The sequence below is a fragment of the Dryobates pubescens genome, chromosome 8, assembly GCF_014839835.1.
Source record: "Dryobates pubescens isolate bDryPub1 chromosome 8, bDryPub1.pri, whole genome shotgun sequence".
Classification (NCBI taxonomy): domain Eukaryota; kingdom Metazoa; phylum Chordata; class Aves; order Piciformes; family Picidae; genus Dryobates; species Dryobates pubescens.
In genome coordinates, this window is record NC_071619.1 from 304,010 (window position 1) to 374,520 (window position 70,511).

At 49.1% G+C, this 70,511-nt stretch overlaps 1 protein-coding gene across 1 annotated transcript; it reads left to right on the top strand.

Moving 5' to 3' along the window:
- Window positions 1–2,982: 2,982 nt before the first annotated feature.
- Window positions 2,983–51,046, top strand: CHST15 (carbohydrate sulfotransferase 15). The gene is made up of 8 exons (XM_054163471.1): window positions 2,983–3,060; window positions 31,349–32,385; window positions 33,125–33,464; window positions 37,296–37,442; window positions 42,439–42,595; window positions 46,633–46,789; window positions 49,305–49,452; window positions 50,718–51,046. The coding sequence occupies exons 2-8, from the start codon at window positions 31,798–31,800 to the stop codon at window positions 50,906–50,908; spliced, it is 1,728 nt and encodes a 575-aa protein (XP_054019446.1). The 5' UTR covers window positions 2,983–3,060; window positions 31,349–31,797; the 3' UTR covers window positions 50,909–51,046.
- The last annotated feature ends 19,465 nt before the right edge of the window (window positions 51,047–70,511 follow it).

A 70,511-nucleotide genomic window follows, 5' to 3' on the forward strand; every position in this document is an offset into this window, starting at 1 on the left:
GGTAGCACAATTCAGTCCCCAACAGTGATTTGTCATGGCAGAAAATGTTGTGTTTTCCTCCCCACTTCCCCAGGTAATGCTGGAGGCAGTTTGTTAGTGTCCATGAGAGAGGTAGACACAATCTTTACGGGGTGCCTGGGCTTTGGAGCTACTCTGCTTTGGTATTGCCATCAAGGTATTTCCTCCAGCGGATGGTTGGCAAGGAACCATGTGAACATAGACTTGCTCAGGGAATAACGATCTTGGCTTTTATGACAGCTCCTTCAAATTAAAGAAAGGGAGTATAATTATGCAGAAATCTGGCTAGGCATAATTGCTACTGAGAGCATCCCGGGAGGCCTAGCAAGGCCTTGGAGGGCAGCAAATTTAACCCAGAGCAGAGACACCGAGTGTGTGGGAACGTTTCACACTGCAGCTTCACCTAGTCAGGGGTTTATCCTGGGCGGGGTTCAGGTGAAAACTAGGTGAGGTTCAGATGTGCCCTGAACAGAGACAGATGCCCTGTGCTGCAGGAAACTTGTGCATGTGTGGTTTTCAAAGCCAGTCTCTCAGCTATTCAAACATGGCCTTACAGGTGCACAGGCAGCCCTTTGAAAGCCTCCCAGTCGCAGCTGTGCGGTTGGGAAGCTCCTGGCTTGCATTTTGCGTTTTGGTGTTACATATGGTTCTACTTCCAAACATTCCCACAGATTTGTCTGAGTTTTAGATGCTTCTGAAAATTCTAACCAAAGATGGTCTTGATCACAAAAGGAAATGCTAAAACACAGTGTTCACTGCTCCTTCCTATTTGGCTCTTGCTTCATCACCTCAGCTTCTTAGAAATGATTTGCTGAATATTAAACATAACATGAGGATTTAAGCCCAAATGTGGGTTCACTTAAGTGGTAGGAGGAAAACATCAAGAACTTTCCTCCTCTAGTGTGCTCACACAAACCTTGGCCAGCCCTGGACAGTCTCAGCCACACTTCTGATACCATCAGCTTTGCAAGCATTAGCCTTCACCTCGCTATCTAAAGCATCAGGAGAATGGAGCCAGACTCTTCTCAGCGGTGTCCAGTGACACAGCAAGGGGTAATGGACACAAACTGCAACACAAAGGGTTCCATGCAAATGTCAGGAAGAAGTTCTTCACTTTGAGGGTGGAAGAGCACTGGAGCAGGTGGTGGAGCCTCTGTTTCTGGAGGCATTCAAAACCCACCTGGCTGTGTTGCTGTGTGAGTTATACTGTGTGATCCTGCTCTGGGAGGACAGCTGGACCAGATGATCTTCAGAGGTCCCTTCAAGCAGCACCATTCTGTGATCCTGTCAGACTTCACACAGATCACAGCAGGTACACATCTGTCACCTGGACAACTTACCAAGCAGACAATGATTTCCAAATAGGTAAGTGTCTCTGTATTAGTATGTGTATGTGGTTGAGAATGAGCCCTGCACTTAACAGCTAGCAGATTTGGGCTTCATAGCCAATGTTGGTGCTGCTGGCATTTCAGAAGTGGACCAGACCAGTCCATGCTGTGTGTGCTCTGCAAGGCATACAGCTAAGAGTCTGCCTTGCTCAAGCAATGGAGAGCTGGAAGTCTAGAAGCAGTGTGCCTCCTTGGGCTGACCCTCGACTATCCCCACTGCAATCAGGAGTGCTGGGTCCACCAAAACACTGCTTCATAGAACCCTTTTGGTCGGAAAAGAGCTTTAAGATGACCAAGTCCAATTGTTCTCTAACTCTACCAATGCTGTTGCTAAACCTTGTCCCTCAGCACCTCCAGGGACGGGGATTCAGCCACCCCCTGGGGAGCCCGCTCCAGTGTTTGAGAACCCTTTTGGCAATATCCAACCTAAACCAGTTCTGGTATAACTTGAGGCCATTTCCTCTCATCCTGTCACTTGTTACTAGGGAAAAGAGACCAACCCCCACCTGGCTCCAGCCTCCTTTGAGGGAGTTGTAAAGAGCAATGAGGTCTCCCCTCAGCCTCCTTCCAGGCTAAACCATCCTTCAGCTGCTCCTCCCCAGCCCTGTTGTCCAGACACTTCCCCAGCTTTGTTGCCCTTCTCTGGACATGCTCCAGCAACTCAGTGTCCTTGACACTTGACACTTGAACGTGTCCAGAGAAGGGCAACAAGGCTGGGGAGAGGCCTTGAGCACAGCCCTGTGAGGAGAGGCTGAGGGAGCTGGGATTGTTTAGCCTGGAGAAGAGAAGGATCAGGGGTGACCTCATTGCCCTCTACAACTACCTGAAAGGTGGTTGTAGACAGGAAGGGGTTGGTCTCTTCTCCCAGGCAACCAGCACCAGAACAAGGGGACACAGTCTCAAGCTGTGCCAGGGGAGGTTTAGACTCGAGGTGAGGAAAAAGTTCTTCGCCGAGCGAGCCATTCGTCATTGGAATGGGCTGCCCAGGGAGGTGGTGGAGTCACCGTCCCTGGAGGTGTTCAAGGGGAGATTGGACGTGGCACTTGGTGCCATGATCTAGTCGTGAGGTCTGTTGGGACAGGTTGGACTTGATGATCCTTGGGGTCTCTTCCAACCTTGGTTATACTGTGATACTGTAGTGAGGAGCCCCAAACTGATCCCAGTCCACAGGGTGTGGCCTCACCAGTGCTCAGTACAGGGGGACAATGATGCCCCTGGTCTTGCTGGTCACACCGTTCCCTTGGGACAGGTCGAATCTCTGTGTGAGATCCTCAGGGGAGCCCCATCGGCCTTCCAAAAGCTCCTAAGCAAGCCCAGCTGGTGCCCGGCGGGACGCCCCACAGCCCGTGGGGGCTCCGCGCCCTTTCGCCAGTGGAGCTCTGCCGCCCCCCCTCCCCCACCACCACCACCACCACTTTGTCCCCTGCGGGGGTCCCGCTAGGGACCCCCGCCCCGCGGAGCCGAAGGGGCCGAGCCGAGCGGCAGCATCACGCCGCCTCCCGGGCTGCGCAGCACGGGGCTGCTCCCTCCCCACCTCTTTCTCTCCCTCCCCCTTCCTCCTCCTTCTCCGCCCCCCCGCAGGGCAGAGCCGGCGGAGGCGGCGGGCGCGGATGGCAGGAGGCGGCAGCGCGGATCGGGGCACCGCCGGCTGGAGGTCAGTGCTCAGGGGTGGGGAGAGATCCCCCTGGCCTCTGGCTCCCCAAGTTCGGAGGCGGCAGGACTTTGAGGGAAGTTCGGCGGCCAAGTCCGCGCTACCGGGGAGTGCGGTTCGGCACGGCTCGGTGTATTAGGACGGCTCGGCACGGAGCAACGGATACTCGGAGGGGTGGCCCGGGGGCCCCGGCAGGCCAGCTCTGGAAGTGGGGAGACATCTCCGGCTGTTCCCCGCCTTACTCCAGGGTGAAGGCTGAAGATGCCTCCCCAGGAAACAAGGGGGTAGTGAGTATCCCTTTCATCCTTCTCTTCTGCTGGGGCACCCCGAGACATCGCCCCGGTGGAGCATCCCCCAGGAGCGGCATCCCCCGGGGTGCAGCATCTCCCGGGCCGAGCATCCCCCGGGGTGCAGCATCTCTCGGGCCGAGCATCGCCCGGGTGGAACATCCCCCCAGGAGCAGCATCCCCCCAGGAGCAGCATCCCCTCGTGCTTCGCAGCAGGGTGAGGGGAGGGGTGTGTGGGGGACACACTTCTTTTAAACCGTGCCCCTGGGCAGGTTAGTGCTCCGGAGAGGACGGAATGATGACAAAAGATAATGCAATTTGCTGTCACCTCGCCGGGCTGCCTGCGTTGGGCAGATCCCTGCTGCTTGCCTGGGGAACTGTTCATTGGCTAATTGTGCTGCTGGTTTTACTGGGGTTTGGGAGAGCAGACACCTGGAAGTGGCTGTCTCTGAAAGGTTCATTCAGTTTCAGCAGCGCATCCTACCTAGAATGAAGCCGTGGATAGATGTTGCCGTTCCCTGGTGAATATTTTCAGGGGAAGAGGGGTGCTTCTTCAATGCAAGCTGCTGGCTGTTAAAAATAGCTTCATGGCAGGCTTTTGCTGGGAATGCAGGCAAGGTTCGGTGGGGGGTCATTATGGTTAGAGGCTGTTCAACAACAATTCACCATCTGAACCTCGGTAGTGTCATGTATGGGTTTGTGTGTGTGTGTGGTTTGTGTCTCTGCTGCTTCACCGTAATACTCCAGCCCTGCTCTGCAGTGGCTTGACTGAGGCACAGCTTGATTTGTAGGCTGATGGAACAGGCGATAGTGTTTCTAGGATGGTGCATCTAAACACCTTCCAAACTTTCAGATGTGGGAATGTTGGTCTGAGGTTTTTTTGTTATATGGTTCTATGGCCTAAAGTTCTTCTCATATTGATCTGCTGGCATATGACATCAGGCTGGTTTCACTTCTTGAACTGTTAGGCAGACCAAAAATCATTATCCTCTGCTGTAGAACGAACACGTGCCTTTTGTGTTTTGTGGCTGAAATAAAACAGCAGAGCAGTGAGCTGAGCAGATTTGCAGCTTAAACTCAAAGTTTGCTGGCAGTGCTCAGGAAGAGTCAATATTTTGCAGGTTTGACTGAAAATCCTATGTGCTTGTTTGCAGAAACAAAAGCCTAATTGAGCAGCACTGCACTTGATACTGGCTGGGGACTGCTTGATCTCTGGCAAAAAGGGAAATTTCCATCGGTAGGAGAGCACAGAGACAGGAACTGTAGGTCTGTGTTTCTCTGCACGTTGATGTATGTGTTCTACCGACACGCCCACCTGTAATGCATGTGCTCGCCTGTGGACAGCAAATGCTGACGGAGGCCTTGTGCCGGAGCCGTTCTCTGGCGGCACGTCTGTTGCCCCGAGAGCTCCCCTGCTGCAGCCGGTGCCGTTTCGCTCTTGGGCACCGAGTCAAAGGCTTCATCTGGCTCCTCACGTGCCAAAAGAAAGAAAATCAATTTGAATGCAGAAAAGAGGAAACTACTTGTGTGAAGGGTTTGTAGTGAAACGACCTTCTTTTTTTCTTATTTATTTTCCTTTTTCCCCTGAAATGGATGATGGAGTAGTTTTATGGCTCAGATTGTGTAATAGGAAATCTAATCTCAAATCCAGCAACGTGATGAAGCAGTAGAGGTTTGCATGACACGACACTTAATTCCACTGATGCAACAGAAGCCAGCAATGGAGTTTATCTTCCCTGCTCAACTGGAAGTAGGTGTTTATATGAAAGAGAAGGCTGAGGCAAACTCTAGTGTTTGAGTTACTTCATGTGGTTCAGGTGAAAGGATGAAGTTACCTAAGCCACAAGTGGTGTAAGCAAGGCTAGGATCGTGTGGGCATCACCACAAGGCTGCAAGTAAGTTACTGCTGGTATTGTAACACCGTTTGAAGCAGCCTGCGCAGGAGTGCTGAGAATCAGGAGTGTCAGTGGGCAGAGGGTAGGTTGGTAGCCCAGGTGACTGCAGTATTATCTCACATGGTTTAAAGATGGGTTGTGTCCCAGTACTAAAGTGTCTGTGTGCTGGGTTGTATTTAAGATCCAGTTCTTTCTGAGTTCATCATGGAATGATTTGGGTTTGAAGGGACCTTAAAGATCATCTAAGCTCATGAGCTATTGCTGACATGATACTATTGTTCCTCTAACCCCCTCCTTCCTAGGAAGGGAATCTTTCTTCTTGACTACTCTGCCTGTTCCCTGTGCTTGCTGATGTGCTCCAGAAGCTGTAGCTCAGTTGCGTTAGCGCTGCGCTCTGATACGCTCCAGAGCTATCCGGCAGCACTGGTCTGGTCCTATACAAATGGCATATTGATTTGGGAAGCCAGGACACTGAGCAGGGCTTCTGCTCCAGTACAGACACATCATCACTCAGCTGAAGGAAGCCATGCCTTAGGCAGGGACCAGTGTGCTCTCTCACCCTTCTAGCTCTTAATTACTCTTTCTGTATCCTTAAAGGTTATAGATCCCACAATCAGAACCCCAAGGGTATGTGCTGTTAAATCATCCAGTGCCACTTTGGACACTTGTTTCCAGTGTCTCATGGCATTTGCAGGAGCTCCACCCTGGGCTGTTGCTGTCCTTAGGCTTCAATTCCTCCCTTAACCCACCTATTTTCCTCTGTGTTTCCCACCGTGTTGCTCGGCTGGAAGAATCCGAAGCGCAGTGGAAAACCAAGACAGATCCTGACAAGAGAGCACTACTTTTTTAACAGCTTTCCCCCACATTAGTGTTTCTTATTTATTTATGCTTTTTAGTGAAGTGCAGTTTTCCTTACTGACAAAGCCTGGTGCCAGGTTTAGTCTGAATACAGCTATTCACATCAGGGCAGGGATCTGTAGGCTTCCACAAGCCCTTATCTCCCAGCAGCCTGCGTGGCACCCACCTCCCCACTGCTACTGCGCTTTCACCCAAAGGAGCTCATTACCTGTGGCACTGCTGACCCCTTCCCCATCCCTGGGAAGTACATGAGGCTGTCCCCGGGGCTAACACCAAGTGTGCTGCCCAGCTGCACTGGCCATGGGTGCCTGCCACCTCTTGGCTGGTGTTTCCTGGGCTGAAGGCATGATTACAGCTCTGTCCTGGTGGCTGAGTTTGGTTTTTCCAGGCAAGGGAGACAGGAAAGCTCTAGAGGAGCTGGCGTGCGGCAGGCAGGGCGCAATGGGAGCTCTGTAATCCTTTCATTACACAGCTGTGCCTGACATGCCACTGAGCAGCACTTTAGGGCCAAGCAGTTAATGGAGCTTTGCTGTGGAATATTTATTAATTTATGTTACACCTGGTTTCCAGCAGCTGCTGGATGTGGCTTGTAAGCACTTGCTTTAAGGAGTGTGGTATCCTCTGGAAGGAGCTGATCAGGCGATCTGCCTGATGCCTTGCAAGAAACAACAGAAACAAAAACTATGTCCAGTCAGGTACTGCTGGGTGATAGCAACAGGGCAGCTGTGGTGGTGGTAGGAGACCAGATGTGATGATGAATGTGAGTAGGAGTAAGTGGTCTGTGGCTGGCTCTGTCCCAGTGCCCGCCCTCTGTCCCCCTGTGTCAGCATGCAAACCCCAACCCATTGCCCTGTCTCTTCCCATTCCCAGCTCCAGCTTCTTAAAATTCCCAGGACAGCTTGAACTGGCCAAAGTTTATGTTTTCCAAATACTAAAGTGGTGAGCCTGCAGATTTCCCTCTGGACTTGCCAGAGATATTTTCTTCTCTGGAGATACTCAAAACAAGCCTGGACACAATCCTGTGCAGCCTGCGCTAGCTGAATCTGCTTTAGCAGGGCATTGAACTAGATGATCTCAAGAGGTCACATCCAAGCCCCACCCCATGGGGTTCCATGACATGAGCCCAGCTCCAGAACCATTTCTGGAGCTCCTGGTGCAGCAAGCCTTCCTCCCTTGGTCTGGAGAAAGGAGTTAAAGCCCCTGCAGCATTCGGGATAGTGAAAGGCACCTTGGTGCCAAGGTGCCTGCATTCTGTGTCCTGCTCTGCCCTTGAACTGGGCTCGGTTTTATAAGCAAATGGGGTGATGGAGAGGTAGGAAGTGACACAGGCCCTGATTCTTTTATATACCATATACTACTAAATGTACACTTCCTCTTCTAGAGCTTAAAGCATCATAGAAGCATGGAATAGGTTGGGTTGGAAGGGACCTTAAAAAGTCAACCCTCCTGCAGTCAGCAGGGACATTTTGCTCAGAACTCCAGACAGCCTGACCTGGAATGGGCATCTCCCACCTGTGCCAGTGTTTCACCACCCTCAGTGTAAAACCTTTCTTCTATGTAGTCTAAATTTTCCCTCTTTCAGTTTCAGACCATCACCCCTTGTCCTGTCACAAAGACCTTGCTTGTCTCCATGTTACCTGTAGACCTCCTCAGTACATAGTACTGAAAAAACACCAGAAGGTCTCCAGGCTGACCCAGCCCAACTCTTTCAGCCTGGCCTCACAGCAGAGGGCTTCCAGCCCTGCCAGCATTGCTGTGGCCTCCTCTGGCCCTGCTCCAGCAGGTCCCTGTCTGCTGTGCTGAGGGCTCCAGAGCTGCCCCAGCACAGCAGGGGGCTCTCAGCAGAGTGGATCAGAGGGGCAAAATCCCGTCCCTGCCCCTGCTGCCCAAGCTGCCTAGCGATCAGGCTGGGGTTGGACTGTGAGTGCTCATTGACAGTTCATGGGCAGCTTCTCAGCTACCAGCACCCCCAAGTGCTTCTCCACAAGGTTGTTCCCCGTGGTGTGTGCTCATTAAAGTGCCATCATTTGGACTCATCAGACCACACATCAGTCCATAAATAAGTGTAGTTTTTCATACCAGCTCTGTCTCCAAGGCAGGTCATTCCTCGTTGTACAAGGTGTGCACCTAAAGAGCAAAATACTCAAACTGACCTTTCCCCCTTGCTTGAAGCCTTCCAAGAGGGAAGAAAATGCTTCATAAGGAGATCTTTTTCCTGTACAAAGCCCTCAATGTTCAGTGTGGGTGAATGGGCCCTGCTGTCCTGCCATAAATGCAGAGAAACTGCTGAGACTGGAGAAGAGTTTTGTATTGTTGTTTTGCACTGTGGGTGCACTGCTTGAATCTGCCAGGGTTGAGTTAGTCCTGGTGACTTCTCAGGTTTGCATGGCATGGAGGGAAGGACATTTCCTTCAAGTAACCACAGTCATTATGCTACAGGTGAGTTTTCCCTGGGGACATCTGTGAGATCAGACAAGAAGAGTGAAGATAAAACGTAAGGTTCAAAGATGAACGGAGGAAACTAGATGAGATTGCTCTAGAAAAGTGCAAACTTTTGTAAGATACCTAGGAAAAAATAATACAGATTTACCTGCAACCTGTGTACTTAGGGTCTGGGTGAAGCCTGGTGGTGTTGACAGCTTGCTATGGACATGGGCAACACAATAGCTGCAAGCTTGCAGCACTCCCATTGAAGATGGCAATGCCCTTGTGTGCTCCCTATCCCCGGTTCAGGTTCAGATGGGGGAGGAAGGCACTTCATTACTGTTCTCTGGATGTGGCACCACATTAGTAGTGGGATACCAAAAAAAAGATGAGAAAAAGACAACATAAATCTGGATTCTGGGTGGTTTTGCACATGGTGTGAAGAAAAGTGAGTGCCTAGTGTAAACCTTACCCTGCCTGGCCAGGACGGAATGGCCCCTGGGTGCCAGAAGTTCTTAATCCAGGGAAGGAGAAGGACTTCGAGTGCTGCAGTCAGGGGGCCAGGGTGTGTACAGCTGAAGATGGGGGGAAGTGGAGGAGGATGGTTTAACAGATTGTGAGGCATGGGTGTCATAATGAGATGGGTGTGCCTGCAGGACCAGCTCTTCACAGGGCATCTCCATCTCCTGAAATGTCTTCAACAAGCCTTAAAAACAACCTTTTTTTGGCAAGTCCATCAAATGCCTTATTATCCCTTTCCAACATCTTTGATTTTGGCTGCTTGCTACTTGATGAAGTTGCCTTCTGGCTGAGCTGTGTATCTATTAAACAGATAATGTTACCTAGATTGTGTTGAGTGAAATGGATAATTAACCGGAAATTGCTGGGATTTTCAAGGAGCTCTCTGAAGGCTCAGCTGTTCATAGATGGTTTTCACCATGTTAAGTGAGAAGTTCTCTTTCAGTCCCAGGTTACTGCATTGGCAGGACTGCTGCTGTGCAGTTCATCCCTCTGGCTTGGTTGCCAAAGCCTGAGGAAATTTCCTGGGGCCATTTCCAGGAGGGATTTTGGCTGCTGCTGTGTTGAAGTGGAAGAGGAGTAGTTTGCATGTGGGCATCAGGTTTGGAGCCCGTGCAGAGCTGATGCCAGTTCAGCTCCCTGAAGGAAGAAGGTTCACACAGTGAGGTTGTGTCTCAGTATCAGGGTCTCCTGGCTTGTTTTGTGAAGCTCTGGCCTGGGATGAGACTGACACAGCTGGGTTTGAACTGCAGCTATTGCAAGTGCAGAGGGCAGATGAAAAGACTCAGTTGGAACACTGCTGTGCATTATTAAAGGTTGCTGGCAGGAACTACAACAGGAGATACAGTGGTGGTCTCCCTCTGAAAAGACAAAACCATGTTCCTGAGCCCTTCAGCACCGAGGACTACAGCTTCATGCCCTGAGCAACGCCTGGGAACCATGCATAAAATAAATAATTTAGCTGCAAAAGGTCATAAATTATAGAGCTATGAAAACAGTAGCTCAGGTTGAGGATTGGCTTGCCTGAGGAGCAGCTAAGGATAAATCAGAAGGAAACCACGATGGCTCTTGACATTTAGTATTGGAATTACTTTGCCAAGCTATTTATACCAGCTTTTAAACAGTTTCAGCATGAAATGAGAGGTGAGAGGTGAGCAGAAGGGAATGGTGGAACCCAAGTTCATCTCTTTGATTACAGGCAAGAGAGAAAATCAATTTCTCTAACATCAGGCTATTTGAAATACGGGAGGGTTTAGCACTTTAGAGAAGACTTTTGAACATTGCTAAGGAGACCAACAGAGTTAAAAATGCAGCCCCTCATAAAATGGAATAGAGGTTGGTAGCCATGGAAATCCCATGAGCATTTCTCTTGCATTAGGGTACATCACGAGTAACTCAGCTCTTGTTTTTCACCGCTTAAAGGGAGACCAGAATCCGAATTCTCCAAACTGTGGGCACTGAAACTGTTTTCTGGCTGTTTTGCTTCTCCTCCTCCTCTGCTCTTCCCTGGTGAGGCCATACCTGGAGCATTGGGTCCAGTTCTGGGCTCTCCAAGTCAAGAGAAACAGTCAATAAAAGAAAAGAGAAAAGTCAAGGAAAGTCCTGGAGAGAGTCCAGTGGAGGGTTATGAAGATGGTGAGGGGACTGGAGCATCTCTGATGAGGACAGGATGAGGGACCTTGGGCTGTTTAGGCTGGAGAAGACTGAAAGGGGATCAGAGAAGTTCAGAGTCCTCTTCTGCATGCAGTGTGGCTGCAGATGTAGGACTGGTCAACCCAAGCTGGTTGTAACACTCCAGTATTTGGCAGTGAGTAGCTTTTAGCTCAAGTCCCCAGCCATTGTTTTAACAAAACTGTATCCTGGGCTGCATCAAGAGAAGTGTGGCCAGCAGGTCACAGACAGGGGTGATTCTGTCCCTCTACACCACCTTGGTGAGACCCCACCTGCAGCACTGTGTCCCGTTCTGGAGCCCCTATTACAGGAAGGATCTGGGGGTGCTGGAAGGTGTCCAGAGAAGGGCCACGAGGATGAGCAGAGGGCTGGAGCTGCTCTGCTGTGAGGACAGACTGAGAAAGTTGGGGTTGTGCAGTCTGGAGAGGAGAAGGCCCTGAGGTGACCTGATTGTGGCCTTCCACAGGGGGCTCCAAGAAAGCTGGGGAGGGACTTTTGAGGGTGTCAGGGAGGGATAGGATGGGGGGGATGGAGCAAAACTAGAAATGGGGAGATTGAGATTGGATGTTAGGAAGAAATTGTTCCCCGTGAGGGTGGTGAGAGCCTGGCACAGGCTGCTCAGGGAGGTGGTGGAAGCCTCCTGCCTGGAGGTGTTTGCAGCCAGGCTGGAGGTGGCTGTGAGCAACCTGCTGTAGTGTGAGGTGTCCCTGCCCGTGGCAGGGGGGGTTGGAAGTGACTGATCCTTGAGGTCCCTTCCAGCCCTGACAATTCTGTGATTCTGTAAAAACCCCCAGATTTCAATAACTCTGTGTAGCATTTCCTTCTGACATGGTTTCAAGCCCGCTGCTGCTTAGCTGTGCGTGCAGCTTTGGAAGCTGAGTGCTCGTTTGGTGTCAGAGTCAGAATGTTGCAATAACTCCTTTTGGTGTGCTCCTGGAGAATGCATAAAAAGCTGCTGCTGGGTTTTGATAGCTTTTTCTTTTAATGGTAGCCATTAAGTGGGTGTAGTAATCTATCTAGCTTTCCAGTTTTTTATCATGCTCTGCTAGTGTATTGGCTAATACATAAATAAATAAATAAGCACTGTCCAAGCAGAGTCAAGCATGTAAACAGCAGCAGTGAGCTTTGCTGGGCTGTTACCATTTCTAAGGCTTTTCAGTGTTAGGAAATGGACTGAAGCTTTATGCCAATGTGTGTTTCTGTGTGGAAAATACCTGCCTGTTACTGAACCAAGAATACCCCAGCCATGCTCACTGGCAATCTGGCACGGTGGTATTTTAATGACCTTCTTTGTGTCTGTTTGAAGATAACAAATAATTCTGGAATAGCAGCTATCATTATGTTGCCTTTAACAAGAACACCTGAGGGTCTCAATTGAGCTCATATAAATGCTGTGTGCATTCCCAGCAGCAGCTCTTGGGGTGAACCTCTGGCTTCTTTCAAGTCAATGCAATGGGATCTTACAAAGTTTGCTTCTTGCTGGGTGACTGGAGCTGAAGCTGCTCAGTCGTGTGTTTCTGTGCATAAGTTCAGCCAGGAAGACTTAAGGTGCAGATAACATCTGGTGGCCATAAGGAAATGTGAAAAGGAAATGATCTGTCTCTGCAGTACCCATCGATAGTTGTGTCGTCCCAGAGGTCCCCTTTTACTGAGACACTGCAGCTGTCTGCCCCTTGCAGAGTGTGCAGGTGGGCATTCCTGTTGAGGATATTGCATAGAAGCAGTGAATTGGTTTGGTTGGAAGAGACCTTTAAGACCACTGAGTTCAACCCTTAATGCAGCACTGCCAGGTCACCACTAAGCTGTGCCCCTCAGCACCACAGCTACCTGGCTTTGAAATCACTCCAGGCATGGGGACTCAGCCACTGCCCTGGGCAGCCTGGGCCAGGCCTTGACAGCCCTTTGGGGGAAGTCATTTTGCCTGATACTGAACTGAAGCCTCCTCTGGTACGGCTTGAGGCCATTTTCTCTTGTCCTGTTGCTTGTTCCTACTTAGGACTGAAAGGCGATGGGAAGCCCCAAAGCCAAACCCTAAAGCAGTACTGCACTGCTGCACTGTCTGGGGCAGAGGCTGGGCAGACTTTGGCATCAAGTGCAGCCTTCAGACATGGCTTTAGGGACGTTTTTAGCTTTGTCCTTTTGGCACCAAGGGTTTTTTTTTAATGTGGCAATTGAATGGGAGGAAGGAATTAGTTTGATTTAGCGATGTCAGCCTGAAGATGAAGTTCCTCCTAGCACGTCCTTTGAAGAGCCCTGCGTGGCTCTGGATTTCGCCTGCCATCCGCTTTATTTGTGCAGAGATATTTCTGAACTTCCTCTGCTGATAAATATTTAGGCTCTGCTTATATTTCCTCTCCATAAATACTTATTACTGAGGAAAATGATGTTACCAGCCCTGAAATGGCAATGCTGTAATTGTAGGCATAGCTGACTGACAGAGCATTTATTAATGATCCAAGAGAGGCTTACAGCTTTCTGCAAGAGAACTTTATTTCTGGGCTGCAGGAGTTACAAGGGGAGCAGAAATTGCTTTCTGCCTGGAGTGCAGGCTGAGGCTCTGGAGGCTTGGCTGGGTTAGATGTGACCATCTCTGAGGATCAATAAGCTGTGGTGGAGTGGAAAGGCTGTTTCAAATTTGTGAAAGTTTTAGCCACCAGGATGCTACTAAGCGCAGAATGGAAATTGCAGCCATTTCCTTTTTGGTTTAATTAAAATCTAATCAAAAACAAGTCAGAGGAGCCTGGCTGGTATTAATTACTTCGAGCACTTGAAGGGTTTCTTTTGCTAATTCTGCACAGCCTTTCTTTCAGCCTGGCTCTGTCTGCTCCTCAGTGGTGTTGCCCAGCTAGCTGTTAGTACTGCCTTGCCACGCCTTGCTAATTCCCTCTTGGAGCCATGCTTTTCCTGACGTGAGGATAACAATCCTGCTCTCATTAGGTAACAGCAGTTGTCACCATGCATGTCCAGGGGTCCCACAGAATCAGTAAGGTTGGAAAAGACCTCTAGGATCATTGAGTCCAACTGTCAAACCGAGCCACCATGCCCACTAAACCCGACTGCCATGTCTCCAGGGATGGTGACTGCATCACCTCCCTGGGCAGCCTGTTCCAATCCTTCACAACTCTTGCAGCAAAGCAGCTACTCCTAATACCCAACCTAAGCCTCCCATGGCTCAACTTGAGGCCATCTCAGCTCATCCTATGGCTGGTTACCTGGGAGAAGAAGCTGACTCCAACCTTCTTTCAGGGGGCTGTAGAGATCCATAAGGTCTCCCCTCAGCCTCCTCTTCACACTAAACACCCCCCAGGTCCCTCAGCTGCTTCTCACCACCCCTGTTCTTCAGAGCTTCCACCAGCTTTGTTGCCCTCCTATGGACCTGCTCCAGCAACTCAGTGTCATTCTTGGAGTGAGGGCTCAGAAGTGTGTCTGTCAAAATAAGTAAAGAAAACATCTAAAAAGCTTTAGTAAGGAGCAGGACCCTTCCAAGCGGCATTGTCTCACAGCACTGCCATGAGCTGTCTTACACTGCAGCGTGTAGCCACCAGATGTCACTTGTTTTGTGCCATTGGTATGTAAAAGATTAAAAGAATAGCAGCTTGCTGTAGTGGCTTTGCTGCTGTTTGTGCTCAGGATTGATAACTGTCTCCCCTGATAAACATTTTCATGGTGGTCTGGATGCCTTTCTCACACAGAAGGCAGGCTTGCATTTTTTATGAGCCTTAAATGTCAGCAGTGACATTTTGAAACTCACTTGAAGAAAATAATTAATAAGCTTCCTGAAAGTTCAAAGGGATGAAAGGACATTTTACAGCAAGGAGAGATTTATCATTATGAACTGTGCTGTCACTGAGGGCACTCCAGCCAGAGGCTTCAGTATCTCTTCATCTTCAGTCAAGTTAAAAGCAGTGAGGTGAGCCTTGGAGTCTCGCAGGGCTGGAAGCAAGGTGGACACATGTGCAGACAGGGAAAGGACCATGTCTAAAATCACAGCACAGCAGCCACTTACAGGGTGATCCACTTCACCCTCCAGATTTGAAGACTTCAAATAAAAGTATAAAGGTGGAAAGAGAGGAATGTACCTCTGAAGTGGAAAGGAGCACTTGGTACCCAGCACAGCGAGCACAAAGTGTCAGTGAGGAGGGTGAGACAACTACTGGCTCAGCAGGGAGGGTGAGCAGAGGGCAGGTGACCTGAGCTTGAGCAGCAGTGGGTTGCTCCTCCCATCCCCAGAGATGCTGAGCTGCGAGGGGCAGACCTTGCTCTGTGGCCTTGTGCTCAGTTATTTTTCACTCTGTGCTCAAAGGCAGTCTCAGAAAGGGGAAATTTAATGTTCTGGACTTGAAGCAGAAAGCCTGACAATGGAGTGAATTCTTTGAAGCTGATGGTCGGGGCGTATTTGTTCCCCACTGGAGTCTGGTTTTATGCTTTAGATGTGTCTCCTACCTCAGATTTCAGTCTGGGATGGAGTCATACTCACTCTGTGCAGCTCATATAGGTTGGAGGGAGTAAAATCTGCTGGTTCCAGTGAATGATCTGGGGGCTGCTTTCCAAATTATTTTGCTTTTGAGTCCTCAGGAGCAGCTGTTTTGAAAGACTACCAACCTTCATTTTTCATCTGTGGTGACAAATGAGCTCGAGCATGCCATTCACTACCTGCAGGCAGAGTATATGACAGAGACATTCCTCCCCTGCTTTCTTCTGTGCTTCAGGGAAGATAGAGCTGAGGAAAGCACTCCCAAACTACAAGAAACGATGTTGTAAATGCAGTGAAATACTGGGTTAGAAGCTACTCTGGAAGCAGTTATGTTAATGAGTGCTCCACTGCCCTGACAGAGCTGTTTATGAAGCTGAGGGTTTCACTTCCTAGCTGCAGAGCTTGCACCATTGCTCCTGAAAGTGCCACCTGCCCCCAGAGCACTGAGCACTGCTAATTGCCACTGCTGTGCAGAGGGCACTGGGTCTGGGAGTGTGATGGCAGCTTGGAAGGGTTGGAAAAATTACCTCCTCTGTCTTCCAGGCTTATGGAAGTGTTTAGTGTGACTGCTGGGGAGATTCAGATGCAGCACTGTCTGCCTTAGATGATATATTTAGGAGTTGGACTGCTGGGGACTTTCAAAGCCCCCGGTCCCCATGTAATGGACTGTGCGTGGTGAGGCAGGAGATGGAGAGTTTCCCTGGATTCCTACCACTTTGTGCTGTATGGCAGCAGCAGTAAGAGGCATGGCAGTGCTCTGGCACTCTCTCACCCCCAAATTGAGAGGCACTTTTGAAAAGCACTGTGACACCTGCTGCTGGCAGTGCCCCCAGGAAGGCTGATACTGCCTGTGTCCCAGGGGCCTGGCACAGGTGGGCCTTAGCCACGCTCTGAGGCATGTCTGAGCGCACTTCAGTGTGCCCCCGAGCCTGCTGTGTGTGGCAGGAATGCTTGCAGTGAGGCTGCTGCCTTTAGTTAGCTCTCCAGGGCGGGTGGCAGCTTCGCTGTGAAAGGAGGAGTGAAATACATTTTGTCTGCTCCAGCTCAGTTCTGCTGGCCTGGCTTAGCCCTGCACGAGTAACCTGTAGGAGGAGAAGTCAGAATAAGTTCAGAGTCAAGTTTTGACAGGTACCAGAAGCAGCAGTGTGGAATTGTCAGGTTGTGTTCTGATCTGTTGTTGTTATTAAAATCTAATTCACAACACTGAGCTGTGCTATGTGGAAGTATATTCTCAGCACAAAACTCTCTCACTTCATGAGAAGGACTCTGAAATGCTGAGGCTTTAGTCTGTTCCAAACTTCTGAAGTCCCCTGGTTTGATTATAAATGTTTTGAATGCTCAGAACTTAAACATGCAGGAAAGCTGTAAAGGAGATGAAATGATCAGTGGTAAAGCTCTCAGTTCTCTCCCACACCTGGAATAAATGGGTTTCTAGCGTGCCTCATTTCTCCACACGCTGGTGCAGTAGCTGCTGTAGAAGCAGCAGGGCTGACTCGGTTATTCTCATAGCAGCTTTCATTTTTTCCACTAGAAAGAGTCTGTCCATCAGGGCCAGAGAGATGATCCCTGGGTGCCTTCCCCTGTTGTCTCTCTTTGGCTCAAAGCTCTGCTCCAGCTGTGCTGCTACACCAGGTTGGAGATGCAGAAGGGGATTGTCACAGTCAAGATGCCAGCTCCCCCTGAAGTCAGGAACACAGAGATGAACTCATAGAGCTCAAGAAGCTGTGGATGCCTCCTCTCTGGCAGTGTTCAGGGCCAGGCTGGATGGGGCTTTCAACTATTTGATCTAGTGCAAGGTGTCCCTGCCCATAGCAGGAGGTTTAAGGTCCCTTCAAACCCAGTTTAGTGATGATGGTAGCTGGGTTAGGGTTGGACTCGGTGATCTCAAAGGCCTTTTCCAGCTGTAATGGTCCTGTGATTCTATAAGCAGCCAGGTTGGTGGAAGGTTTTCATGGGCAGAGTACCACAGCAATCAGTGGTTAAAGCCCCAACTAAAAGAGGCAGTCTGGGTGCCAGCCCCACTGTCCAGCCCCATGCAGGCTGTCACAGCTGTGTGCCAAGGCTGAGGCAGTGGCGTTGGGGTCATGTCTGCTGAAGCTAGGGCGAGCAACAGCTGCTGGGGTAGGGGCAGCTTTGTGTCTCTTGGACCTCCTCTGGTAGAGGAACTAACACAGGGTGGAGGTGTTGCAGTGTCTGAGGCTGCTCCTGCTGGGTGCTGAGTCACCCTCCCGAGGCTCTGAGGGAAGATGCGGTGTTTTGTGGCAGGTTATGGCATGTTGCTGCCGTCAGCTGTGGGCATAGCGTGGCGGCTGCAGGGGACAGTGACTGATTCAGCTCTCCGGGCAGCTGCTGGCTGTTGCTCACACCCCTCTGGAGGGTGGGGGGCACTGGAGGAAGCTCCTGCCATGCCTCCTTTGGGTGAAAGAGCCCAGGTGTAACTCGGCAGCATGATTGATAGGACAGGCAAACACAGACCCATCCTCAGGTGGTTCTGGAACTGAGACACTGGAAGGGCTCCAGTGTGATGCATCGGCTGGATGGAGCTGCTGACAGACACATTGCATTTGGATACTGATTACTGCACGTCATGGAGATGCTTTATTGGCCATAAACATGGCTGTGGAATGGCCACTGCTCTTCTGGAAGCTTGTCTTGTCATTTAGTTGTTAGAGTTTTAGGCATTTGCCTTGGTGGTGTGTTACCTTGTGGTGCCTAGAAACCATCAAGGGGCTTGGAAGCCACCTCTTCAGCCCTAAGAGATCCTAGAAAACTTTTTATTTCAGTGTAGTCCCTACTGCAAAGACATACTAAGGAAGTTCTAGTTTGTATCACATGAAAAAATACCTCCTCCAAATTCATCTGTATGCTTTTGATACCATCTTAGTCTCCTGCGTGTCTGGAAGCGCTGAATACATTAGCAGCCTGAACCAAGCCACTGCATTAATCTGGTGAAACCCAAGATTCGTGCCTCTGACTCGAGGCGGATGGAAATGCACTTCAGTACCTGGCAGGTGTGTTTACTGGAGATGCTTGTTGGTAGTGTGAAGTGTTCTGGAGATGCTTCCAGTTCCTGCAGAATGTTGTGATGTTTGTGTTCTGTCTCATTTTTTCTGCATTAGAATCTGAGCTAACAGCCAGGCATCTGCTTTTGCAGAGCTGTCTGCCAACTGCAGCTGATGGAATTTGTTTCCTTTTAGAGTTCTTCTGTGCATTGCTTCAGGAAAGGTTCATTTCAAAAAGAGGGACTGGAGCTTCAGAACTGATATTGATCTGATGTCAGCTGCAAAGTTCTAAAGTAACTCCACGTGCTCCTTGATTTGTCTAGAGTCATTTCCATCAGCAAGCACTGCTCTTACAAAACAAAACTGCCTTTTGCCTCCTACTGACTGCTTTAGAGTTGTGCCCCTCTGCTGCTGGAGACACAGGACTTTTGCAGCCCTGAGAGCTTTCTGCCTGGAGCTGGGTGTTTAAGAACAGTTTTCCCTTTCTCATTAAATCTGTGTCTTCTGGGCCATCTCAGGAGATGGTCTGTCCCACAGAGCAGGAGCAAGGGTCATCCTGGTCCCAGACATCCCTGTATAGTGTTCAGGTAGGAATCAGTGAGCACCACCAAGTGAACTAGGCACTTGTCCCACATGGGAGCTCCTGCAAGGGTGGGAGGCTTTCTTCCAGTTTCTCAGTGCAAGGCCTTAAGAAGTGAATTTTGACCCCTCTGCAGCTCAAGCAGAGGAAGAGTGGAAGGTGAGTTTGAGGCAGTCTCCCTGCAACAGAAGCTATCTCCATTGAAAGTCTCTCGGAGAGCTTGCCTTTGCCTCTGTGCCACAACCATAGAGCATCTGGTTTACTACGCTAGATGTTGCCTTTGTGTTGAAGAAAATGATGCAGGAGAGGCAGAGTGGGAGGGGAAGTGCCAGTATCTTCTTGTTCTGTTCACCATTATGCAGAGCTGGGTATGTGGTTTGCTTTTCTTTATTCTCCTGGACTCTCTGAATGGAGATTCAGGAAGTTCTCAGATTTTTGTCTTGTTCACCATCTGCAGTCCAGCTAAGTACAGCCTAAAGCATGCAGAAGTGTTTGTGGCTGTGTGCTTTCTGAGTGCAGAACAAGTGTGCTGCAGCCAGACACAGAGTCAAGCCCAGGGGCCAGCAACTGGGTGGCTGAGGAACAGATTTCCCTCACTGTAGTGCTGGGTCCCCCAGACAGCATGGCTCTCTCTCTCTTCATTGCTCCTGTTGTAGCCAGGACTGTTCATGTGGTGGCCTAGAGTTTGCTACAGGATGAAAACTGTGTCCAGAGCTGTGGCTGTTGTGGGCAGCTGGTGGAAGAATGCAGCACGTTTTCTTTCCTGTAAGAGCAGAAATCAGTAAATGAAGATATTTGAATTCTTGTCGTCTGGGGCAGAAGTGGTGGTCTTCATCTGTGGTGACTTAAAGGACAATACTGAGTGTTTGATCCATTATCAAATGGCATTAGGTTCCACATAGAATGGCTTGAGTTGGAAGGAACATTAAAGACCATCCAGTTCCAACCCCCCTGCCACAAACAGGGGCTCCTCCCACTAGACCAGGCTGCTCAAAGCCTCCTCCAGCCTGGTCTTGAGCACTTGCAAGGATGAGGCCTCCACACCAAGCGTATGATCTACCTGTGAAGATCTGTGGTGTTAGCAACCCAAAATAGAGTAAAGCTGTGTGGAAACACCTTCAGAACGATGTAAGCTGGCTGGTAGGAAATGATTCTGCCTTTGTACAGTTAGAGCACATGAGGAGTGATGGAGCTGAAGCCTGCAGTGAGACCCTTATGAATAGGGTAGGGGATGTGAGAAGGAAATATTGCTTGACTTAAGCAGAATAAACCTTTCCCACAACTGCTGTAATGTGTTCCATCAGAAAGGTTTGCATTCATGAACTCTGGCCAGTAGTTACCTGCAGGGATTTTAACTATCTTACAGAGAGAGCTTTTGGGGTATCTCCACTTGGACTTTGAATCTGCTTGGCTTTGCAGCAAGCCTGTGCTTCAATGGGCTGAGCTTTATCTGCTGTGTTGTTTCCTGAAGAATGAAAGGTGTTGAACGTTTACAAAGGTTCCCACAAAGCCACAGCAGTGATTTGGCCTCAGTGAACAGTTTTAGTTGGGTAATTTTTGTTTGAATTCACAAGAAACTTTAACAAGAGCCTGGCATAGTGATTTTGCCTCTTCAGGATGCAGCTGTGTATGTTTCCTCTCGCCCACTCAGCACGAGATGAAAGATGAAATACCCTATTCATGAAGAAGTGCTTGCGTGGTGCTTATGGACAGATGAGAGATGATTTTCCATCCATTTGAATGGATGTCTCGTGGAGAAGGTACCACAGATGAGTCATAACAAAAGCCTTCAGATGGCTGTGTTAAGATAGTAACTTCTATGGAGAAAATTCCCTTTGGAGGTGGAGGAAATTCCCTCCTCAGCCACTAACAATCAAATGAGCTGCTGTTGGCATGCATGCTGCACCAGAGTGGTAACACCAACATTGTGCTTAAAGCAATGCTCAGTGTGGCACAGCCTGATCCCCTCCAGACAGACTGCTGCTTTGTGACCCCTGTGGGTAGATCGAATCATGCTCCAGTCGATGCCATTTGGCTGCACTACCGCCGGCAGAAGCATTTTCCCACACCAGGAGATAAACAGGCACTAGAGGCATTACGTTATGCATGTTCTATTTATTCCATCAAATGTTATTCATCCCTCAAAAGCAGCCTCAAATTAGCAGCTGATCTCTCACAACCCACAGAATTTAGCAATTTATACTGTATACCATTTGCAAAGTGGCAGAAAGTATTAGATTTCAGATGGTGGAAAGAATGTTTCTCACTCTAAACTGACTTGAGGCAGCAGCTGCAAAAAGCAAGCAAAATGAAATGTGTAAAAAGAACAAGATGGTAATCAGAGTAACAGGGCTGTCAATGCCCACTGTTCTGCAGTGTGCTGGAGGAGCTTGCCAGGACCTTTGGAAAGAGTCTCGGAATGGTTTTCTCCCACGTGCTGCTTATAGACCAGTAATCAATGAAAGAGACAAAGACTCAGGCTTAAAATAACTCTTCAGGACCCAAAGATCTCTGCCTGCAAATTCAGCTGTGCCACATTTGCTCTCCAGCTCTTCTTTGAATCAGACTCAACTGACACTCTGAATGGGAAGGTTTCTCTTTCTCTTCCACAGTGAGGCAAACCTAACCCTAGAGACGTGGGTGGAAGATGCCTAAATCTGAAGCAGCCATTCTAACCTCACAGTGTGGCTGACGTAAACACATTGTCCCAGGCAGCTTCCTCACATTCAGATGATACTATGACAAGAAGTGTGCTGTCAGAACCACAGGATCATGGTTCTGTGGGGTTTAGGTTGGAAGGGACCTTTAAAGGTCATCCAGTCCAAGCCCCTGCTGCAGTGAGCAGGACATCTACAATTAGATCAGGGTGCTCAGTGTCCTGTCCAACCTGACCTTGAATGGTTCCAGGATGGGGCATCTACTACCCCTCTGGGCAACCTGGGCCAGTGTTTCACCACCGTCAGTGTAAAAGATGTCTTCCTTCTACCTGTCTAAACCTCCCTCTTTTAGTTTAAAACCATCACCCCTTGGCCTGTCACCCTAATGGCTAAAAAGTCTGTGTCCATCTTCCTTAGTGTCTTTAAGTGTCAAAAGGCTGAGCTCTGCGTGAAGGGAAAGCACATATCTCTCTTGAGAGAGTTGCTCCAGAAGAGCTGTTTGAGTACGCTGCAGCAGGATCTGTCCAGAGGCTCCAACAATGAAGCAGACTTGAAAGCCTGCAAATAGAGCAGAGCAGGCAGCTGTCAAAAAGAGAGGAGTAACAACCCCCAGCCTGATTTGTGAAGTGAACTCTGGCAATGCTGCAGCAGTCCCCTGCCTCTGGAGCTGTCTGAAGATGAGTACTTACTTAGCTTTGATTACAGCCTGCCTGCAGGGCGTATGGGAGCTGGATTTAGACATGAAATTTTTTCCCACCTGCCAACCCCCACCCCCCCGGATTTGTTTGATATAAATATCTGGGGTGGGAGAGCTTCCTAACAGACTCAGCCTTCAGGCTTCGTGCTTCCCTGCTGCCTTAGTGCTTGTCAGAGGCACTTGGCTGGCTTGTGGGCTGCTGGAGGGATACCTTCCTTGAAAGAACCATGGAGGTAAGAATCTCTGTGCATGTAATGTGATGTCCTGTGTTGGGAATGCAGCCCTAATGCCTGTTTAATCTTGTTAAAATGTGACAGAAACAGTTGTGCAAAAGCCCAGCCTTACTACCTGAGCTTGTGTTTCACTCTGCCCCTTAGAGTATGTCTCCCTTTTTACGTTGAATGTGGCAAGTCCAGCCTGGAGAATTCTCCCTGACACTGAGCCACTGAGGCAGTTATTTAACCTTCTCTTGCTGTCTGGGTCTGACATTCATTGTCTTTCTGGAGATTAAGGAAATCTGCTTGGCAAGGGGTAAAGCTTAACTCCCATTAGCAGCAGTATTTGATGTCTGTTCTGCCTCTTAGTGATTCGATCGTTGTAATGAGAGCCTGACTCTTTTTTTGGTGGATGGTTGTGACTGCTGCCTCTGTTTCAAACACCACAACTTTTTCATCTGGTTCCAGATCGTGGCGAGGGGAATTTGCGAGTCCTAGAGGATGGATGTGTTGGCTTATCTCTGTTTTCATGGGATGACCTCAGGAACTGAGTAAGACAGGTTGGGAAGGTGCTTGTGGTTGCCGTGAGAATTAAAAACAAACAAACAAATAGAAGCTGCTAAGGTGGGACCGTGCAGTGATTTCTGTCAGTGGCTTACCCTGGCTTGGCTGTGAGCAGCCTTGCACTGCAGCTCTTTGTGGAAGGACAAACTTTCTGTACCGTGTGCTGTATTTTCACATCCAGTACAAACCTGCAGCCAGGTTCTGTGTGAGATGAATGAAAACCAACTGAAGTGAGCAGATGAATTGCTGGAAATGTTGCACATCACAGGCAGCAAGTTTTGATCAGGATTTGGGAAGCCAGTGTGCACTGTAAGCAAAATTCTGCTCTGAGTGTCCTTATAAATGAGAAGAAGAGGATTTTGCTCTGTTGGTACCAAAGGAAGGATATAAAGACATCAGTGTGAGCTCTGCCCTGGTGCTGGGCGATGGATTCACGGTGCCTGGGACGCGTGGTACAACATACTGAGCATCTGGCAGCAGTGATTTACTTCTTCCAGGGCCTTTGAACCTGTGTGTCTGGGGAAGTCATGATGATGCTGATGCCCCAAATCCCTACCCTTCTCTTCAGCCCTCATAAAACCTTCATGGGAACAGCTTTGGACATGTCCTTATGTGCATCTGAGAGTGGTGTGCCTGCTGAGCCCTCATCCCTGCCTTACCTGTGGAGAAACCAGGTCCTTGTCTTCTAAACCTGTGTGCTTATTTCTGACTGGGAGACCACAGCACAGCTTGGAGTTTAGCAGAAGGTCAGAGGTTGGCTTTGCTGCAGATTTATTTCCCTGTCTAGACTTTTTGTGCTGCAGGTAGCCCAAAATCACAGACTGGTTTGGGTTGAAAGGGACCTTGAAAGGCCATCCAGTCCAACCCTCTGCAGTCAGCAGGGGCATCTGCATCTGGGTCAGCTTGCTCAGAGCCTTGCTCAACCTCACCTGGAACGTTTCCAGGGATGGGGCATCTCCCACCTCCCTGGGCAACTTGGGCCAGTGTTTCACCACCCTCACTGTAAAAACTGCCTTCCTTATCTCTGGTCTGACTCTCTCCCCTCAGTTCTACCACCCCCCAGCCTGCATTGCCCTGACCCAGCTGCAGGACCTTGCCCTTGGCCTTCTAGAACGTCATGAGGTTGAACCTTGTTGAACTGATGGATCTGAATCTAGATTGATTTAAAGCACACTAAACAGGAGAAGAAAGGAAACAAGAAAAGGCAAAAGAAAGAATCCAAAACAATGCCCCAGAAGTAATGAATTATTTTTGTGACTGTTTTTCTCCAGTGAAAAGCAGCTCAGAGTCAAAATGAGTAACACCAAGCTCAGTCATTATTTTCACCTTTTCAAGGCAAATCAAACAGTCTGAAGGTGCAGGTGTGGCATGGTAGGAGCACAGAGGCTGGACCTAGGCCCTGCAGAACGAATATGTAATCAGAGGTTCTGGGGGACAGCATGGCCATGCTGAGGCTGATCTGGGACAAGCTCCTGCTCTCCTTGCTTCCAATCATCTTTTTGCTCAAGCTCTCTTTATGCCCATTTTGGTCCTTGTGTCACTGAAACAGCCATGGGTGCTCTCATTTTAGGGGAGTTTGTTAGAGTTTTGGCAAGTGCAGGCTGTGACTCGTGTCATTCTGACACTTTCACTGGCAGTGTGGTGACAAGAAAAGAGCAGAGCATGTTTGGGTTAGATCTAGAGAGAGGAACCAGCTGGGCTCTGGAGCAAGCCACAGATTGCTGAGTAACAGTTAAGGGGTTTAGTTTGACTTCAGAAGCCTTCAGGGCTGGTTCCTTTAAAGAGAGATTTACGCTTGTGGAAGTTTTCAGCAGCTGTTTGAGCAGGTTGAATGCATGCTCATGGGCTGTGAGCACACAGCACATCGTGGAAAGTGTGACTGTTTTTCAAGGGATTGCTGTGGCAATGTTTGTAGAGGATTGCTGAAGTTCCTGGTAGATGCATTGATTGATTTTTTTAAAATATTATTATTTTTTAAGTAAACAGTGGAGCCTTGCCTAACTTGGGTCTGCAGGAGGTTGCTGAGCTTTGTCCTGCTGGTTTTCTAAACCACTACAATAGCTTTTTGCTTTTCCCCCTTCCCCTTCCCCTTCACTTTTTTTGTTGTCTGTGCAAGGAGGTTGCAGAGGTCAGTGATTCATGATTCTCATTTTTATTGACTCATCCTCTTTCTGGCAGCTGGTTGATTTCTCTAGAGGTAAATAGATGTGAGTTCAGGCAAAGTTTCCTGAGCTCATTTTCTTTGTCTTTCCTTTTTTCCCCCCAGTGTTATTGCTTGCACTGTTTGCCTGTTACAGTGGTGCACCCTGCCCAGTGACTTCCTCATGCTGTACAAATGCTTCACTATGCTTGCACAAGTACTTCAGCTAGAGACCACGTCTGAGAGCAAAACCATCCTGCGTCCTGTGGTCTGGTTCAGTCCTTGTCCATTCCAGTAAGCTCCAGAGCCAAGAAGCACCTGTAATGGTCAAGCTTTGCAGGGTTTTTGTGTCCAGAGGCCATAAACGTGTCTTGCACAGGCTGATGAACTGTGGTGGTGCAGGGAGGAAGCTGATCCCTGCTGTGGGCCACGTTGCAAGGGGCAGTGAAGGACCAGAAGAGGAATGAGGTGGTTGTGCTGCACTGCTTCTAAATATTGCTTCTTTTGTTGTTGTTTGTTTTCATGTGAAACTTTTATGAAGGTTTTACTCTGCCAGCTTCACTCTGCCCCTTCATGTTTCCATTCCTCTTCATGTGAGTCATGGTATGGTCGTGGGCAGTGTTTCACTTGGAGACCTAACTCTCGTGTGACTGACAGCCACGGGAGCTCTGGAGAGGGAACTGTTGCCAAAATGAAGTTCATTTCTGGATTGTTGGTGGATGGTGTTGGATCAGCCTTCCTCTGAGAGTGCAAAAAACATTTGCAGCACAAACTGAGAACCTGAATTAAACAGAGCTTCCTAATTTGACAGGGAAGGCACTTAGGCAATGAGGATGTTTATCTAGATCTGTCCTGAGCCTTTGCTTGTGTCTATTATTTAAGCCTTCAGTTTGCTGAATGTTTTACTTGTGGCTTAAGGGGTTTCTTGTTTGGCTTTTTACCTCGTGTTCCTGAAAGGAGTCTGTCTCATCCCTGCCTTCTTCTCTTAGCAATTGGGAGACTTCAAACAACAGAGCTGTTAATCAAAGAAGGCATTAGATATGATTAAATTAGGATCCATGTCCTCCCCAGGAGCTACTGGCCATGTGAGATCAGGTACTACCTTTGGCCTGATCCTTTTGATTGGTTATTGCTAAAGATGCTGGTCCTTATTTTTACAGCACCTGTAGTTTTCATTTAATGTAACAGAGGGAGAGCAAGGGCTACCTGCTGCAGAGGACATGTGCCTCCTCTCTGCTTTGAGTGATGCTTCAGATGAGGTATCTGCTCGTGGTGAAACTGCTTCTCATCACGTGGGGAGGGAGCAGACATTGCAGCAGCTACATTCTGCTGATAACAAGGAAGCAACAGAGAACATCAAATGCTCCTGTGTTTGCACATAGCAATAGCTCTATCTTCTGGCTTTTGCTCAGAAGCAATCAGAATCCTTGGGAAACAGAGCTCATTCCTCTCAGGTCTGATGAGCAGATCAACACACACCACATCCTCGGTGTGAAGCCTGCCATTGCTGGCAGTAGGAAAAAGAACAGGGATTGAAGAGAACTTGCTCAGGGAGAGTGCAGAGCCTGTCTGTGGAGCTGCAGATGAGGAGCATGCTTTGTCTGGGCTTTGTAGAATCACTGAGGTTGGAAAAGACCTTCATGATCATCAAGTCCAACCATTATCCTTGCTCCACCAAGTCCACCACTAATCCATATCCCCAAGCATCACATCTGCATGGCTTTGGATGGTGACCCAACCACCTCCACAGGCAGCTGGCTCCAATGTCTGACAGCCCGTTCAGTGAACAATTTTTTCCTGATGTCCAGCCTAAACCTCCCCAGGTTCAGCTTGAGGCCATTCACTCTTGAGCTATCATTTGTTCCTTGGGAGAAGAGACCAGCCCCCAGCCCCAACCTCCCTTCAGGTAGTTGTAGGTCCCATCTAAGATGAGAGTTGGTGGATTATTTTCTCACTGCTCTTAGACATCTGTATTTTAGTCTGTGACCTGCCCAATGTGACCATCTTAGCTCAAATCTTCAGCTGGCACAGTGACCTTTGTCTCCTTCTCCTACCTCTGGTTAAGGCCAGTGATAAATGCTCAGTGAAAGACTGCAAGAACAGCTATTGATAGATTTCCCCCATCCCTCTCTGCCTTCTAGGAATTGAAGATAGCTACCTTTGATAGATTTAGTCTCCTTTACTTGTCTGATGAGTCCATAATTTTGGCATCAACAAGTTCCACATTTTAATTACATTGTGTGAAGAGAGGGAGCAAAGTGCCTTAGCCCATCAAAGAGAGGAGCAGTTGTGTTACTGCTGTGTCTGAGGTGTGTTTATCACAGGACAAGCAGCGTGCCACTCTGCAAGTGGTAGCAGGAAAAGCTGTACCATGATTAAAGGTAACAAAGCTGGTGTGAAATGTAGCCTCAGAAGTACCAGCAGCATTTGTTTGATCTTTGCTTGAGAGCGCAGTCATTATTACAACTGGTGACCTGAAAAAGAGGTCACACATTTAGATGTCCAGAGGATGTGTGTGCATGGGAAATCTATTCCATCTAGTTGATCTTATGCACAGAGAAGGAGAATTACAGTTATATGTCTGGGGACACGAAAGCCATTGCTTTTTATGGCCATTGTGATTGCAGGCTTCCCAAACTGTCCTTGAGGAGGAAGGGGAGGGATTCTGTGACATGTTTGTTTGGCAGTAATAAAGCAGAATTTCAGCCCTTTTCCACACAGTGAACAAACACAGGTGACTGATGAGAAATCCTGCAGGTTTCATTTGTGGTGGAATTTATCTTCTTACTCTGTTTAGCTTCCTGCCTGGCACCGAGTAGCACATTGTGGGTACTGAATTGGTGGTGGTTTATTGTAAGGCTCTAGCAGGCAGCTCTGCCTTCTGCTGTTTGCTTTTGTGGCAAAGCCTCTGGTTGCTATCAAGTTCCCTGTTGCATATAAACATAATTCTTAGTCTGAGCCTGCTTTAATTGGGAAGAGTGATGCAGGACTCCTTGGCTTCAGCAGCAGTATATTGAAATATGTATTGACTATTGAGTATATATACTGAAATATATTGACATATCAGATAGCTACTGTGCCCTGCTGGGGCCACACCTGGAGCATTGTGTCCAGTTCTGGGCTCCCCAGCTCAGGTGGGACAGAGATGTACTAGGGGGCATCCAACAGGGGGCTGCAAGGATGCTGAAGGCACTGCAGCATCTGTGTGATGAGGAGAGGCTGAGAGACCTGGGGCTGTTTGCTCTGCAAAAGAGCAGCCTGAGAGGAGATCTTATGAGTGTTTATCACCCTCTGAAGGATGGTTGTCAAGAAGGTGCCAGGCTTTATTCAGGGGTGTCCTGTGATAGGACAAGGGACAAAGGATAAAAACTGGAACCCAGGAAGTTTCACCTCAACATCACAAACAATTTCTTCACTGTGAGGGTGACAGAGACCTGGAGCAGAGAGGCTGTGGAGTCTCCAGAGAACCCATCTGGATTCATTCCTGTGTGACCTTCCTTAAGGTGATCCTTCTTTGGCAGAGGTGGTTGCACTCAAGGATCTCTGTAGGTTTCTTCCATCCCCTAACATTCTATGATTCCATTATTTTTTATTCCCATTCCACCTTGTGCCATCTCTTCTATCCCTGTTTCCTGACTTTGGAGATTCCCCAGCATCCTCACTTTTACAAGGAAGGTTGCTTTTGGCCAAGGAATTTGCAAGAGTTTGTGTTGGTTTCTGCTTTGTGGTTTACATTTGTGTGGGACAGACAAATACCATATAGACAGCAGTGTAAATAATTCAGCATTCACTTCAACAAGAGGAAATGACTTGCTGCATTATTCAACAATGCACACAGACACTGCTTGTTGTGTACAGAGAGCAGCGTTCTGCCAGTGAGCCCACAGCAGCTTTACAACCAAAGCATAAAAAGACATCAGTGGTTTATTACTGACTCACAGCTCATAACCTTGCTTCTGCCTGCACTCCGCATCCTTCTGCTTCCAGCAGTGAGATACTGGGGCTGTGACTGCTGGCAAGGCTGAAGGGAAGAAACAAAAGTACACTGAAAATGTCTTGATTTTGTGGGGTGAGTGGGGAAGGATCCTGGGGAAAGATCCTGGCCTTCTGGTGGCCATCCCTCATTGCCTGGCAAAAAGCTGGGGAATAAACTTCCACTGGAACCTTCTTGGTAAAGAGAAAGGAGTGGCAAGAGGGAATAATATCCTGACTTTAATGTGTTCAGCACACTGGGCTTTTATTACATGAGCATGGAGTGGAAAATCGTCTAGCAGGGCATGTCTGCTTCCAGCAGTCAGTGAAGAATGAAATTCATGCCCGTGTTCTGTCAGCTGGGCAGTGTGTCCCAGTGCCCTGTGCCAGGCCAGCAGGCTGAGCCCCTAACTGCTGTAGTGTGCATGCCTAGGCTGGCAGAGCTGTGCTTGCTGGTGGAACTTCCAATTTGCCCTCCAGACTGCTGTGCTCAAGCTCTGTGCTTTGCTGTAGCTGTGCCCCCTTGAGTCAGCTTCCAGGTCCATTGCTTTATAGAAGTTTGTAAGAGTAGTTTCTTGGAGAAGTCTTACACTGATTTACTTCCCTTTGGTTAAATGTAGTCAGTAACAATTATGCCACGACTTCTGTCTGCCTCATCTGACTTCTAGAATAAACTCATTAAGGAAATTAACAATATCTTTTTTTTTTTTTTTGTAGGAAGGTATTTTGCAAATAATTTTGTTCAGTATTTCTCTAAGTAATTATTGCTGAGTCCTTGAGACACAGCCTGCTGGTGCTGACTGCAGAATGCACCCGTGTGTGACAGCGTTGGGCAGGAGAGACATCAGGAATACAAATAATTGTACAAAAGCACTTTGTGTCAAACAGAATGCAGCTAGAGAAGTGATGGTGAATGCAGAATCTGAAGGGACTGCCCTGCTTGATCTGGAGACTGGTACAGGAATGAGCCAGGACTCATTATCTAGAATGACAGCAGTTTTTCTTGAGAATTAAAAATGTCTGCTGAAAGAGCTAAAGGCAGAGCAGTCAAACCCTGGGACTCATACTTGTCTGATTTAGGGTGTTGTGGAATAATCAGAGGAGCCTTTGTGTATCCATTGTATTGTCACGAGTAATTATGTTCATTGCTGGTGTCTGGGGTGTTACACAAATGTGCACTTTGCAACAGACTCATTGAATGGCTTGAGTTGAAAGGGACCTTATAGATCACCCAGTGCCAACCCCCTGCCTTGGGCAGGGACACCTCACCCCAGCCCAGGTTGCACAAAGCCTCCTTGAGGCTTCAAGTGTCTTTGCCCTGAATGGTGCCTTGGCTGAAAGCTCAAATCATACCCAAGGCACAACATAAAAGTCACTTTTTGACTGTGAGCTGCCACGTTTTGAAGTGTTTGAAGGAGGACAGCATGCATCCTGTGCCACAGGGCACTGCAACTCCTGGCCTGCATGCGTGTGAAGCCCTTCTTGAGGCCCAAGAGAGCTGAGGTCTCTGCCCATGGTTGTATAGTGAGGGAGCATCATCTGCTCCTGCATTTTCTGCATGACTTCTTCAGTACTAAGTGCAGACCATTGGGATGATTTCCTGGATGCAGGGTCTTGCCTTGGAGCTGCAGTATTGATGGGAACCCTGCATCTGGGTAGCAGCTCTTGCTGGTTTGAGTGAGCACAGTACATTCAGAAGGTGTTTGGCCAGGAGAGCTGAAGGTACCCTGCGGTGGGTCAGGGGTGGTTACTCTGATCTCAGAACCACTTGGCCCAGAAGCCAGAGGACCTGTCCTGAGCCTTTGCTTCTGCCTATTACTTAAGCCTTCGATTTGCTGAATGTTTTACTTGTGGCTTAAAGAGTTTCTTGTTAGACTCCTCTCAGGCATATGAGGTAAAAGCCAATCTCATCCCTGCCTTGTTCTCTTAGCTAGGGTCCCACCCCATCTCAGAGCAGTTAATGTAAGGCCCTCACATACAGACAGAGTGTAAATATTTAATCTTGTCTTACTGGCCACTAGCCAGAAATGCTTCTGTATTTACAGAGCAGATGAAGATCTGTTAGGTAGGTTAGTGAGCAGCTGAGGGAAGTGGGGTAGTGTTACCTGTGGTAGCAAGTGTGTGTGGCTGTGAGCAGATGGGTGAGTGCAAAGGGAGGGCAGCCCGCTCTGAACTGGCAGCCAAGCGTTGCCTGGGTTTAATATCCTGAGTGCTGTGATGAATACTCTTGGCAAATCAAAGAAAGCTGGGAAATTGCTCCTGGGAGGTTGCACTTTGCTATGGCTTTGGGTGAAGGTGAATGTAGAGACTGTATCTGCTCTTCTCTGTTTCTCTAGGTTGCACAGTGCAAGCCTGTGAAACACCTCAGGGAAGAAGCCGCCTCCAATGGCATCTGTCTGGTTTGGAATCTGCTTGGTTTGAAAGTACCTGGGAATTTCTCCCCATATTTGCCTGTTCTGGTGTCAATCAGAGGACAATGAATTGGTTTTGGGTTTTGCATATTTTCATACTGCCCAACAGTTTCTTTTGCTCCTCACTTTGTTTAATTGGAAAAACTTGAGCCCCTTGTATAGCTCATTCTTTGCCACATTCCTCTTGCTGAGCCACATCCACAGTGCATCTATTTTTGTGTCTTGGTTGTGTGTTTTTTTCCCCTTTATGTGACATATGTCAATTTCTGAGTGCTTTTACCTGTTCTGGTTTGAACCTGTCCTTTTGTGTTGGGAGAATCACTTAATAATTCCAGACTCACAGAAGATGACTCATATGCTTCAGAAACATTTTTATGGCTGTGCTTGGCTCATTATTCCAGGAGTTTAAGGGTAGTAATATGAGGTATTGCATTAATTGTTGCATCCATTTGTTACCAAATGACTTGCACAGACAGTGTTTCAGATGCTGTGGACCTAATCATCATAACCACAAGTGTCCTGTCTGCAAAGGAGAGAACAGGATCCCTCTGTACACCGATAGCAAGCAGATGAAGCTGCTTGCAGTGTTGGAAGTAAGGACTGATCACAGGGAAAGCTGGAATGGATTTTTCTGCCTGAGGAAGGGGAAGCTATGCAGCTTAATATTTGGGCTGATTATAATGACTCTAGTGATGGCATCCTACATACTGACTGGGGCCAAGCGTGGCCTGTTGTTAATACCATCTCCCTTCCATTACGGCACTTTTGCTAGCAATCCCAGCTTAATGGACAATGAAAGCCTTAGTGACATGAAAGACCATTACCAGCCTTCTAAAATGAATGTTTCATATGTGAAGGATTATCCCAGCATTAAATTAATTATTGACACTATTACTTCAAAGATTGAGTTCATGACAAGACAGCGCCCTGATTTGGAAGAGCTGAGGAAACAGGAGCCACATGTGAGTATGAAGCAGGGTGTGCCTGAAGCTGCTGCAAACCTGCTCGTTTCAAGAGTTTTGGGTCAGTCTCTTACTGAGATGGGGGGGGGGGGGGGGGGCGGTGAGGCGGGGGCCAAGGGCAGTTTCTGAGCTGTTCATGTGGTGATTTATGCCATCTAGAGCCTCCTGGCTTAAACCAGCTGAGAAGCTGAGAGCTTAGATCGGGTCCTTCCGAGTCACAGCAGAATAGATGGGTTACAGAAATGGTCTTGACACCTGAAACTAAAGATCAGGCAGGTTTCTGATAGCTGTACAAGCTCTCTGAATGCCAAATCATCTTGACTTGGATTGGCCAGACACCCTGAACGATACATAAGGAAAGAGCCTTTCTACTGGGTGATCATCAGGGTGCCTTCCTGACAAGCCTTGTCATTCAGAGTTAAAACCTGGCAGTTACTCTGCCCCGAGTACCACATGTTAGACTTTAGAAACTAACTCCTGGGACTGCAGGGCAGGTCCATTCTGGCCTTAAGCCCAAAGCATTTCTAAACGTTCTTCTCTCCCAGATCAACTGTTTGTGCAGGATTTGATCCCAATGTCACCAGAAGAGATAAGCTAGGTCAGCTTTGTAGTTCAAAACCTACGGGTTAAGGATGCCCGTGGTGCGTTTCTGCAGTGTTCTCTTGCTGTGCTAAGTTAGGAAAGTTCAACTGTCAGGTTTTGGCTGCCCTGACTGAAACTGCTGTGCTTCATGTTGCAGATGTTTTCAGTCATTCCTACTAAATTCCTTCCAAACAGCAAGAATCCTTGCTGGTATGCAGAGTACAGAGGGAACACCACCACAGACCCTTACGCAACCAACTCCTATGCACTGTATTCCAAGCGCTTTCGGCTGATATTCGATTACCTCAGGAAGGTGTTCTGGAACCACCTGTACCACTACAAGGGCAGGCACTACCGCCTGCGCTGCCTGCCACACTTCTACATCATTGGCCAGCCCAAGTGTGGCACCACAGACCTCTATGACCGCCTCAGGCTGCACCCCGAGGTTCGCTTCTCGGCCAGCAAGGAGCCGCACTGGTGGACGCGGAAACGGTTTGGTGAGTCAACGTCCCCTGGCATCCAGCAGAGGTGTCTCTGGAGAGCTTTGGTATTTATTGGGCATATTTGGGGTGATGCTTGCAGATTTGCTTCATTTTGGCTTGTCTTGAAACCGCTGGAGTTAACAGTTCTGCAAACTCCAGGTGATGGATGCTGGGCAGGTTCCAGCCTGCGTTTGGTCACTGCTGGTTCAGGATAGGCTTCTCTACGTGATGCACATTTCATGTGGTTTCTTGGCAGTGCTTTGGGAGATCTAGGAGAAAAACAGAACTGCTAGGTAAAGCCAACTTGGGAATGTGTAAAGGCAGGAAGAGGAACTGCTTTCTTGCATTTACAAGAATGGCTTGAGTTGGAAGAGACCTTACACACCATCTACTCCAACTTCCCCACCATGGGCTGGGACACCTCTTAACTAGAGTTGGTTCCTCAAGGCCTCATCCAACCCATGATAGTTTTGTACTGCACAACTATGCAAAGCTTTTCCCACGTGAATTAATGATGGTGAGTGTTAGAGTGTTAGAGTGTTAGAAGCATGGGTGGCTGCAGTCCTTATGGTTCAATAAACCCAACTGTTCTTTATGGTAAGAGCTTTGGTAGTGTTGCAGTTCTAGTCGAACAGGGAGCAGCAGGGATGCTCCACATGAGACAGCTCTGTCACTCTGAGGAACCTGCACATATTTTTGCTGCTCTTTTCCTGTGTGACATCTATACTGCATGAAACAACCTTTTGTTTCTGAGGGCAGCTCTGAATGGTTGAGGTTCTGGCTTGCAGGAGCTAAGTGCATCCAGCCCTTCAGGTTCCTTCTGGAGGCACTGTGGCTGAGCACATCATTTTATCCATCTGAAGGGCTTATGTCCTCCTTGTCTGCTCTTCCCTGGGCACCAGGGAAGGTCAGTCTTGTGGTTAGAGGCTCGATGAAACTCAGAGGATCTATTTTCAGTTCCTGATTCTGCTTTGCATTCGGAGCCTTCCTCTAAATCCAGATGAAAGCAATGCTGCTTGTGTGCCACCCAGGCTCTGGATCTTCCTGCTGTTGGCTCTAGCTGCTCAGTCCTGGTATGCCCTCACTTTGTGTGACTTTGGGATCAAAGCTCATAGGCTTTTCGGTGACACTGCTCTTTCCAAGAGGGAAATGCTGGTTATTGTCTGTGACATCTTTGCTTCTGTTTCTCATTGGTGTGGCTTTCTGCAAACACTGCCTTTGGAACAAGGTAAAACCTGGCACTGTGGGCTAGATCATTTGATGAGTTTGCTTCACTACTTTCCTTTGGTTCTTTTCTAAGCTTCCTTGAAATGGGAGACTTCTTCTAATGAAGTGTTGTGGGTACAGGCAAGGAAGGACACCTCCTGAGGGACCAAGACACCTGCACTACTGCTTCTGTTCTTTATTTTGAGCTTGTGCCTTCAATTCTTGATTTCTTCTGCTTCTGGTGTTGCCATTTCCATCTCCCTTCCCCATGCCCTGGAGCCCAGAAGGACCTTTCAGCTCCTGCAGACAGCTTATTGCTTGCTGCCAGATGAGGAAGAGGACTCACAGCTGGGGTTTCATAAATATGCCGTGCTCTGTATTTCCTTGATTTGAGAATGCCATGTACAACGGCTCAAAAGAGTACTTTAGACATTTTCTACATGTTTGTTACAAACTAAGAATTAAAGCAACGTGACAGGAGTACAGTTTTGGGTTTGAGGTGGTTTGGTCCAGCTCAGGAGACACTTGGAGGTACCAGTGCGAACTGACACCACAAAGTCAAACTAGAAGCACTGCAGTGCTCCCTGAAGGCCCATGAGAAGGAGCTCATCCATCAGAGTCAGCAGCTGCCTGAAGACAGATGAGAAGAATTTCCTCCTGACATGAAGGTGAAAGATCAGTGAAGAAAGGGGATTTCAAGGCTTGGACACCTTCCAGTGTGAAGGCCACACTGTTTGTCTCTGGACTCTGTGTAAATGCAGGGTCTGGCAGCAAAGCTATCCCATATCTTCAGCGCTGGCAGGAAAGGTTAAACTGAGCTGATGTGTTACCCTCGAGACCTTGGCACTAAATAGTTCTCTACACTCAACAGAAATGTTTAGTTTTTTAGGAAATAGTGTATCCAGCTTCAGTAAGGCAAGAGTGGCTCACTGAAGCTCAGAACTGGACCCACCAGGCAGGCAGAAGAGTGTCAGAAATCAGGCTGGAGAACATAAAATTTGAGAGCAAGGCTGAATTCCTGTCTCTTCTTTGGCATTCACAAACCCTTCACTTGCAGAGTCTTGTGGTCAGCCAGTGAGGACAAAGTGCAGATCCTCGAGGAAAACATTCTACACACAGTTACATCGTTTGAAGTCATTTTGTAAAGCCAAGGAGTGAGGAAAGACTGCAGAGCTTGTGGTCTCGTGGAGGGGAGATCTGCACAGATGACCTTGTGTTCATCTCAGGTTGTCTGCCATTGGGAATGAAGAGTTAAGTTTGCTCCTTCTGGCTCAGCCCTTTCTTTGTGCCTCGGTAGTGCAGTGACTGATGGCTAGTATTTAAAGAACAAAAAAGAGGCTGTGACAAAGGGACTAACAAGTGGAACTGAGACATCTCCCTTTGTAGCCTCGGGGCTATAAACTTGCTTTGCTTTGTGACACTTACCTGGACGAGAAAGTCTCTTTGGTCTGTGGCCTCCTCTGATTCCCTGGGGTTTTATGAGACTGGCTAATTTCAGCTGAAGATAAACAGCCCTCCTGGGGAGCCCCATTTCGTAAAGCACTGCTTTACCCTTCTGCTGGGCTGGCTGATGCGCTACAGGACTTTGTCCAAACTGGACTGTCTTTTTTTTTCCTGGCTCTTAGCCACAATCTCCATTCCCATGAGTAGGGTGGCAAGAAATCAAGGCAGTCGGTCTGTTTCCGCCCCCCCCAAAATAAGCAAAAATATACTGCTCTGCTTTCTTCTTCTCATTAAATCCCACTGTCCTGAAGGGGAAAATCAGAGAGTGGACAAAAGAACTCCCTTGCTGAGATTTTGTCTCCTGTAATCAATAATTATTGGCCTTGTGGGAACAAGAAAGGGAGAGCTGAGAGGTCCTACTCTGTATTCTTATCTTTGCTGCTACTTTATTGCTTTCCTAATACTGTCCTTGACCACTCTCCAGTGGAGAAACTCTCCTGGGGTATGGTAAGAAGCAAGAATGCAGACAGACACCAGGAGCTTGAACAGAAAGTGTAAAAGTGGGACTAGATTTGGAGCAAAGTGTAGGAAAAGGAGTATAAAAATCACAGAGGTGGCTCAAGATGCTGTGAAGTGCAGGGGGAAAGTGATACTGAGCCCACCTGGGAGTGGGGGAAGGAGGGAGTAGAGTGAGACCCTGCTGTGGAGCTTTGCTTTCATCCTTGTGAAAGACAAACCCATGAATGATTTCCCAGCTTTCTGATTTTGGTAAGTGCGTGTGGATTTGCATATTTGGCATCAGAGCCTGTGCTCAGTCTCAGAACAGTAAATCTAGTGGGAGTCTAATATTGCTTCAGTTTATGCTGGGGCAAAAGCAAGCAGAATCTGGTCTTTTGTATTCGTTCCAGACACTAAATTTAGAAGAGAATAAGTGCAAGCTATGCCTGCAGGAACTGTGAACCAGAACACCGAAGATATTTCCTATCCCTGTGAATTTATGGCTTACTCTCACAGTACCTGAGATCTCAGCTCCTTCACTGCTGACTTGTGTCTGAGCACTGCACTTCCTCGGGCTCGCTGTGTGCTGCCGCTGGCTTGGCACAGCGCCGGCCGCGCCGGGGAAGCTGCCGTGGTTGACACCAGCAGTCAGTCCTGCCCTGCTATTACCTTGTTTTTAACAGAGCCCTCTCTTTCCAGGGATCATTCGCCTGAGGGATGGGTTCCACGATCGCTACCCCGTGGAGGATTACCTGGATCTGTTTGACTTAGCAGCGCACCAGATCCAGGGGGTGCTGCAGAGCGAAGCGGCCAAGGAGCACGGCGCCGTCAGCAACATCATCATCGGTAGGGCAAACGCAGCTCCAAGTGCCTGCGGCTCCAGCCGAGCCGTGAGAGGGGCACCTGCCCCGATGGGAATGCCTGGCAGCACAGGGCCCCTGAAGCTGGTTTTCTCTGGGGTGTGTGGATAGTGCAGGAGTTCTTGCCTCGCTTTGCCAAACAACTGTGATTATCTCTGGAGAATGTCCAAGCAAGCAATGAATGTCTCATACAAGCACAGAATTCTTTAGGCTGGAAAACACCTTTAGGACCACTGAGTCCAATTGCTAACCCAGCACAGTCAAGTCCTCCAAACCACGTCCCCCAGCACCACTATGTGCCTTTCAGATCCCTCCAGGGATGGGGACTCCACCTCTGCCCTGGGCAGCCTGACTCAGGGCTTGGCAACCCTTTGGGGGAAGATATTTTTCCTAATGTCCAACCTAAATCTCCCTGGCACTGCTTGGGGTTGCTTCCTCTTATCCTATCACTTATTACCAGGGAGAAGAGACCAGTATCCAACTTGCTACAGCTGCCACTCAGGGGGCTGTAGAGAGTGGTAAGTGCTGGTGAGCATTAGCATTTACTTCAGGCTTTAAAAGAAGAGTGAGTGCCCTTGGCAACTCCTTCAAATGCTGTGTTTGTTGTGTTCTCAGGACAGTGAGACTGCAGGCTGGGGTTCCAGTGCTGGAGCTACCACACTAACTGAGGTGTTACCACATACATAGGGTGCTGTAGGAATCCTGTGGCTGACTGCAGGCAGTCTCCACGATAGTGACAGCTCCAAGCAGCTCTTGAGCTCCAGCATAAGATACACACAGGGGGAAACACCACTTTGTGTGTGTCATCATGCCTATGGAGCCTGTGGTGCCTGAAGTAGAAATGACTTAACCTCTGAGGTGGTTTGCTAACAGCAAGGACAATGCAAGTTTCAAGAGCAGGAACAGAGTCAAGCTGTAGCTATCCTGTGCTGTATTTCTTTGCAGGCACAGTGCAAGCTGCTAGCTGATGCCAATCTTACAGTTTTAACTGAGACTGAATTACCTGATTAGCACTGAAAATGACTTTGTGATGCTGTTGTATTGTACCTTATGGAGCAGAGTGGGTATGGAGGGGCTCTAAGGAGGGATCCTGGGATTGCTTTCCATGACACACTGGTTGATACACCCTGCTCATCCACCTCAGGCCATGGTGCCCCTTGTTTACAGTGGCCACCAGGAATCTCTCAGTTCTCTCTGCTGACTCCACAGCTGTACCAGACTTACTCTGTCACCTCAGAATCTCCCCAGGCAGCTGGACACCTTCCACGAACATGCTCATTGTGCAAGAGACAGTTGCCTGCTACAAAGAGAGCTCTCAAGGAGACCTGAGGTCATTATTCTCCAGAAAATAGAGACCAGCATTTTGCTGCTTGCCTTCAGAGGGAATACCCTCAGAATAATACATATTTTTTTTCTTTGCCTCATTCTAACAAAGGGGGGGAAAAAAGCAGCTGCTGCTGGCTGGATGAAATGCTGGCACTGTCTCCTGGTGGCTAAACCAGAGCCTTGGCTCTGGTCACATCTGCTTCATACTGCCTCAGCCTCCACTCCAGCCTATCATTCCTCTATTAAATATTCAACACTGAGCACGTTTTGCAAGACAGGGTCTCAAGCAATGTTGCTGTCAAGGACATCTGCAGATTTTCCTCCTGTCCTTTCATGAGTGAAGTGCTCATGCTAATTAAATTCAGTAATCTAATTGGCTGTGTACATCTTTGATTGGGTGCCTCCTGATGCGGCTTTCTCCAGAGTTTGCTTTGTGTCTCTCTTTCCTGTAGTCTCACTTCTTGTTCCATTAGGGCTCTGTTCACTGCTCTTATTAAGTTTACAGGCAAGCCCTGAATGATTGCACTCATTAAGTCAGTCTTTTACGACCTTGGTAAAAACCACAGCAAAGCTGGCCAGCCCAAAATGAACCTGCAGGAGTGTCAGGGCTGCTTGGCGTCCTCCATTTTCATATTTCTGATAGCTGAAAAGAAGAATTCAATTGAAAATATAAATACCACAGTAGTTCCTCATGGTACACTACTTTGAAAAGTTAAGCTTCTTTGGATGCTAAACTTAGTGGGCAATAATTCCAGCTCTCCCCCTTTCAGAACAGTATCTGCTTAGAGATGACCCCAGGGGCTGGCAGAGCTGTGGCAGCTGGAGGCACTTGCAGCAGCACTTGTTTATTGCTGATCACTAATTTATCTTGTGAAAGCACAGTGTGAGGTTAATCCCTGAATGAGTGAATGTGGTTATACATCCAGTCTCCAGGCAGTCTAGCAATTCCTAAGTCCTTTAAGTCCATAAGAAAGAATGCACTTTTGGTTGCACTACTTTAATTTGACATGATTGCTGTAGCAGTGATGAGTGTATCTCATTTTCGGTACGGCTGCTTCCCTCTGCAGATACTGAGTCTGTATTATCAACCAGACAAGAACACTGCCAGATCATCAGGAATGTTTCTGGCTGCTTCACAAAATTAAAAGAGTCATCAGAGCCCAGAATTACTTATTTTAATTTAATCCCCTCAGCTTAATTCTAGGCAATCATCTTGTTCTGGGAAGATTTGCCTTCTTGCACCCAGGCTATTCTGGACTGAGTGCATTGGAGCAGCAAGGCTTTAGTTTGACTTGGTTGTGTGCCTTGATACTCCTTGAAAAGTTCCGGTGGTGCCAACTGATGCAGCTGGAGCAATTCCTGTGGCATTGCCTGGCCTGTCATGCTGGGAGAGTCTGACCATTGAGGCGTTGATGCATTGATCTTACTTAGTGCAGGTAGCACAGGTGTAAGCAGATCTTCCTAGGTTTGGTCACCATATGTGAGCTAATTGGAATAAATCCAACAGAGCATCAAATATGATCAGAGGTCTACAGAGCAGAGAAACATGAAGGAAGATCAGCAACTCTGTTCTGAACAGATGGAACTGATGAGCAGATCAGTTCCAGGAATAGATGGCCTGAGGAAGTCACAGACTTTAATCTTTGGCATGGTTTAGGCAAACTGTTTGAGGAAGCAGTGGAAGCTTAGTTGTTCCTGTTGCAGGGCTGCAGCACTGACTTTCCAAGGTGGATCTCATGCCTGGAGTGCACTGTGCATGCAAGCGCTGCTCCCCAGTAGCATCATTCCACCTGCTGACAGTGCAGCACTAGCTGCGTGAGGTGTTTGTGCTACAGCTCACCTCTTGGCCTGCATTTAGGCTTTTGTGTTTCTACTTGGCCCACATGGGGGCTGGGCTAATTGAGTTTTAATTGACAAGCCAAAGCCCACCCATGCTTAGGCAGTGCTTTGGCTAATTAATTTAGAATCAGCGTTGCTCGCTGGACCTGATCTCCTCCTCCTGAAGAGAGGCAAATGGAGATGACAGAAGACGAATGTGTTTTCCAGCTCCCAGACTTTATTAGTGACTCACATTATGTTCAGCTCAGTTTTGAGCCCATACCTTTTCCTTGGGATGTTTTGACAAGCCTTTTAAATCTTTACTGAATTTTCCCAGGAGAGAGGGAAAGAAAAGTGCAATCATGTGCGAGTCTATGAGCCTACAACGTGATTATTTTTTCATCACATTCCTTTTGATTTGAAAAACCTCATTAACAAGAATTAACTCTCATTAGACTGCCAAAGAGTGGAATTTTCCCCAAAGCCTCTGTGTGTGTTTTATTAAAGGGTTGTGTGGCAGTTAAATGCCAGCATTCTCTAAAAGGTGGGGAAGGTTGCCCCAGACACCCTATCAGGCCACTTGCTTGGCAGCTGAAGCATCATGCACCCTGCTCTGGACAGACACGACTGACTGTGTTTCTCCCAGCAGCATCACACTCAGGGTAAGCTTCCTCAGGGGCTAAGGACATCAGAATCTGGCCTTATTCTAGAAACCATTGGTCTAATTACTAACTCTGTCTTAATCTAGATGAATAATTGTAGTTATATAAAAAAGCTCTGATCCCAGGATCCCAGCATGGTGGGGCCTGAAAGAGACCTCTGGACTCACCCATTCCAGCCCCCTGCTAAAGCAGGGCACCCACAGCAGCTTGCCCAGGATCACAATGGCCAGGGGCCTTTGGAAGCTCTCCAGAGAAGGAGACTCCCCAGTCCACCTGGATGTGTTCCTGTGTGACCTGCCCTGGGTAATCCGGCTCTGGCAGGGGGGTTGGACTGGATGAGCCTTCGAGGTCCCTTCCAGCCCCTAGCATTCTGTGAACCTGTGATTCTGTGATCCTCTCTGGGCAGCCTGCTCCAGGGCTCCAGCACCCTCACACAGGAGAACTTTTTGCTCACATTCAGGAGGAACCTCCTGGGTTCTAGTTTGTGCCTGTTTCATCTCTGGAAAGAGTCTAGCCCCATCCTCTTGGCACTCAGCTTTAGGATACTTATAAGCATTGATCAGACCTCCTTCACTGATCAGATCAATGGATAATTCTCCAGAGGGGACATTTCAAACTGGAGTGACACAGTTCAGTGGTTAGAGGTTTCTCATGTGCTCGCCAACTCTCCTGTCCATGTTCTCAATCTCCTGAGCCACTGGAGGGGTGGGTTCTGCTTCTTGCTTTAGTTTGTGTCAGATTGGACAAACTCTTACCAAGTCCCTAATCTGAGATGAGGAGCATCAAAACCTGGGGGTGCTACAGAGAAGATGACAGGTCTTAGGCAGCCACAAGCTCCTGCCTCCTTGCTGGAGTGTGAGCCAAACCCTGAGCAGTCCATTCCAGACCAGAGCAAATAGATTGGCAGCTGCTAACCACTGAGAGGAAGCAGTGTGTTTAGTGGACAGGAATATTTCAGGTGGAACTACATCAAACATGCCTCAGCCATCACTAGAGGCACAAAGGTACAGGGCAGTGTGGCTGCTCTGGCTGTGGGGAGCATTAGCCAGGCCACTGTGCAAGAACTGAGGTCTGTTGACATTAATAGAGTCAGTTTTAATCAGCCTACAGCAGGTTTCAGCCCACCTGCAGTGCCAAGAATGCAAAGAGTAACCAGCAGGGATGCTTTCCTTGCAGGGGAGGCCAGTGCCTCGACCATGTGGGACAACAACGCTTGGATTTTTTTTTATGACAACAGCACTGAAGGAGAACCTCCCTTCTTAATCCAGGATTTCATCCATGCCTTCCAGCCAAATGCCAAACTCATCATCATGCTGAGAGACCCTGTTGAAAGGTGAGCCAGGACCGCGCTGTGAAGTGCATGAGAACACGCTCGGGCTGCAAGGGCTTCGTTCAGTCTCTTGCACACACCTGAATGCTCCGCTGCATGTGACATGAGGCTGTTTGTGATGAGAGCTGCCCAGGGCCTTGCTCTGTGCGTTGTGGCTGATGGAATTGTGGTAGTGTTTTGAAGAGGGGGTGGGAGTGAGAGTGCCACTGCAAGTGCCATGAGCTCCCTGAGCTCCCTGGGGGCTGACAAATGCAAGTCCATTGCCTGAGCTAAGGTTCTGGGGAGGGCTCCCTGGGCTGAGTATGGCACTGCAGCTACAGGCTCTGTGAGGTGCTTCAGTTCCTCTGTGTGTCTTCAAGAGGCATCTTGTTCAAAAGGATTAGAAGATTGCAAACAGCTCCAAAGTCATCAAATCACAGAACCATAAAACCATTTTGGTTTGAAGAGGCCTCTAAGGTCAGGAATTCCAACCTCTAACTCAGCACTTCTAGGTCACCACTAAACTGTCCAGGAGCACCACATCTCCTTGTCTCTGGTGCAACTCTCACACCAGGTTTCCCTAGGCAGTGGTGTTGAGCACAGCAGATCATCCTTGGCCTTCCTGATTTCCTTTGTACTGAAAAGTTGTTCCCCTCTCCAGGCTGAACATGCCCATCCTGGCCTCACAGCAGAGGGCTTCTAGCCCTTTGATCCCTTTTATGGCCTCCTCTGTACCTTCTCTAACAAGCCTGTGTTAACAAAGCCAAGAAGCACCCAGGAAACAGGAGAGAGGGATCCAGGTGCCAGGGGGAGCTCAGGCACTGGGAGAGGGGCAGGCATGAGGTGTTGGTGCAGGCAGCCTGGACCCCTCTGCCTAGCAGCTCTCCAGGGAGACTGGGCAGTGGGAGGGGAGGGATGCAGCTTCCCTTCCTGGGCAGGACATGGCTGCTGGTGAGAGGCAGAGCTGTGAAGCATCAGTAAATACAGCTCTCAACTTTTAATAGCACTCCTGACCTCAGGAGTTAACAGATGGTAATTTTATGGGAGAGAGCTGGCTGAAGTGGCTTCCTCATGTAAATTACTGACCAATTCCCTGACTGGTTTAACCACCCTCTGTAATGGGGGTGTAGCTCTTTGCCAGCTTTAATGCTGGTGAGGCAAAAAGTCAGCTCCATTCCCTTACTGTATTTAGAATTAATTGGTTTCCTTCTGTTTATGATTTCCTGTGCCCCTGTTGCTGATAGCTTGTCTGAACTGCAGGAGCAAAAGCAGCTGTGGCAGAAGGGGCAGCCTGGGCAGCTCCATCAAACGATGGAGGGTAATGGAGCTCCTGGGTGGTGCAGGGCATTGGAGCATTTGCCTTGAAGTAGCTGTTATGGGTCTAGTGTGAGAGCAAAAGAACTCCCCCACCTCCCCACCCCTTTCCCCTCCTGCCAAGAAGGGGTGGATGCTGCACAGGGTCTGGGACAGAGGCTGACTTAAGCTGCACAGGCTAAGGTCTATCCTGCAGCAGGGGATCTTTGGAGGGCAGCAAGGTTTGTGGTGGTGAGTGTGAATGAGATGGGTGTAACAGCTCACAGTTGAGAGGAGCCACTTCAGGTAGCCAGAGCAGCTGAAATCCTAATCAGCAGAGGGTTTATTTTCAGCCAGAATTAAAAACAGCCTGAAAGAAACAGAGAAACTTGCCTGCCCTGCAGAGAGAGCTTCTCCTCAGGAATGTGGTTTCCCACAAGATGTCAGCATGATGCAGTTGTTTTAATGGATGATCAGAAATGCTCATATCAAACCCTTTAAATCAAGGTGCAGACAGGCCCATGCTGTATGTGATGTCTGCTGGCAAGCTCATTCCCTGCTCTTCCAGGAGCAGTCTGTGCTGCCATCCTGGGACAAGCTGGGCAAGCCCAAGTCCTGTTGCTGTAGGCACTGTGCTGCAGCCAGGGGCTACTGCTGTGTGCCCTAACTTAGCTGACGTTGGCTGCCTTTGTGCCGTAGCTTCTCCCCAGCTCCTTCCCTGGCAGAGTCCCTCCCCAGCCTTCCTGTAAGCTTTAAGCACTGCAAGGCCACCACAAGCTCTCCCTGCAGCCTTCTCCTCTCCAGGCTGACCCAGCCCAACTCCCCATCCTGGCCTTACAGCAGAGGGCTTCCAGCCCTGCCAGCATTGCTGTGGCCTCCTCTGGCCCTGCTCCTTCCTATGCTGAGGACTCCAGAGCTGCCCCAGCACTGCAGGGGGGTCTCAGCAGAGTGAATCAGAGGGGCAAAATCCCCTCCTTGCCCCTGCTGCTGGGGATCAGCCCAGGACAGGTTGGCTTTTTTTTGCCCTTTCTATTTTCTTTTCTCATCTTCACTTTCCTTTTAAAAAGATGTGTTAAAAAACCCCACAAAACAAACCCCCACCAAGTTAAAAGCAACCTGACACGAAGGAATCTCTTTTCTCCCACTTTGGAGGAGTAGGGAGTCTTCATTTCTTTCATAGGGGCATTTGAGTCCTGTTTTTGCAAAACACTGCCATAAATAATGAGTGCAGGGGGGGCTGCTCCTGTGCTTAAGTGCTCTGCTGGATTAGGGCCTAAACTTTCTAAATTAAATGATGAATTTTTAAGTACCTGTGGAAATCTAGGGAAGTTAAAAAATAAATGAAGTGGAATAGTAAAGGTTAGTGCAGCAGTAAAATGAAACACAAATAAAGCAGGGGGGTTAAGATCCTGTCTTGGACACCTGTGCCTTTTGACAGAGGCTAAAGGCTATTTAGGATTTCAGGAATGTTCTCCAGAGGTGGCTGCTGTGGGTGTGTAAGATTTGTGCTGCAAGCATGCTTGTACTGTAAAACTGTCTCCAAAGTCCTGCAGTACTGCTGGGGTTCTGGTCATGGTGTCTAAGCCTCAGTGTAAGCAAAGTTCCTGTGTCAGCAGATGTGGTGTTTATGCCATGGAAGAGCATTTTCTTGGTCTCTTTGAACCATGTTTAACTTAGGAGCACAGGATCATGCAGTTGTATTGGTTGGAAAAGCCCTTAGAGATCACTGAGTCCAGCCACTCCCTAACTCTACCAAGGCTGGGGCTAAACCATCTTGAAGAAGTTTAACCAAGCTTCCAGGGGTCAGTGCTGAAGCAGATCATCTACCTGCCTGTAGGTTTGGGTTGTGTCACCACCACCCCCAAAGGCATTTCAATTAAGATATTTTTTGAGTGATAGTAAGCAACTGTAAACACTGTGCCAAAAATGTGCTGTGAAGGGGGGCTTCCCTGCTGTGACTTAGAGAGATTGCTCTTGCTGGTGGCTGTTGCTCCCAGCAGCAGCTGGTGCAGGGGCTCTGCTGGCCTGCCAGCTGCAGGCGTTCATGGGCCCATGCCCTGATGCCCCCAAAGTGCAGGCGGCATTGCTTGTGGAACCACAGAATCATTTTAGTTGGAAAAGCCCTCTGAGGCCATCAGGCCCAGCCATTCCCTAGCTCTACCAAGGCTGGTGCTAGCCCTTGCCCCAGCACTACAGATCATAGCACAGATGTGTCAGTCACCCAGCTGTACTGTTTCAGCTTAAAAACCCCAAGAGTTGGAGTGCTGTAGATTAAAAGTTTGTAATAGAAAGTCAACAGAGGACTGGAGGTTTCTGGGAAAAAAACAGGAGGTGTGGGTCTTGCCTGCTCCTGTGGTAGCCAGCTTGGTAATCATATTAACAATCACTCTTCCTAACCTGTTCCGTTCCTCTGTTGGCTCTGAAGTCACCTTTCAGCTTTTGAGAGGAACACCACAGACAGAGGGGCACCAGTGACAGCTGAGATCAGTCCTGCTGTTCATAGGTGACACATCTGAACGATTTCCTGCAGGAAGAACAGACCCTGGCTTGCACAGCTGTTGGGGACAGGTTCCCGAGGGGTGCTGAACGGGGAAGCGGGGAGGGTCTTCAGCCGGTGGATGCTGCAGCAGGTGGCACGGTGTCTGAACTCATCAGAGCGGACAGAAACGGTAACGTCCCGCAGGAGTCGCCGTGCCCCTCGGTGCCCATTGTCATGTACATAAAGCTGCCTTGTCCCTCTGCCGCTCACCTCCCGGCTCTCCTTCCAGGCTGTACTCCGATTATCTCTACTTTGCAAGTGCCAACAAGTCTGCAGAAGACTTTCACGAGAAGGTGTCGGAGTCCCTGCAGCTGTTTGAAAGCTGCGTGCTGGATTCCTCCCTGCGAGCCTGCGTCTACAACAACAGCCTCAACAACGCCATGCCCGTGCGTATGCCCCGCGCCTTGGCTCCTGCTCCCCCGGGGCTGCCCTGGGCCAGCTCCTTCCCTTCCAAACCGCACACAAGCTCCCTCCCCGTTTGGAACGAGGATGATGTCGGTCTACCTGCGAGCAGCTGGCGGGGCTCGGCTGCCCGCTCAGCCGGACGCCACAGCGGCGGCGCAGGGGTGCCCGGGGGAGCCGGGGGGGGCACATTTAGGGACGGTTACACCTATAGGATTTTTTTTCCATCCTTTGCACATCTTTCCAAAAAGTAGCTCTGGTGAGGGTCTTTGTGGAGTAAAACTGTCTCAAAATCAGAGTCAATTATGTATTCCTTCTCGAGAAAAGGCTACCAATAATAGCATAAAACCTCTCTCTTTTTTATTTTATTTGAGTTGTGCCCATCAGAAACTGCTGGCAGGGGCATGGCTGGGTGCACAGGTTTGGTATCCCAGAATTCACATTTTTGGTGTAGAACTGGCTTCAAATTTTGCTTGAGGAGGGGCAGAAAATATGAAAGAGATTGACTGAAAGTATCACATCTGGCCAGTGCACCATTTAATCCTTTTTTATTTGCTCGGGCTATGAAGGACTCAGAGTTCCCTCCTTTGTCTCCAGGGTGAAGTTATTGACTTCTCCACTCAATAAAACAGCCACCAGAGACCATATTGCACAGGCTTGGGTCCTGCAGGAGCAGGGCAAGGAGGACATTGCTCCTGCTTGCTGTGGCTGGTGCACTGGAGCTGCCACTCTTTGGTGATGGCCTCCAGGACCTCCACAGATAAGAGCTGCTCCTGGGCAGTTCCAGTCTTTTCTAGCCCTCTGCTCACACAAGTGCACTTCTTCCATTGTAGGGGAAGGCAGCAAGGGAATCAGAAGGAAAGATTTTCTTCTGATCCTTGTCCTCAGGGTGCAGAACCAACCTTCATTTGTTGTCCCTCTGAAGAAGATGCTTTGGGCACCAAAGAGAGGATGCCTCATTGCAGGGAGCCAAAGCAGGTGTCCACCATAAACCAAAAATGTGACCTGTGCTCCTCAGTGGCCTGTAGCTGCTTCTTCAGCCAAGCTTCTGAAGTCTGCGATGTGCATGGTGTGCTGTATTGAAAGGGTTGGGGTTATTTCCCCAGCTGAGCTCATGAGGTTGCTGATGATGTGACTATGCCAGAACGTTGGTTTGCCATTTGTTAATGTCTCCCTGAAAGGAGAGAGATGTCATAGCCATAGCCAGCACTGATGGACATCTCCTGCAAAGCAAAGGCTCTGTCATTATCAAAAGAATGCCTTGGCTGGAACTGATGTGTGAGTGTGGGTCAGGCAAGAGGCAAAGGAGGCTGCTGTTGTCTGGCCTGATGGGCTCTGCTGTGATGTGCTTGCAGGCGTTAAGTCTCTTTGATGAAACTTGCTTATGACATGGGACTCATGTTCCTCTCTTCTGAGCCCAAAGGGATTTGGAAAATAGTTTATAAGCATGGTTGGACTCTTAAGAACACCATCCTGCCCTTTTTATGTTTCAGCTTGTGATGTAAAATTGAGGAGGGAAGGAAAACAGAGATGAGGTCAGGACAGGCTGAAAGTCTGCCTTTGCACATCTCTGGTCTAATGCAGCCTGGTGCTCTCCTCGTGTGCTCAGACAGTGCCCCATTAATGCTGTCTAGCAGTCACTGCTACTGCAGCTTACATCTAGAGCTCATTATTGCAATCAGATGATACAAGCAAACACACCCCAATCTAATTCCTGCCTTGGAATCAGGCCATTTGCACTGCTTATAGCAGTGTGATCTGGTGCAGCTGATACTCAAAGTGAGATAAGCAGCCTTATGACCTGGAGCAGGCAGCAGGACCTAGCATAGAACATGAAGTCATAGAATATTTTAGACTGAAAGGGAGCTTTAAAGGTCTAGTCCAGCCCCCTGCAGTCAGCAGGGACATCCTCAACCAGAGCAGGCTGCTCAGAGCCCCATCCCACCTGACCTGGAATGTTTCCAGGGATGGGGCATCTCCCACCTCTCTGGGCAACCTGGGCCAGTGTTGCACCACCCTCAGCAAAAAAAATTGTCTTCCTTCTATCTAAATCTCCCTCCTTTAGCTTAAAACTGTTAGCCCTTGCCCTGTTGCAACAGGCCCTGCTAAAAGACAGTCACAGTCCCTTCCACTGCTGTTCACCCAGTGGATGAGAGCTCTCAGTGTCTCCATGAGGCCTGGGTCATTTCGAGCATCCTTCTGCAGGTTGTTGTCTCTGTGCGGCACTTGTATGCAGAGTGCAGCACTGTGCAGCAGAGAGGTGGAAGCAGCCACTGCACAGCCAAGCTGCTGGTGAAAGGCCATCCCTAAGCAGCAGGAAGGCCATTTGCAAAGATTTCCCTAAGCTGCACTGAAAACAAGAGGGAGAACAGAAAATGTTCATGCGGTTCATCTACAGCAGACATTTGGGATTTTGCCCCGGGGACAGAGGTGAGTGTTGGTTTGTTATGCTAGGGGTGTTGCCAGGTGAATGAATGTTGTTCTGGTTTTGTGCTGCAGGTGAGGCTCCAGGTGGGACTCTATGTTGTGTATCTTTTGGACTGGCTCACAGTGTTTGACAAAGATCAGATCCTTGTTCTTCGCTTGGAGGACCACGCTTCAAACATGAGGTACACCATGCAGATGGTGTTCCAGTTCTTGGATCTGGGTAGGTGTCTCCTGGCTGTTTTGAGATTGTCCTGATTGTCCTTCTGCAGGGTCATTTGTGCTTTTTTAAGGGACAGACGTGGGAATTTGTCTTGACCGATGCATGGATCTTGGTGCCTGGAGTTAATCAAAACTAGGAAAGACTGGTGGGAGAGGACCTTAATAAGACTATACCAAGAAAAAATATCACAGCCATTCAGAAGGCAGGGATGTATCTTACCCCAGGGAGGGCAGCCCTGCTTCTGAAGGCAGCCAGAAGTGCTTATCATGAGCTTATACAGGTGCAAGAGATGTCCTGCAGAGTTTGAACAAACTGAAGTGCTCCTGTGGTGCAGATCCAACCCCTCCATCTGATCACGAGGGTTGTGCTTCTAGCCAGGGAGGAGGAGGAAATTGTGGATTTGCTGTGCTGATTGAGACATTTGTTGCTAATTCTCAGGGAAAGGCTGGCAGACACAAATGTTGCCCAACGTTGATCTGACAGTAGCGAGAGGATGCAAATGTGGCTGCAAAAGAGCCTGTCTGGTCCAAACACTGGATGATGAGGAAGTTTGAGTGCAGCAGACTGAACAGCTGAAGAGCTTGGCATCCCCTTCTTGAATATGGTTGATGCTGGAAAAGTCTGTGGGTGTTTTATCTTGCTCAAGTGCATGGAATCAGAGAATAATTTACTTGTTTTGGTTGGAAGAGACCTTTGCAACCATCAAGTCTAGCTGTTAACCCAGCACTGCCAGGTCACTGCTGAGCCATGTCCCCAAGTGCCACATCTGTGTGCCAGGGGCTTACATCTACTCCTGGAACAGGGGCATACTCTGCCTGTGTTCCACTCTGATCCCAGCCTCCAAACAAACATAGACAGGGCTTACATGAGTGAAGCTTGTGGAGTCTCTACCAAATGTCAGACCACTTGCAGCATGAAATGAAATCAGAGTCTGAAATGGCTGTGTCTCCAGAAGGGACAGGGATGCCAGTCACTGGCATCACTGCTTTCTGAAAACAGTTGTTTTTCCCTGCAAAATTATTTCTGCTGCTTGCAGTAGGAATGGTTAGTTAATGTGAAAGGAAAGCTTCTTATTTCTGTGTTTACTAATCACTGTGTTTCTGTGTTTGCTAATCAAAGCCCGTGTGTGATATTCTGAAGCATCATCGCTGCTAACACAAATCCCATTTGTCATCCCCTGGCAACCTCTTAGTTTGGTGGCTTGTTCCCTTCAGCATGGGCACTTGGGGTGAACTCTTTGAAGGCAGTGTTCTCCTTGTCCACAGGACCGCTGAGCGAGAAGCAAGAAGCTCTGATCACAAAGAGTCCTGCATCCAACACCAGGCGACCCGAAGACAGGAACCTGGGACCTATGCTGCCGACAACCAAGGCGATCCTAAGAGATTTCTACAGGCCTTTTAATACAAAACTGGCACAAGTTCTTTTTGATGATGCTTTTTTATGGAAGAGGACCTGAGCTGTACCTTTCTTGTCACAAATACAGTGCTCAAAGGAGGTTTTATTTTTTTAAATTCTATTTTTGTGCGTGGATATTTACATTTCCCAGCCCAAAGAGGAGCCGAGCCGAGCGGGGAGCCGAGCCTCTCGCCTGCGGTCCGCACGCTGCACCACAGCTGCACCACAGTTTCCCAAGGAGAACTTAAAGCCTCTTGCACCTCAGTTTATTACAACTTCTTGTACCCCTGGCCAAAGAGTGGAGCAGGGAAGCGCTGGTGCTGTGAGGATGTCTTGCGCTCTCCACGGGGACGCTGAGGTTTAACTTTCTCTAAGATGCCGCGGCACAGAGCTAGCATCGGCCTCCTCCAGTTACACTTGTAATCTCATTTTCAATATATGTTACTCATTCATTTTTTCCAACTATCAATGTCATTTAGTCATTAAAATTTTTAATTCAATTCAACCTAAGATTTTGATTCTTTTGGGGTTCTTTTTGGCAGCACCTTCACCGAGGCTCTTTGATCACACCTAGGTTCTCACATTCCCTCAAACCAGAGGTAAAGAATCGTTGCATTTGCATCAATTTCCAAGTCTAGTTTATATCTTGATGATAAATGGACTTTCACAGCCACAGTTCTTGTCACAGAAAACTCTGTATTCTGGCTGAAAGCTTAAGAACAGCCCGCACTCGGGGCTCAGTATAACAAATCCATGGCCTTCCGTGTTTTGCCCATGTAAATACAAGCACGTGGCATTCGTTCTTATCACTCACCCCTTTGCCCAGGAGCCCACTCACAGGCTTCATGGAAAGGTCATTACTGGCCATGGAGAGCTTTGTGGAGGTCTCTGTTAGCTTCTATGCAATTACTCTTCACCATTGCAAAGAAACAGGCCTTTAAAAATCGCTATGAAACCATGTTCTGGGATGTACAGATGGACAGGATGCATAATGTGGTGGACAGTACTGACCACATGTGTCCAGGTGTGGACAAGATCAGTAGAGAGCAGGATCTGCAGTGTCAGCATGTTGTGTGTAGCACAGGAGCACATGGGGAAGGGACTACAGCTCCAGCTGATCTGTTAGGAGCGTGTGATCCTTCTAGAAGTGGAGGTTGTGATGAGGCTGGTTTGATGTCATCCTCCTTTCCATGAGCTCCATGACTGGATGCATTACAGCCTTGTACTGGTAGGTTGTAGCAGGACTAAGCAGCAAGCAAACTGTCAAGAGGGCATCTTGAAGGGAAGGATGCTGCTCTGTAGTCCAGATAAAAAATAATCTTGATCTGCTGATTCAGAGTAAACAAAGGCAGCATTTGAGTTTCCTGAGTGGCATGACAGGGCTGGGGTCAGACCCCTCTCCTCTGCAGCCCCAGAGCAGACTGTCCCACTGCCCTTCACTGGCTTCACTCCAGCCTCATAGCACAGTCTCTGCATAGGATGAGGATCACCTCAAGTTCTCCCAGTCCCCTTTACTTTTCTGTTGGCAGGTTTAGCTGTGGAAGATTGCAAGATCTTTGTGATTATCCCCTGGAGCACTGAGCTGACCTGCAGCCCCAGAGTGGTTTGCTAAGGACCTGGACTCTGTCAGGATGGCAAACGTTCATGCTTGCCAGAGCATAGCAGTGGTGCTTTGGAGAGCCCTCACAAGACGTGTCTCATAGTGTGTTCTCTCTTGTCTCTGCTGAACAGGAGCAATCAGGCAGAGCTGAGGCTTCCCTGAGGGCAAAGGCACCGAGGCAGGAGCCATTTCCAAATGTTCTCACTGCTGCTGTGGAAGAACACGAAATGTGTTTTCTGCCAGACCTTGTGTCTCTGGGCCAAGCATCTTGGAGTGCTGGGAGGAGCAGAGTCAAAGCAAAGGATCTGCTGCTGAGGCCAACAGGCAGTGTCAGGGGTGGCCATTGGTGGTTTGCTGTCTGTCGAGCGCAGAGCACAGACCTGCACGCTTCAGCCGAATAAACTGGAGAGCAACAATGAGGCTGTCACAGCTCGGAATAGCTCCTGCAGCCAAGAGATTCAGCTGAGCCAAACATTCTCACTACAGAGCAGGCACAGTGGTGCCACACGGTCGCTCCTGCTCGGCGCTGCTGACAGAGATGTGGATACGCATCCCTGTGCTGCGCTACCATCTGGTGGTGGGCAGCGGAGAAAGCGACGGCAGGAGCCAAAACCAAACAAGAGTGATGCTCACAGCAGCACTCGCCCCTGCAGCCCGGGAGCTGGGCTCTGCACAGAATCATAGAATTTAGGCTGGAAAAGACCTTTAAGATTATCAGAGTCCAAGCATAAACCCAGCACTGTCAACTCCACCACTAAGGATGTCCCTCAGCACCACAGCTACATGGCTCTGGAATCCCTCCAGGCATGGGGACTCCACCAATTCCCTGGGCAGCCTCTTCTAGTGCCTGACAACCCTTTTACGGAAGACATTGTTCCTAATGTCCAGACTAAACCTTTCCTGGTGCAACTTGAGACTGTCTCCTCTTGTCCCATCAGTTGCCAGTTGTTCCTCTGGTAGTACTTCCAGCTGTCACCAGGTAGTCATTCCAGAGCAGCTGCTGTGCTGCTGTCAGGTGGTGGCCTGGCAATCCCAGTTGGCAGAGATGCTGCCAACCATACCATCTGTCTGTCCACTCCAGCTCTCCACTTGCAGTCAGGGGAAAGATCTCGTTGGTGGCTGAAGCCAGCAAGAAGCTCACCCTTCACCCTTGGTTTTGGCAGTGTCCTGCTGAGGGCCCTTGCTTTAAGTCACAGCTCCTGTAAAAATTTGCCTGCTCTCTGGGCTGCCTCTGTCAACATAGAGACCCTTACAGTGATTGCCAGCATGGCAGGGTCTTAATGGCCTGCCAGGCTGACAGCTGCTGGGCAAATGAGAGGCCTGCTGTGTGTGTACTAACCCACAATTAGCAGGAGGTGGATAAAAGGCACGGAGAGTAATCACTGTCACATTCCAGAGGACAGACACCTTCCTTCCCTCAGCCTTGTCATTCCCCAGCAGACATCTGCTTGTGCAAAAGCTGTCCCTCTGAGCAGAGCTAGGGGTCTTGGTGCCGCTGCAGCTGGGCTGGCAGGGGCCATTGGAACACCAGGATCCTCATGTGTCCATCTGCTTTCCCCTGCTGTCACCCACCAAATGAACTTCTCTCCAACCAGGTATGCAGGAAGAAGGAGCAAGGTTTGTGCCCACACCTATATCAGGGTGACTGCATTTTGACTACTCTGATGCTCCAGGGAGTGACAAGTCCCAGGCTTGCGATGTGACTGATTCGGCACCTCCAGCCCCTGGAGCAACAGGCCCCAGTGGGTGATATGAGTGCAGCTGGTACCTGGCTCCCTACTCCCAGAACAGTCATGTCCTTTGTGTTCATTTTGAGAGGCCACAAGAATCATCAGAGGGCGGGCTGGAAGCTGCCTACTGTGAGGCCAGGCTGAGAGAGGTGATGTGACACTACAGCAGGGCAAGGAGGCAAAGGCTGCCATGCAACAGCTGCAGAAAGGGATGAAAGAGAGGGAGAATAAGAAAGGAATCCTGCAGCTGAGCCAGATGAAATCCTGGAGCTGCAAGACAAGTTCATCAGGCAAAATTACACAGAAGAAAGGAACCCCAAGCAAGGTGGCAAAAAAATAGAGGAAACCAGACAGAGAAATAAGCAGTAAGAGATGAAGAGCTGTCAGGTGAAAGGGTGAGAGCTTTACCATCTGAAAAGGCTTTGGAAAGGAAAACAGTGATATAACCTGAGGAGGCTGTTGGCTTGTCTGCAAAGCCATTGACTCAGTCCACTGCAGACTTGACTTCTGGTTTGTGCTGCATGGGGAGGCCTAACAGCCAGAAGGAATGGGAGTAAGGCAAAAGTGTGCCAGGAGGTATGCACAGCTGGCAGAACTGAATCAGTGTGCCAGGAGGTGTGCACAGCTGGCAGAACTGTGTCAGTGTGCCAAGAGGTGTGCACAGCTGGCAGAACTGCAATATACCTTCAATTTTAGGCTGGTTGTAGGAAACCACTTGGGTGACTTTGGGCAGTGGGTTGTGATGCTGCTGGTGGCGACGATATAGGGCAGAAGCGAAGAGCTGGGGTGCAGCAAGGCTGTTGCTGAAACCTGTCAGCCCGCGCTGCCACCGCATGCCCCCCGGCTGCCCCCTTGGGGGTCACCGGGCGTTCGTTTCCTAGGCACCGGCAGCAGCTGCGGTGAGGCCAGCAGGTGCCACGAGAGGGCAGTGCGGAGCCGAGAACGCGGCCGCAGCCGAGGCCGGGAGGGCTGCCCCGCGGCGCAGCCACCGCAACGCGCAGCCGGCAGGAGGCAAACGGAGCCTGGGCAAAACGAAGGGACATGGCTGGTGGCGGCTGCCGCCGGGGGAGGAAAGCCCGCTGCCCTGGCTTACACCCTGCAAGAGCTATGCTCGCTAAAAGTTGTTATCAAAGGGCTTCCCCAGAGCTGCAGCGGGTGGTGAAGGCAAAGCAGTTCTCATGCTACAGAACACACACAACTCGGCACAGCTCGCTGCAGCTCACAGAACCACAGAAACAGGGAATACTTGGAAAGGGACCTCAAGGATCAGCTGGTCTGACCTTTTTCTGGAGCTCTTCCAGGCTTTCCACAACTCTTTTGTACAATAGGGACCAAAATTAGACACAGGGTTTCAGATGTAGCCTGATGTGGTGGTTTAGTTAATGCTGGGGAGGGGGGGAAACTTCAGCCCACCACACCTGACAAGTGATGAACAGAGATTATGACCTCTTTATCTCTGCTGGTGATGTTCTTGATGCAGCCCAGCATCATGTTGGCTTTCTCTGCCACAGCAGCACACTATGCCCACATACGGAGCATCGTAACTCATGCTGAGCAGAAAGAGCTCATATGTAGCTCAACCTAAATCGCAGATAACTCACACGTAAGTCAACACAACCCAACATGACACAGAGAGCCAGGCAAAAGGACTAAAGCATGCCCAGCAGTAGTTTGCACAGGGCATGGCACTGATGCCATTCACATAGAGTCATTGGTATCACAGATTCACATTGGAAGGGACCCTCAAAGGTCATCTTGTCCAGCCCCTCTGCACTCAGCAGGGACACCTCCAACTAGAGCAGACTGCCCAGGGCCACATTGAGTCTGATCTTGAATGTCTCCCAGGATGGGGCTTCAACCACTGCCCTGGGCAGCCTTTTCCAGTATTTCACCACCCTCACTGTGCAGAACTTCTTCCTGATGTCCAACCTAACTCTGCCCTGCTCCAGTTTCAAACCATTGTCCCTTGTCCTATCAATCCCAATCCCCCTCCTCTCTCCTGCATGATCCTACCAGGACTGGGGAAGTCCCCACTTCCAAATTCACTCTGATCTGTGCTGCCCAATACAAATCCTTTCTCAAACCTCAGTTCAACCAGGATGGATGTCAAAGGTACCAAATGAAAACCCTTACTGCAATGAGCCAGCACAAGGCCTTCTGACTTGTGTTTATTATTCCAGTGAACTCTTTAGTCATCCTATAGCAGGAAAAGGGCAGGGGAACCACTGACCCCCACTGAAAAATCCTCCTTGGAGACTTGCACATTAATTTACAGAGTCACAGAATATTAGAGGCTGGAAGGGACCTCCAGAGATCATCCAGCCCACCCCCCCTGCCAGAGCAGGATCACCTAGGGCAGGGCACACAGGAATGTGTCCAGGTGGGGTTTGAAAGTCTCCAGAGAAGGAGACTCCACAACCTCTCTGGGCAGCCTGCTCCAGGGCTCTGCCACCCTCACTGTAGAGGAGTTTCTTCTCATGTGGAAGTGAAACCTTGTATGTTCCAGTTTGTATCCATTGTTCCTTGTCTTATTACTGCACCCCCAAAAAAGAGCTTGGCCTCCTCCACTTGACACCCACCCCTCAGATATTGATTGACATTGATCAGATCCCCTCTCAGCCTCCTCTTCTCCAGACTCAACAGCCCCAGGGCTCTCAGTCTCTCTTCACAGGGGAGATGTTCAAGTCCCCTAAGCATCCTCCTGGCTCTCCCTTGGACTCTCTCCAGCAGGTCTCTGTCTCTCTTGAACTGGGGAGCCCAGAACTGGGCACAGTATTCCAGGGCAGGGTAGGGGGGGAGAAGACCCTCCCCAGCCCTGCTGGCACACTTTTATTGATGCATCCAGGATGCCATTGGCTCTCTTGGCCACCAGGGCACATTGCTGTTCCATGGAGTATCCAGGTCAGTATTTACTGAAGGGCTGTGCTGCCTCACCATGATGTTACCTAACTGAGCGGTGTTGAAGAATCTTTTCCTTCAGCACTGTCAACACATGAGAAAAAGCCTTCTACTTTTAAAGAGCAGCTTCCCAAAAGGTACCTATGAGTCAGCCCTTGGTGGTGCAGTGTCCTATGGCCCAGGGTGAATCCTGGGGCCTCTTTTCCCAGCCCAGATGTAAGATGTAAGTGTCTGTGCCGAGCGAAGAGTGAGGAGGTGATGTTCTGAAGCTGGCAGGTGGTGCTGCAGAACGGTCCTGTCCTAGCTGTGGCTGGGCTTTGGTAACACTGGGCTATGGCAAGTCCTGAATTTGCACATTGACATGAAGCTGGTTTTCAAAAGCTTTCCTTCTTTCTCTATGTGCACAGCAGTGGCTGTTACCCTGTGCACAGCCTGGCAGGTACCTCTTGTCCTGTGATTAAAGCCTGCGGGGCTGGGGGCAGCACAGCATGGGCTAGGACAGGCACTTGAAACAGAATAATTTGGCAAGCAATCCAAACCAGGAGCTTCTGAAGCCAGAGGGTTCAAAGCACTTGGACTGTCAGCAGTGTCCTAGCATGAGTGTGATAACACCTCAGGAGGCCAAGGCTGCAGGTGTCCAGCACCACAGCAGGCAGGAGCTGCTGAAGCCAGGTGCTGGCAGTCAGGACACTGGGAATTTAACACTGAGTTTCAGGAGCTGAAGTGTGTTGGAGAGCTGGGGAAGTTGGGGCAGAGGGAGATGAAAGGCTCCAAGTGCAGCCCTGGTTGATTTGTTTTATAGACATCACAGCTTGTGCCAGAGTGCTGTGGTCCTCAGTCTGTAAAGGAGACCAGGTAGTGAGACTTGTTCCCTGTCACTGGTAGCAAACTAAACTAACTGCCCCAAGCTGAGTTTGTTGTGCCACGGTGGTGACTGCTGACTGATCTCCCTATCCTTATCTTTACCCACGAGGCCTCTATTACATTTTTCTCCAGCTGAGCAAGGGAGTCATAAGCAGCCTTGGTAGACACCTAGCATCCAGCCAAAGTCAGCCCACCCTTGATGTTTTTCCCAGATCCACATCAGACCTCGAGGAAGCCTCTAGCAGCACAGACTTGGGCTCACCTTGCTGACCCTCCAGCCTGGCAATCAGCAGACAAACCAGCTGTGCTGGCTTGGCATGATGCCTGAAGCAATGTTCTCCCTGGGAGGAAAAGGTCAGCAGCAGCTCCTTGTCTCATGGAGCAGCTGCAACCAGAATAGACAACTTCTTAGCAAACCCAGCCTGGGTATGGGCAGCAGACCACAGGTGGCTCCATGTGGGCAGGGAGCAGGACAGGGCTTGCATACTGGTGTGTGCAGAAACTCCCCCACTGCAAGGAACCAGCTGGTATTTGCTGGACTGGTGGCTTCCCAGGCCAAGGCAAGGGTGGCTGTGAGGGGTGTAGGTGATTAGCGCAGGGAGCTAGAGCAGTATCCTGGGATTTTTCATACGTGAAGCTGTCCCCAAGGCCTTGTGAAGGTCACCAGAAACTGGTGCTTTAAAGCCCAGACCCAAGAGAACACTGCGGGGTTGATGGTTTTCTGTACTGAGAAACCCCTCGTTCAGAAAGTATCCTCTTCCTGCTGCTTTTCTGTGCCCTCTCCTCTTTTTCCTGATGAGCAGCAGTAGAGCCCCATTGCACTTCACACCGACGTCTGCTGCTGCGCTGGGCTTACGGCGAGGCAGAGGGCAATTTGCTGTACAATGGGTGCAGAAGAGGCCTCTTAACTTACACACCACTCTGACACAGTTCCCATTCCCACAGCAAGCAGTCCCCAGCATGAGCTGGGTGGGTGTCTAGTTATCCTTGGTGCACCCCCACAGCAGCCCAGCTGTAGTGAGCAGCTGTCACCACCACGGTGGGCTCGGGCTTGGAGGTCAGACTGGTGCACACACCTCTGCCATGCCTTCCTTCATTTCACATGCTTACAGTCCATTTGAATGGGATTGGAAGGCGCCAAACTCCTCTTTCCAGCATCTGCTGTCTGGTTTCTATCATTCATTGAATGTAAGTGGGAAGAGAATGTCCATGTTGTTCCAGCATGGACATCAGGTGAAACCCACCCCTGCACTATGTGTTCAGTGGGGAGTTGAAGGACTGCAGTGATCTGGTCTGCACGTGAGACCTGAGGACAGCTAGGGCTGAGTGGAGCTAAGGGCTTCACATCAGCCACCCCCACCCCAGCCTAAGTGTGAGCTGGTTCTTGTCCTGCTGGTCCCAGCCTGGAGCTCTGCCAGGGAGGGACACAGTAGCAGGAAGGTTTCCCACAGCAGTAAGCTGTGGAAATCACAGAATGGTGGGGGCTGGAAGGGACCTCTGGAGATCATCTACTCCAACCCCCCTGCTAAAGCAGGATCCCTCACAGCAGGTTTCTCAGGATCACAATGGCCAGGCAGGTTGGGAATCTCTCTGGAGAAGGAAACTCCACAGCCTCTCTGGGCAGCTAGTTCCAGTGCTCCAGCACCCTTGCACCAAAGAGGTTTTTCCCTGTGTTGGGATGGACCTTGCTGTGCTCCAGTTTGTTTCTGAAATGCTTTGGAACAGGGATCTGGGCAGACAAAGCAGCAGCTCAGCTGTTTGGCAGCCCCTGCAGCAGGATGTTGTTGCTTGATCAAAGGCCACTATTGCTGGGGACTTAGTGGAGCAAAGTCCCTGCACTGTTATTCCTTTCCTTGGAGCAAGGATGAAGCAAGTCAGACTGCAGCCAAACCCTGAGCAGAGCTCTCGTCTGGAACTAGCAGGGAGTTAGCAGCAGCTCTGTGATTTCTGCTGCCGTGCATTCACCTGCTGGCTGGCTGTGGCTATTGTCGACCTGCAGAGCAGAGCAGCACAGCTCTGTGACTTCAAAGGATTCCTTGGCTGGCTCAGGATTAATCGAAAAATCAATCAACATCACAAGACAGTGTTTGGACTGCAGCCACTTGAAGTTCCACACTGAAAATAAAGGATGCACAAATATTGCAAGACTGTGCAATGAAAAATGAAAAGCTGTGATCCAGTTGCAGCAAAATAAGGAGAAAGAAGATTTCTCTATATGTCAGCCCCCCAGGCACAAGCAGGAGTGAAGTGCTGGCACCTGCAGAGCCTCTTTCTGCCCTCTGCTATATTCATATACTCTGGCATAGACTTTATGCAGATGTTCTCTTCTTGGCCCTGTAATTAGTGCTTAGAAAATTATTCTACTGTAATCCACTGGGAGGAATGACATCCTCCTCTGTCCCTTCTGATCACAGGTCAGTGAGACCCAGCAGGCAAAACCAGGGAGAAGGTTTCCAAGGACTAGAAGCAGGATCTGCATTAATCCTCAGATTGTCAGCCTGGCTGTCACACATGAACAGGTCCCATGTTGGGTAGGAGATGGTGCCCCTGCATTGCTGCTCAGCAGCATGGACATCCCTCCTGGAGATAAACCCCAGATGTGCACCATGGGCTATGCCTGCTGGCTGCACAGGAACAGCAGGAGAAGGTGGGGCAGTGCCAAAGTCATCCGTGGAGAGAACAACAGAGGCTCCTGGGAAGCTCTCCAAAGCTCTGACCCAGGCCTCCTCTAGGTATTTACTTTGATGAACAGAATCTTTCTTCCCTGCTGAGGTGCAAGGGTGGAATGGCTCGAGGCCCACTCCCTTGCACTGTGGGGACCTGCTGCTTTGCACAGGCAGCAAGCCCTAGCTGTGGGAGCTGTTACCATGGCGGTGGTCCCACCACGTGTGGAGGGAAGGTCCTGAGCAGAGAGATGTGCATCCAGCACACTTGCTGGAACTGTCTGGTGAGCAGCAAGGTGCTTGGCTGTTGCTGGAGAGGCTTTTCTCACAGCAGCAGCTTGCTCTACCCAGCCAGCAGCTCCACCAGGAAGCTGGGCTGCTGTCTCCCCCACCTGAGTTGGCAGCCTGAAGTGGCCTGGTTTGAACAGAAGAGGCACTTCCAGGTTCAATGATGACTCCTCCCCACCCCAGGAGAACTTGTCTCATTTGTATGGCCTTGGGATCTTGGTGGTTTGTAAACAGGGCATTTCCAGAAGCATGCATGCATGAGCAAAGATTGGAATGCCCTCAATGGCTTCTCCAGGGAAAAGTGGAGCAAGAAGAGCTGAGGAACTCCCTGGAAATGTGTGGAAGTTTATGTGCACATGTGGGAATTGTATCCAACAGCAGAGCTGCTGCTCTTGCAGGGAAGCAGAGTAATTGGGAATTTTCCACTTCTCATTTCAGTGTGAGGCCAGTCCCACAAAATGTGAGGCTGAGTAAAGTCAGACTTTGGGGCTGGTCCTTTCCCTGTTATCCATGAGTTTCCTATTTAATGTTTGCCTTCCCAGCCACATGGGTTAGACATAAACTTCTTTTTTAAAGGCAGCTGATACTTCTCACACATGGAATAACTTCAGCTGATGGACCTCTAAAGAAAATATTCCCTACCAGGCAATGTGTACCCAACTCTTCCCTCACCGGCATGCTCTGCAGTGCTGTTCCTCGTGGGCTGGCTCCTCCAAGGGCTTGGTGTGCCTTGTTCTCAGGTGGCTGGCTGACCCTCAGCCCTCTTCCAGGGTCAAGGAAAGTGCTGGAAGCCTGCTCAAGGAGCACAGGTCCATGGACTGGTGTCATTGCTGCAGGTGAGTTGGTGTTCCTCAAGAGCCAAGTGTTTGCACTGACCCATCTCACTGGAGGTTCTGCTGATCCTTTGGAGCCTGAAGCCATGGCTTGTTTGCTTTCACCACCACAAGCACCATACAAGTAAAAATACATTTTTGTTCTAGCATCTGAGACAGGAAATACCAAATCTGTGCTGAGCTAGAGTAGGAGCTGCCAGCACAGGAAAACAGAGCAAGCCTTGAACCAATTAGCATCACATATTTTCATGCAGTACTTTGATTGTGGTTTCTATTGAAGCCCAGGGCTGCCCAGCTGCACAATGCTATCCTTTTGTGGATGGCAGGACTGGAACTGCCTTTGCACAATGTGACATTGGTTTGGATTGTTAGCCCAGCAACTTTGCCATGCTGCTTCCTCTAAGATGAGAGAAGCAAAACGAAGCTGCTCCTGATGGCTTAGAAGGAAACAGGTCCAAATGTTGTATACCAGCAGCTGAGTAGCAGCCATACAGGAGAAGTGAACTGTACGTGAGGACCCTCGAGTTCGGTATGTTATGGTTTAGAGAATTCACCTCTCAAATTGGAATTGAGATCTGTTTTTCCAATGAAAAATACTTCTGATGTCTGATCTCATTCTGCTTAATGCCTGACAGGGCTACAGACTGAGTACTTGTTACTGAGAGATTGTTTGTTTGAAACACCACAGAATCACAAATATCTGCAAACAGAGTACTGGAGGTTTTCTGCTGATCAGGACAAGGACCACATCCCCAGTGACCTGTGTTTGGGGTATGTGATTTCGTGACTGTATCATTCTAAGGCAGCTAAATAGTGGTGATTAATCAGAAAAGGGGATTGATTTTTCTTTCCTCCAAATAATGAAGTCAGTGGGACACCTCCCCCTGACCACAGCACTGGCATCACCACATTCAGCACATTGCCCTTGTCATATACCACGCAGCACAGTTACACAGTTACAGAGTCACAGAATCACCAAGGTTGGAAGAGACCTAAAACATCATCAAGTCCAACCTCTCACCACAGACCTTATGGCATGAGGACCTGGGAAATGGATGGTGAGCCCCCAGACTGTCCCATGTCCTTGGTGATCCACAGCCTCGTCCCCAGCAGAGAGGGATGCTGAGTAATAACCATGGATTTGTTCCTCAGCAAATGCTGACATCTTATGCTGTAGACCACAGGGTGCTGCATGCTGAGTCCAGCAGAGGAAAGCTCCGCAGTAGGCCATCACCTGGCTCCACAAAACCTGAGCTCTGTGTGTACTGCATCAATTTCTTCTCAGGAAACCTTCACACACAGAGCACACTTCCTCATCTGGGCCAGGGCAATCCACAGCAACCAAGATTCCAAGACACAGACTGAGGAGTGCCACAGAACTCTCTCTGCTGGGCTGATCTTTGTTTTCCTTTACTTCATTTAAAAGGTATCTGAAAGTGCTTTTGTTGCTGGAACAATCTCTGGAAAGCACACAGCGACTGCAAGCAACAAAGCATCTTTTGTGAAGGTACTCTGAGTGACCACCAAGACATGGCTGCAAACTTGAAGGCGAAATCTGAAGCAGAAACCGCAGCCTGGAGGTGTAGCAAAGAGAGAGGAGCTGTTGTAACTTGCATGGGGAATGTATTCATTGCACTGACATTTTGAGGCTGTAGCTGGGAGTTTTTTGAGAGTAAATATTATTATACAAAGAAACAGAGAATGTAAGGTCCTGACAACACTGAATGCCAGCACCTTGATTCATTACCTCAAGGTGTTCTGGCATGCAAATGGAAGGCCCCAGACCCACTCCTGTGTGCTACTGGAAATGGTCACTGTTTTGCTTTGTCAGCTGGATGAAAGTCAGGCCACTACATGTTTAAGGACAAAGCTTTTTCTTTCAGAAAGCATATTGCACAGTAAGTCACCAGAGAGCAGCCTGTAGAGCAGACAGTGCCACAAGCTGTGCTCTGGGGTGATCCTTGCCATGGCAATACAGGGGCAAACAAGATGCATTTGCTGACCAAAGGAACCTCTGCTTTCCTTACACACTTTGTGGTGAAGCCACAATGGTTCTCCCTTCTGAAATACCAGCAGAGTTGTCTGAGAAGAGAATGAAAGGACAGAAGTGGTGCTGAGGGCCTGGAAGGGACCTCTAGAGAGCAGATCTGGTTAGATTGTGGTTGGACCTTAAAGGTCTCTTCCAGTCATTCTATGATTCCATCCAAACCAGCACTGAATTAGGTGACATCTGCATCCAAAATGTACTTCCCTAAGAATCCCTCAGATGCTTGTCATAAAAGTGCTGTGACTTTTTCTTGGAAACTCCAGATGTTTTCCCCTCTAAACCCTCTCTCTTTCCAATATTGAAATTCTCATGTGCTGCTACACACATTTCAGACTCATCCTGTACCACTTAGTAGCGAGAGTAAAGAAGACAAATCAGCCAGACAATCCCAGCCCACCCAAGACAATGGCAAGTAGGACAACTCAGCTTCAATTACCCTGTTGTATCTTGGGAACATTCGGAATACTTCTGCCCTGATATTTTCCCCAAAGCCAAAACTGTCCAGACACACTAATAAAAGCAAAGAAAAGGGAGAGGGAGAACAATCCATTTCATTTCTAACTAGAGCAGGTCACACAACACTCCTGCATTTACTTTTCTTGTCCAAATCCCAAACGATGTTCCTCAGCCCTGTTTTGATTTTGTGAGACCAAAGTCAGACAAAGGATGAAAAGCAGCCAAGTTTATATTGGATCTAAGGAAGAAATGCTTCACTGTAGGGGTGGTGAAACACTAGCAAAGGTTGCCCAGAGAAGCTGTGGCTGCCCCATCCCTGGAGATGCCCAAGGCCAGGCTGGATGGAGCTTTCAGCAACCTGGGCTGGCAGGAGTTGTCCCTGCCCATGGCAGGGGATTGGAGCTGGGTGAGCTTTAAAGTTCCTTCCAACCTAAACCATTCTGTGTGTCTATGATCTTTAAGGCCTCTTCCAGCCCAACCCATTCTGTGGTTGAAGATTCAGTGCACATTTCTCAGGGAACATGCTGGTGAGAGTCAATCTGTGACAACTCTTCTTGTTTGGGAACAGTTTGGTAGAGGTTTTTTAAGGAGTGTTTTCCAAAGGCAGTGACCACTTGAGCCTTTCACACTTCCTACAAAGTCACCTTTAAAGATGCCTTCTGTAGTTTCTGCTTGCTGAACACAGAATCACTTCAATAATCTTTCTTTTCTTTTCCCTTTATTTTTCCAGTTATTTTTTATTAAGAATGGATTCTTCCCTTAAAATATTCTCTGGTTTAAGTCTTTTCTTAAACTGGACTTTATGCTGTAAAGGTAACTGTGCTTGTGGGCTGCATGGGCCATGGCTTAAGACAGCGTTCAGCCAGTTTATCATTGCAGTGAAGAACCTTGATTAAATATAAGGCAGCAGTGGACAAAAGAACATTATTGAGATGTTTCTGAAAGGAGCCCAGCTGGGATGACAGGTCACAGGCTGTAGAACTGGGACCAAGCTGAAGACTCTAAGATTAGAGAAGGTTTCTCACCTCCTCACCTGGCAAAATGTCTAAGCCGCAAGGATTTGCTCCTGTCGGTTTGTACCCACAGCACACTCCCAGCTGTTTCGCATGGGCTGAACGCTGTGCAGGCAGCAGGTTGGAGCCAGCACCTCACTAAGATTTTTTTCCAGTGGTGGTCTTGGCCACCACGTGCTGGGAAGATGATTTTAATTGCCAGAGAAAGCTGGAAATTGTTCCTCTAGCACAGTGCTCTCAGACAACAGGTTTATTCCTTTTGCTTCTGAACTTGAGATTTAATCACTTTCCCCTTATTTACCTGCTGGGAAAAACACCCTGACTGCCATAGCTGAAGTGTTCTAACCAGAGGATAGGAGAGAGAAGAAAATAGGCACAATGGGAAAAGCACTTTGCCTAACCCTTGTACATTAATCAAGATGAGACTGCTAATTGCCTGCCGTGCTTACACCTTCATGCCTTTCGTCAGTCACAGCTTATCACTCACAGCCTCACCCAGCAGAAATGTCAGCACACATCACTGCCATCGCTGCAGAGCTGGGACAACCTGCCCAGCTTCCTCCCCACAGCTTCAGTTAGGGGTTAAAAGTGTCTGAGAATAGCTTTGGCTGCCCACGAGGCAATCAGGAGGGCTCAGTTCAGCGCCCTGCTCCCACAGCAAGGCTGATGGAGGCATGGCCGGGCACAGCTGGCTGGCAGTGACAGCCCCAGCAGGACAAGGTTGCTGATGGATGTGCAGGAGTATTTCCTGCACGTTGCAGAACCTGTGCCATTTGGACAAAAGTTGCCGTTTCCTCATGCTGGCTGGTGCTGAAGAATCCCTAGGGCCCAGCGGCTCTCCAAGCTGGTGAGCTCTGAGACTCTTAATAATCAGCAGTTATTCCCGTGTGGCTGGGCTGACAGACAGACTGACAGATCTGCCTTCGGGGCAGAAAGCACTCTGGAGCTGTAGCAGCGGTGCCGAGGGACTGAGTGGGGAGGTGCTGGGCTCTCACAGCTGCCTCCAGCTCTGCAGGGGTAGGATTGCTCTGTGCTGGTGCAGGATAGGGGCTGGCTAGAGAAGCTGAGCTGCAAACAGACACAGTGCTTCTGTTTCCTTGCCTTTTCCCGGGAAGCAAGGCCTCCCTCTCCGCTTTCCATGCCAGTGGGGTGGTTTGTGCTGCTTTATGTGAATTCTATTCCTTAACCCCAGCTGTGTGGAAGGTCAGTGACCCAGCAGGCTGAAGAGAGCTGGTGAGTCCATCAAGGAGTTAACCTCCTGGTTAAAGGCCACAGCATGGTACCACCACCCCTCCTTGGTTTACAAATGTAAACTTCAACGAAGGAGATTAGTGCAGCTTCTAAGGACCTGAAATGCTTGCTTTAAGGAATGACACCCTAAGTGCTGGCTGGCAGACAAGGGCTCAGTCTCTACAGCTTCTACAATATGCCCCCGACATGAAAAATGTGTCCTTATCAAGGAGTGGAGGCTCCAGGCTCAGCACTGAGTTATAGTTCTGGGCATATTTCAAAGTCAGCAGTGCAGATGACTGGCTGAAAGCAATATTTACCTTGCTTCTCAGGGCTGTGTGTTCCAAACTCTGTACCTGAAGCTATTCCCCATTGTGCAAAGGGAAAATTTCCATCCAAATGACAGATAAGGCAGACCACACATCAGCCTTGGAGGAGCAGCTCTGGCACAGGAGTTTTGCTCTGAGTCCATCTGCAGCACTGGGGAGTTAGCTGCAGTTGGAACATGAGCAATTCTTCTGTTCCACATCCTGAAGGAAAGAAGGTAGCTGATCTCTGGTGGCTCCCAGGTGAGCTTCTTGCACATTAATGAGGGCTGAAGAGCATCTTACCCCTTGCCTGAGTTCCTGAAGAAGAGACAGCTCATAAGAATGACTAGTGAGGACCAAAGATTTACTCTGCATGTCCTAACTTCCTTGTGGATTGGCCAGCTGTGGCAGCAACTCTTGCTGGGGACAGGTTCCTGCAGCACAATTGTCCATCAGGGGTTGTCTCACGACATCCTCTCTGGCTCACACCCTTTGCTTTAGCTGTACCAAAACTGTCCCACAGGTCCCTGTGACAAGAAATTAGGCAGAGGCAAGCCCTTCAGCTTGCAAAACCTGGAATCGATTTGGAAATAGAAAGGCAAGTTTAACAAAGTATAGATGTCATTTGAGTAAAAGGGAAGTTACAAAGGTGTAAGGAAAAAGGGTAAATGAAAAAATATGTACAAACCCAGGCCCAGCTGGCATAGAATTCCCTTGATGTAAATGGGGACTCTCCCTGGAGGCAGTCCTTAGGAGTGTGGACACAACATGAGGCAAGCCTCACCACCTGGGAACAACAGGAGAAACAGCAGGCAAGGAGCAAGAGAGAAGAAGGCAGGAAGTTGGCTCCCCTTAAACAGGCTGGGTGGGAAGAGGGAGTGGAAGAGACCTTGACCCAGGGACCCCTCCCCCTGGGAGAGGGAACCAAGTCTCTCTAGGGGCCAGATTCTTTTCAGCCCCCTCCAGGGATGGGTGTAACCTGACAATTACTCATACCCACACCACTTCCTCAGCCCGGTTCACTCTGTGACCCCAGACACAGCAGTATTGGGTGATTTTTATGTGCTGGTTTGAATGTGGTGCTTAGGGCTATGGTTTAGGGGTGACCCTTGTAGAGTAGGGTTCTGGGTTGGACTTGGTGATCCCAAGGGTCTTTTCCAGCCTGAATGTTTCTGTGATTTTTAGACTCACTGACCATATCTTTGTTAGTGAATGGGATCAAGGCTCACTTTTTTACCTTGTGCTCAGGTGGTCTAATAGAGTTGACAGAGGACAGTCCCTGAAGTCCCTCTCCCCACACCCCATTTAAATGTGGTAAATAACCACATGCCAGAATTGGATCCTGTACCTTGGCTCCATTCTGTCTACACTCACAGCTGTGTCCTTTGAATATCTGAGAGAAATAATTAATGAACTCATTAAAGTGATGGAAAGGAAGATTGAAAGTATAATTAAGGTTCATGACACAAGGCAGAAATAATGAAATCACCTTGATACCTGCAAAACTTGATGGTCCTTGAGATCCCTTCCAAATCTGACAACTCTATGATTCTATGAACAGTTATGAAGGATGCTGTTCACCTCAAGCACAGCCCTGTGAGGAGAGGCTGAGGGAGCTGGGGTTGCTTAGCCTGGTAGTCTACAACTCCCTGAAGGGAGGTTGTAGCCAGGAGGGGGTTGGTCTCTTCTCCCAGGCAACCAGCACCAGAGCAAGAGGACACAGTCTCAAGCTGTGCCAGGGGAGGTTTAGGCTGGAGGTACAAAGAAAGTTCTTCCCGGAAAGAAAAATTGGCCATTGGGATGTGCTGCCCTGGGAGGTGGTGGAGTCACCATCCCTGGAGGTGTTCAAAAAGGGATTGGATGTGGCTCTTGAAGCCATGGTTTTGTCAGTCATGAGGTGTTGGGCGATAGGGTGGATTTGATGATCTCTGAGGTCTTTTCCCAACCTTTTTGATTCTATGATTCTCACCATGCCCCTTTCTCAGGGATTCCTTCTGTAGAGAAGTGTGACTGGGATTTCCAAGCCAGCTTGAACTCTTCTTTCCCCCTCACCCCCCTGCATTTATGAAACATAACCACAATGGAGAGGATGCAGTCTTTTGCTGTCTGTTCCTTATGAACTTTGTCTTGTGATTCCTAAGAAGTGATTCTCACTTTCCCACCTGCCCCTCTTCCTGAAGGCTTCCTGTTCAGAGCTGATTGATAAGGGAATGTATTTTTCAGATATGCTTTATTGCCTTTTTTTCCTTCTTGCCTTCCTTATTTCTGAAAAGCAGCAGTAAGGGGGAAGAAATGGTCTGTGAATGAGGCACAACAGAGATTTATTGAATGAGAGCAGACTCAAGGGGCCTCCAGGTAAGAATAGTGTAATTAGCATAATATCCAATGGCTAAACAGCTCCTGCTCCACCACCACCAGCCCAGAGCCAGGGGCAAGGCCCTCAACCAGCCAAGACAGCACCCAGAGGAGCTCAGCCCCAGCAGGGAACCCCAGCCAGCACCCGTGGATGGTAGTGGAGTAGTCATCAATGTTGGCCCTAACAGCCGGGGGGCCACCAGGCCCCCCGGCCTTTGTAGTCACCACCACCATCACCCAGTGTGCACCAGGGGCACTCACCAGAGATGAGAGGAGGATCCTCAGCCCAGATGGGCTCAGCTTAGGGCTGCTGCCCTTCCTGGTAGGGATTAAATAGGGCAGTGGGTGGGGAGGGCCACACCTGGGGTGGGAGGAGACTCCAACAGAGCCCAGGTGCCCTGGGTTTGAGGGGAAAAAGGGGGAAAATGGAGCAGGTGAGGGACTTTAAGGGTGTCAGGGAGTGATAGGACTGGGGGGAATGGAATAAAAAATAGAAATGGGTAGATTCAGATTGTGTGTCAGCAAGAAGGTCTTCCCCATGAGGGTGGTGAGAGACTGGCACAGGTTGTCCAGGGAGGTGGTGGAAACCTCATCCCTGGGAGTTTTTAAGGGCCAGGCTGGATGTGGCTGTGAGCAACCTGCTCTGGTGTGAGGTGTCCCTGCCCACAAAGGGGGGCTGGAACTGGATGATCCTTGAGGTCCTCTGAAATCCCAGGGATTCCATGATTCTAAAACAATTTGGCAGTTTAGGATGGGTGGGAGGAAGAAGTTCTTCCCAGAAAGAGAGACTGGCCACTGGAATGTGCTGCCCAGGGAGGTGGTGGAGTCACCATCCCTGGAAGCGTTTTCAAAAGAGACTGGATGAGGCACTTGGTGCCATGGGTTAGTTGATTAGATGGTGTTGGGTGATGGTGTTGAAGGTCTTTTCCAACCTGGTTAACCCCCCTTGGTATCTTCCTGTTCACCACCTGTGCCAGACCTCTTGCTGCTGTTTTAAATGAATAATATGGACTTTTTAGGAAATAATTCTAAACCTCAGTGTTGGTTGAAGCTTTTGTATTTCCACAGACACTTTTCAAGCTGGAGGTACTTTTAGATATTCTTTAACATTTAGAACCTTCCTCTTCACTTTTCAGGATTTTCAGCTATAGCTTTCCCCAAACTCCACAGTTTTCTCTACAGAAGATTAGGAGTGTCCATGATAAAGCACTGGAGCTGAGTTCTTAATTAATGTAGCCATTCAGTTTCTCTTTGATCCACATGCTTAATGGATATGCTTCTCTTTGGAGTACTTTCACACACCAGAAGCATTATATGCATTTTTAAATGTATGGAGATGTGCACTTTGTTAAACAAGGTGACTAGCAGTGCAGATGTCT

Bases quoted from the DNA above. Each gene is read 5' to 3' on its own strand.
- CHST15 (XM_054163471.1), top strand. From the start codon at position 31,798: ATGGCTGTGCTTGGCTCATTATTCCAGGAGTTTAAGGGTAGTAATATG. The intron at 32,386-33,124 runs GTGAGTATGAAG...TTCATGTTGCAG, and splicing joins TGAGGAAACAGGAGCCACAT to ATGTTTTCAGTCATTCCTAC. The intron at 37,443-42,438 runs GTAGGGCAAACG...CTTTCCTTGCAG, and splicing joins CGTCAGCAACATCATCATCG to GGGAGGCCAGTGCCTCGACC.